The sequence below is a fragment of the Cibotium barometz genome, chromosome 2, assembly GCF_041138505.1.
Source record: "Cibotium barometz isolate CiBa-2024 chromosome 2, ASM4113850v1, whole genome shotgun sequence".
NCBI classification, from domain to species: Eukaryota; Viridiplantae; Streptophyta; class Polypodiopsida; order Cyatheales; family Cibotiaceae; genus Cibotium; species Cibotium barometz.
The window spans coordinates 22336764-22408852 of NC_141047.1; the positions used below are offsets into that span (position 1 = coordinate 22336764).

The 72089-nt window shown below is 39.1% G+C and overlaps 1 protein-coding gene across 3 annotated transcripts; it reads left to right on the forward strand.

Moving 5' to 3' along the window:
* Nucleotides 1–10551: 10551 nt before the first annotated feature.
* LOC147640818 (uncharacterized) lies at nucleotides 10552–20007 on the forward strand. 3 transcript variants are annotated; one of them, XR_015268445.1, is made up of 7 exons: nucleotides 10552–11171; nucleotides 11357–12407; nucleotides 12601–13759; nucleotides 14137–16930; nucleotides 17055–17256; nucleotides 18613–18799; nucleotides 18953–20007. XR_015268445.1 is itself a non-coding variant. In XM_086815756.1 (5 exons), the coding sequence occupies exons 2-5, from the start codon at nucleotides 11480–11482 to the stop codon at nucleotides 17082–17084; spliced, it is 4911 nt and encodes a 1636-aa protein (XP_086671882.1). In that variant the 5' UTR covers nucleotides 10552–11171; nucleotides 11357–11479; the 3' UTR covers nucleotides 17085–17543. The 3 variants fall into 3 exon arrangements, 1 of the variants encoding a protein (XP_086671882.1); XR_015268446.1 differs by having other exon boundaries at nucleotides 18957–20007; XM_086815756.1 differs by lacking the exons at nucleotides 18613–18799; nucleotides 18953–20007 and having other exon boundaries at nucleotides 17055–17543.
* The last annotated feature ends 52082 nt before the right edge of the window (nucleotides 20008–72089 follow it).

Genomic DNA, 72089 nt, shown 5'->3' on the forward strand with positions numbered 1-72089 from the left:
TTCATCATGTATTAAGAATACTATTTAGGAGGATGTGATTATAATAGTGCTCTTGAAAAGCCTACCCTAGGATGAGTTTAGTAACATTGTTACTACACTCATTAACTTGCCAACTCCAAAGCTAATGGATCTGGAAGCATTCTTACTTGATAAAGACAACAAGATCAAGTAGAGGTAAGGGATTCCAAAAGGAGCCTTCTTCAACAAGGGAGGTTTCAAGAAGTTAAAGGTTCACATCATCATCAGAGGGAGTTTCTAAGGAAGTCTTGCAACTTCTGTGGAAAACCAAATCATGAAGAGAAGGATTGTTTCTATTGAAATAAATCACATAAGGATTTTCTTACAGGTGGAGCAGATTCAAGTGAAGAAGAATAAGTGAAGAATGAAGTAGTAGCCCAATTTTGTTGAAGATGACTGGGCGTTTTAGACTAACTAATAAAACCAAGCCCTACTTATTGGTCACTCATCTATCCTAAGTTTGTTATAATCATAACTAAAGCTTAGCATCTGGCATCATAACCAACATTGTAAACTAACTCGAATAAGACTGGGCACCAAGATGGTCATTATAACTAGCATTGTAGCTAGTAAACTAGGACTAGCATTACCATCTTCTAAGCCATGGGTATTTTGTTGAGGGAGGGTGTTGAAATTACACACAAAAATATATTGTATGTGACATTTGGGGACATTTGGCAAATGGTTCTAAGGTCTATGGCCATATTAAGCACATGGTTTTTGGGCATATTTAGAGCTCTAGATTGGTGAGAAACTCGTGGGATGCACATTGCAAGTGGAGGAGGAGAATCTTGGTTGCATTGAGTTCTAGGCACTTAATGCTCTTTTTGATGCTACTTTTATATTAGGAAGTTAGTGGGGTGTGATTATTAATCACCTCCTTAATCACCTTATACTTAAGCGTATTTAAAGGCTACCATCTAATATGACAATACATTACTTTTCCCACTCTTCATCTTATTATTATGATGGGCTTATGCTTAATTCTAATTATTATGATTGGCTTATGCTTAATCCTAATCTTTTTGATTCATTAGTCATAGTGGTTAACCCTCATAATAAGTCTCTTGTTTAAGCCATAAGGAATTTCTAACCTCAAGTTTAGTGGTGCATGGAGTTCTCAACTAAAGTTCAATTTTGTTCATGCATTATTTGATGGGGAGAAACGGTCTCATGAAACGTAGGCTAATAATGGGCCAGGGCACTTTATCCCTCTTTAGGAGGTTTTTCCCCTTGAGCGTATATACACATTCTTATGAGAGTATAAGTGACCTTATCATGTCACTTCACTTATTCTTGTCAATATGCTCCGAGTGTTATGCTTCTCTCTATCTCTCCTTGCTTGTTGCATCTACTATTGCTACCTTGATCTCAACTCCAACAATTGGTATTAGAGCAGATTCTCTTAGCCCTCACCCCCTTGTCCTCTTCTCGTCGAGCTGCTCTTTAAATTTTCTCAAATTGATCTATCCTCTTAGGTGGAGAAGGTATTCCATGTAGTATGTTGTTAATTATGTTAATGGATTTTTTTGCACGTTTCAAGATTAGTTTGCATGTTATAAGGTTTTCGTAGATATCCTGAGAGAGTGTCAGACCGTCTTTGTTCGGTTTTGGGTTTTCTACACTGCAGCATTTGGGGTGTAGACAGGGCCATCATCGTCATCTTTGACGATGCATCTTCAAGCTCATCATCAATAGTGTTGACTACATTATCATCATTGTCATCAATTTCTACATTCTTGCTAGCAACATTTCTACACTCTACACGTCACCATTTTTTTACACTTTATAGATTTCCTTCATCTCATTAGTGATCTACTCGGTTGTATTCATCAGTGGGCATTGATGGTACCTGTAAGTAGTTGGGATATTTGCATTTTGTGTCAGAGATTTGTTATGTACAAGCTTAAATAGCAGGCAGTGATGTATTTGAGATGCTTTCTATTGAGGATAAACTTGAGGGGACCAACTACCTGTTGTGGTCCTAAATGACGTGTCACATATTGGTTTACTAAAGGGCTTTGGAATGTCGTTATTGGCATTGAGGCATGCCCTATCTTGCTAGCACATGATAATGTATGTACTTTGGATGGTGACATAATTTCAGAATGTAATTGTGGCATCTGCCTTTGCATCTCCAATCAGCCAAGTGGGATGTCAAGGATGCACATTAATATACATTGGTGGCACTTTTCATGAAAGGAGAATTATTTTCATGTAAAACTTCTAAACAGGCTTGGGATGCGCTTGTTGCGCTTTACTAGGTGCGTAATGAGGCACGAGTAGCCTACTTGTGTAAGTAGTTAGATTTTGAGCATATGAATGAGGAAGGTATAATGGATGAGTTCCTTACAAGGATTAAAGATCTCATGAAGTAGTTTGCATGCATTGATGAGGCCTATCCAGAAAATTAATTGGTGTCTACTGTTCTCACAGCTTTATCGGATTCATTATAGGGTTTTACATCCACACTTTGGCTCATGAGATGAAGGTAGCCCCTTACATTTTAATGAGTTGGTTGTAGTGCTCTTGCACAAGAAGAGCAAACTCACAAAACCAAACTAGTATGCATGTGGGAGATACGCAACATGCACTACGAGTCAAAAAGATAAAGGCAAAGAATTTTTCCAAGGCGGCTATAAACCAAAGGCCGAGTAAACCTAGACTTCGGCTAGCAAGGATGCCAAGAAGGGGGGTGATAAGCCTAAGAAGAAAGCTAAATGAAACTATTGTCAGAAGCCAGGCCATTATATCAACAGATGTAGAAGAATACTAGAGAAGGAGAAGAAGAAAGAGTCAGGCATGGCTGTGGGCTGATGCATGCACGCCACCAAGTGATGAAAAGGAGTCAATGAACTATACACAAGATGATTGTGTACTGCAGTTATGACCCTTGTGTCTATGATGTATGCATATTAGTGTCAAATTAGCATGTTTGGTATTTTGACAGTGGTGCTAGCAAGCATGTTAATTCTCAACATGATTTGTTTTCCTCCCTTGAGTGTGCTCCTTAAGGAGGTACAATCACATATGCAAACAAATCCTCATATTATCGAGTGATCTCACTGCCTGCAAATGATAGGACAATCACTCTCTCAGAAGTCTTATTTATGCCAGACATTAAAAAGAACTTGTTGTCAATCTCCACCATTGCTCTAGTGGTAAGATTTGTTGATGATAGGTGTGTACAATTCATGAGATCGAAGTGATGGAGACATCACTGTGGTATCCATTACTCTAAGCCATGGGCTTTACAAGTTCGACATACATGTATGAGGGATTGGCACATAATGCTTATTTAGTTACTGCCACACGTGCTATGAGTGACATAGAGCTATGTCATGCCCGCTTTGGCTACTTAAATTTTGGCAGTTTGTTGTTCCTTAAAAGGCAAGAGATGATATTAGAGTTTCCTGAGGCCCCCATCAAACATGTATGTGAGGGGTGCATTTTGGGCAAGATATAATGGGCATCATTCCTTGAAAGATGGACCAGTAAGGGCTACCCAAAAATCATAGCTTATATATAGTGATCTATGTGGTCCTATCTATACTTTGTGACTTTTATTGATGACTACTTTAGGCACACCTAATTTAATTATGACTTTTATTGATGACTACTTTAAGCACACCTAATTTAATTATGACTTTTATTGACGACTACTCCAGGCACACACTGATTTACTTGTGATTTTTATTGATGACTACTCCACACACATTTAATTTACTTGTGACTTTTATTGATGAGTACTCCAAGCACATCTAATTTACTTGTGACTTTTATTGATGACTATTCTAGGCACACCTAATTTACTTGTGTAATACTCGCCTGGATATTTAGTTTGGGGTTTCCTAGTTCAACACATTTATGTAAACCCTAGCATAAACCATTGGCAGGCTGTGAAATGTATCTTTCACAATTTCAAAGGCACTTACACATTGGGTCTCTTCTGTGGCAAAGGCTCATCATCTTCCTTGTATGATTTTACAAATAGCGATCGGGCTGGTTGTTACAACACAAGAGTGTCCACTACTAGCAATTATTTTCTCCTTGGTGGATCATGCATATCATGGCTCAGTAAGAAATAGGCCACATCTAGCTATGAGGCTGAGTACAAGGAAGCATTTGTGGTATAGTTGAATGTGTATGGCTCAAATGCCTATTAGTAGATCTACGTGTGGGACAACAATCCTCCATTCTTATATACATTGACAGTTAGAGCGCATTGGCAGTTAGAGGAATCTATTTTTCATGCTTGCACAAAGCACATTGAGGTGCATTACCATTTATGTCAGGGAAAGGCTCCATGTTAGAGAGATCGACATGGTGTATGTGTCTACACAGGACAATGTGGCAGAACTTTTACAAAACCTCTCTCGACTACGACGAGACAATGTATATCCCAACAAGGGACATCGAGAAGGGTAGACATTTAGCCATGGCCATTGAGATAAAAAGGCCTAGAAGATTGTAAAAAGCTACCAGAGCTCAAGTAGAGCTAGTAAGGACTTAGCTCCCTGATCTAATTGACAAATTCTTCTTAAGGAGGCTTCGAGGTGATAATGAGGGAGTGATGCTATATGAGGATGCCTCACACATCATCTACATAATCATATTCCTAGGGACATGTAGGGATCTTTTCGATTCCCTGAAGCACACCTAGTGAGTAGCAAGTGTTACCAGCAAGCCACAAATCAAAGGACATCATATGTTGATGAAGAAGGTAATACATATACCCCAAGACTTGCCGAGGAGGTAAGAAATACACAAAGGTCTAGGTAGGGGGCATCACACCACTTGTAGCCTACCAGAGTGAAAGGATAGCAAGATGAAGAGAAAGAAGAACCTCTCATAAGAAAATCACTTCAAGAAGAGGCAGTCTAATAGAGAAGCAAGAATTCTCATTCTATAAGTGTAGGTAGGATGTCAACTTTTGGATTCCTTCAAGAGAAAAGTTTAAAGTCTTCCATAAGGCTTTAGGCTTACTAATGTTTGGGGATTAATTTGCTATTCCCTATATACGTTCACATCATTCACTCCATAGGGGTTTGTTACATGTGTTGTGTATACTCTCGTGGTCGTTCTAGTGTGAACGGACTCTTATACATGGACACTTTTTACTTTGATTTCTTGTGGAAGGGTGCCTTTTTCCACATGTGATCACCCTCTTAGGTAGTGGTAGTTGAGTACCACTGCGTAGAGCATTATACTGTCACTTCTCACATTTAAGTACCTAGAGCATTGTACTATTACTTCTCACATTTTCTTATCCATAAGCAATGTTCCAGCTCTCTTGCTCTTTTGTGTGTCTCAAACTGCGTGTGTGAGATCTTGGTCCCCCTCAACCCAACACAAATGGAGTTTTGTTTTTTGGTATTGATTAAGGAGATTAAAGAGAGGACTTTAGAGTTTTGATTCTCAGGAAAACTACACGGATCCCCTAAAAGAATTTAGAGAATTAGAAGGGGAAAAATATAAAAAATTAAGTGAACATTAAGGGGCAAATTTCATATGGGCAACATCTTTTGCATTCTAAATCCTTTTGGGAGCTTCTTTTCGAATAAGGAAGAATATATTAATTAGGTTCTTATGGTAATATGAAACTGCACATGAACACCCCTCTTCAAGTCTTTATTTGGTCAGAATACACTAATTTTTAAACCTTTCGGGGGATTGAATCCAGTATAATAGGGCGAATGTGAACATTGGGGGCAATTTTCTTATGGTAATATCTTTTGCATTATGAATCCTTTTTGGGAGTTTCTTTTTGGACAAGGAAGAATATATTAATTAGGTCCCCATAACATTGAAAATTGTAAAAACAATTGTTAAAAATCAAAGAATTTAAGTGAAGTTTTGGACAAGGTTTCAAGTCTAGGACAAGATTTGGTATTTTGTAAATATCTTGAGTTATAAGATAGATATTGGAACACTATCTTTTGAGGTTTGTCAAAACGGTTAAAGGGCTGAATTTATAGATTTTATATCATTAAAAAAGGACCATCAAAATGAGTAATTTATAAGTAGATAAAGGGGGATCAACTAGACCTAAACGGGACAAAATAAGAGCTAGTTTCTATTAAAAGACTAAGGTCATGTAAAAGGGTAGGAGAAGGGTGTGTGTGTGAATGGACTTATGGTCCACTAGCTCACCTATTTAAAGGTGAAGCTAGAAGGCATTTGTGGGTGAGCAAAGGCCAAGTTGTATTCATAAGCAACTTAATAAACAAGATGTGTTCTTGTATTTTGTGAGTCTCTCTCCTCCACATATCTTGATGTAGCATGAGCACCACGTTTTATCAACATGGTATCTAGAGCTTGGTTGTGTGGTGGAAGTCTTTGAGTGCTTGCATCTCCTTTTTTGAAGTCTTATCTTCTCAACCTCCATAGCCATTCTGTACCTGCCGTTTATGGACCTGGGGAGGACAGCAGAAGGCACCACGTTTTATCAACATGGTATCTAGAGCTTGGTTGTGTGGTGGAAGTCTTTGAGTGCTTGCATCTCCTTTTTTGAAGTCTTATCTTCTCAACCTCCATAGCCATTCTGTACCTGCCGTTTGTGGACCTGGGGAGGACAGTAGAAGGCATTTCAGCCCCTGATTTCTTTTGGAGATCTCATCCCCAGCATAAGGCGCAGCAGCCCAGCAACTCACAACCCCGACATTCGCGCTGTACAGCCTGGCATTGAGCATTTCCCAGAAAGACACTGTTTCTTAAAAGCGTGCTGATTACGTGGTCAGATCTCTCAACAGAAGGCGCCTTAACCTCAGCCACCATAGGGCTTTATTAGCCCCCCAAGTGAGCAACCTTGGGCTAAGAGGGCTCTTGGAAATTCTACCTGTGGAGAGAGATCTCCTGCAAACCCTAACAGTAGCAGCCATAGCCAAGAAGTGTAAAGCTTGTTTTTTTGGTTTTTAATCTCACTAATCTTCATTAAGAGTGAGTCTAATCACTTATTGATCTTCCCTAGAGCCTGTTGTTGCAGATCTAGAAGCCTGTATCTCAGAGTTTCTATATTGAGAGGAACATCATTAAGTCCTCATAAGCAAGTGATATTTAACATCTCCATTAGCAAGCATTGCATAAGCTTGGAGATGAGTGCTTCTTAGCAAAGGGGAAACCTCAAATCCAGCAAAGGGGAGCCATTATAGAGTGTTTCTAAACACTAAGTGTGTTCTTAAACACTAATGGCGAATCTAATCACCAATACAAGTGTCATTAGGATGCTAAAAATGTGCTCTTGAGCACTAATAGTGTTGCTAAACACTAATGGTGATCTTAATCACCAAAGAAAGTGTTCCTTCACACTAACGAAGCTCATCTCCATCAAAATTAGTGGTTGGGCACAAACCCTAAGTGCTAAACCATAAGATTCATCATCTTAATCTCTTTTTTATGCAACATCCTTGGCTTGATTAAGGGTTGTTGCACTCTCATAAGCCATTCTCTTTCTACTTAAGCCAAAACATCACAAATTTTCTGGTTTTCTTCTTCATAAATCAGCCCATTACACTCTTGTAATCTCCCTTCAATACCCAATGTCAAAGGAAAACACCCAAATTAAGAAGTTCTCAGGAGAGGGCTTCCACACTTGGCAAGTTCTTGTCAAGTACAAGATGATGTCCAAAGGTTTTTGGCCATTCATATCCGGCACTAACGTTATTGATCGAACTAAGGCTGAAGATATTGAAGATGATGAGAGGACACAAGCCATCATCATGCTCCATCTTGATGAGGCTCTTATTCACCATGTGGACCAGCTTCCGACTCTGCAAAGGAGAAATGGGATGAGCTTGACAAGCTCTATGGAGCTCGTGTGGTAAGAATTCCAAGATCTCACTTAAAATTGAAATTTTCAGCTTGGAGCTCAAAGAGGGAGACGGCATTGGAGCCTTTATCTCTCACTTGAAGGGCCTTATGGCTCAACTTGCATCAGTGAATGCGAGAATGGACGAAGATGATGCAGTGGCTGTTTTGTTAAAAGTAGTCAAGAAGGTGTACCCCACCTTAGTCACCACCCTGAAGAACATACCTAATCCCACCCTTGAAGGAGTCATTCAATCTTGTCTTGATGAAGAAAAGAGGCCAAAGGGAGGAGCTGAATCTTCAAATGCATCGACTCCATTGAATATCGAACAAGCTTTGTCACGTCAAGTAAGCAAAGTAAGGTGTACCCATTGCAAAAAGGTAGGTCATTTTGCAAATAATTGTTGGATCAAATATCCCAACAAGATGAAATGTAACAAGTGTAAACAAACGGGACATATCACTTCTAAATGTCCTAACAAAGAGTTAGAGGCTAACTTTGTATCAACCTTCGTATCAACCTTCTCTGAGAAGTTATTTTAAATCTCAATGTAGCAACATCTATATTCCTAACCTTGTATGCCTAATGTTATAAAGGCAACCTATGTCCAATACCACCTATTCCAAGTCTTTCATAGTTGGTATTGAGGGAGGGTATTAAAAGACTAAGGTCATGTAAAAGGGTAGGAGAAGGGTGTGTGTGTGAATGGACTTATGGTCTACTAGCTCACCTATTTAAAGGTGAAGCTAGAAGGCATTTGTGGGTGAGCAAAGGCCAAGTTGTATTCATAAGCAACTTAATAAACAAGATGTGTTCTTGTATTTTGTGAGTCTCTATCCTCCACATATCTTGATGTAGCATGAGCACCACGTTTTATCAACAGTTTCTGCATTTGAAGAGACTTTAACATATTTTGGGAATGATGATTAGGAAAATGGGGATCACTATGTAGAACTAGTTTTCGCATTTGAAGAGATTTTAAGGTATTTTGAAAATGATTAAGGGGCGATTACCTCTACGAATCTCTAGTTGTGACCAACATTAAAGAATTCATTATGACTAGAAATGACCCCAAGTTTTGGAGTTCAAAATATATAATGTGGGATTAGAATCTAGATAGTCGGATGTGCATAAAGTTCCAAATCTTAATTAGGGTGGGTGGTGGCTTGCTACTTTGGAAGTTTTAGCTTTGCTTTGTTACTGAGTTTATTGCAGGGGTGGGGTGCTTTACCTTAGGAATACAAAGGCTTGAGAAGTCCACATTTTGAATAATTGGACAAGATGTGCATGATTGATTGTGAAGATCTCCATGTATGTGTAAATAAATGTGCTACAAGAAGATTGATAGACTAATGCTAACCTAATTGCATCAAAGGGAAATCTATGGTTTATTGAAATGTAGATTTGAAGTGAATGTTTGGAATGATGCACTCGAGACTTCACTTGTGTCTTGAGCATCATGGAAGACTTATTTATATGGGAGAGTCTCTCCAAGATTTGGAAGTTAAGAGAGAAAGCAAACCAACATAGAACATTGAAGGGAACCATCCAATATGCTGCAGCTATGTTGGACTTTGGACTATATGATCTTGAGAGGGTGCTACAAACCTCTATAGGATCCCGTGTAATAATGATGTGAGTTTGTATTTTAATGCTTGATGTGAATATGGTATGAAGCATTGTAAAGATTACTTATGTTTATGTTGATGAAGGTGGTTGGGACCATGTTCACCCATGTTGGGGCTTCCTTTTATGTCCATGTTGGGAACTCAATGCGGTGGGTGCAAGTCGATCAACTGAACTCCGCGCTGTGATTGAAACCTCACTTTTGTGGAAGTTGCCACTCTGCAAAGTGAGACTAAGGTTTTCAATCTTTGAAAAAGTAATGTAACAATAGCACACAAATTTCTCCTTTAGTAAGAAGTGTTCTATGTTAATGATGCAAAAAATCAAATCAGTCTCATTAGTCATCTTGTATAGTCTTCCTAGTAGCCAGTCCCACCAGAACCCTCTCACTCCTAAATTGTCTTCTACCCATCTACCTATTTTCTTGGGATAATCAAGCAATAGGGGCCAGTGAAGTTATGTTTAAATGTGTACATTTCTGCTAGTCTATGTTCTAGATTAATAGGATGAATAATAATCAATATGTTGAGGCTGTACAAGCATTACAATATGGGATTAGCTGATATAGATCAGGGAAGATGAAATGCTAATGCATATTGTGTTATCCTAAAGTGTTTTGAGTATTGGCAGGTGTATACATGGGTTGATGTTAGAGCTAAGTATCCTAAATTTGGACCAAGATCCAGAAGATGGTACCTCAAAGAAAGGCAACCAGAAGAGATCTTCATGGTCTCAGTGAAAAATCCCTTGGGAAGGAGGCCAACAGTGAAAATATGGATTAAAGGAGAAGATTTTGAACAACAGTCACCCAAGGGCTACACTTATGATGTGCTTCTAATTACGTGTATGCAGTTGGGCTTCCACTTCTCATGAGGAAACTCTTCATTTATATGGGAGGATGAAATGTGGGACCTAGTATGTAATTTGCTGAATAGGAAATGGGACTAAGTCCTTGATGTAAATCTGATCTGCTGAATAGCTGTTAAGTCTGTGATGGAGAAGGACTTTTTGTAAAGGGCTCTTAATATGGGTGCCAAATTATTTTTGCTATTAATTAATTAGTGAGAAGGGTCGAACCTTTGATTTTTTTTTGAAACCTTATGATGCTATTGAAAGAGTGAAGGCAATGTAGATTTTTCTAGATGTTTCCGGCTCTCTCTCTTCGATCATCTCTCTCTCTCTCTCTCTCTCTCTCTCTCTCTTTCTCACGCCCGACTGCTAGGGTGAGAGGGTCTCTCTCTTCGCTGCACCTACTGCCCTGTCTCTCTTGCCGCCGCAGTTGTGTTGGGCTCTCTCTCGCACACGGCTCTTGGTCTCTCTGTCTGCCACGCATGTTGTGCTTGCTGCCTTGTCTCTCGTGGCTGCTGTTCTCTCTGTCCGGTGCAGCTACTAGACTCCCTCTCACCCATGGCTGCTAGTCCTTCTGTTTGGCACGGGCAAAGCTTGGGCTTTGAACCTTAGTAATTAGTGCGGGCACCAATTAATGAATATTAGTGACTGAATATATATTTAGCACTAATTAATGAATATGTATAGTGACTGAATATATATTTATATATAAATATTAATATTAATATAATATATATATTAATATATATAAGTATTGTTCCCAAAAGAAGAAGTGGTGTTCTATGTTTAACGAACCCCTATCGGGCTTTCTTCGTTGTCAGTAAAAAGATCGCTCCGCCGCGATGGCAAACTCAAGCTGTCTTCTTGCAAGGTAAGCCGTAGCAGCTCTGTTGTAGAATACAGGAGCCAGAGTCATTTTAGGTTTTCGATCTAAAGAAAACAGAACGGAGTGGTCAAAGTTAGGGTTTTGGAGTACATATTTGTGGCAAACTCTTGCTGTGTGCAGGAAAGAAAATTAGGGTTTTGAAGTGTGGAAACTTTTTTCTTTTCTTTCAGAGAACGGGTTCTTAGGTCTACTGTTTGAGATGGGGTGCGGATGAAGCATGCAGTTAGTGGGCAGCAAAATTGATGTTTTTTGAGGGTTTCAGTTTTGAGTTTTTGCAAGGAAGGTTTTAAACAATGTATAGACCAGGCTCAGATGTGCCTCAGTTTAGGCCTGTACCTGTAGCACCCCGTCCATCTGGAATGATTGGGGGGCCTTATGTATCCCCTTCTCCTCCCATACCTACTCCCATGCAAGGAAGGCCTCATGTTATGCATCAGTATACCTTTCCCCCTCCTGCTCCTCAACCTCCACCCCCTCTGCTCATACCGCCTCCAGCATCAATTAGGTCATCTCTACCACTGATGCAGCTGTCCCTACCATCAGTGCGGCCATCCCTACCGCTATTGCAGCCATCTCTACCACCATTGCAGTCATCCTTTCCATCAATGCAGCCTTCTTTACCATCAGTGCGGCCACCTTTACCACAATTCCAGCCATCTTTGCCACCAGTCCAGCCTTCTTTACCCTTAGTGCCTCCCTCTGTACCATCTATTCAACCTGCACTTTTTCTTCCTCCCTTACCACCCAGTCCACCATCAGAGAACCCTCCACCCCCTCCTCCTCCTAGCCCCCCTCCTCAGCCCCCACCCCTCCCTAATCTAGAGGAATCGTCGTCTGCCGCTGATTTGCTACCTCCTGAACCTCCTAAGCCTAATGATCCTGAAATGCTCAAGAATATTGATGTCTTGGCTGCTTTTGTGGTTAAGAATGGCCCTCGATTTGAGAGCATGGCACGCGCGAGACAGGCAGGTGATCCGAAGTTTGCCTTTCTGTTTGAGAGTGATGCGGCACCTGAAGCTGCCATTGGGCATGCATTTTACAAGTGGAAGAAGCACATCCTGGCACTGGAACTAGGATTGGAAACTGAAAACAAAGCTAGTAACCAGGTAGATTCGGGGACATCTTCTGGACGAATCCGACACACAATGGTAGTGCCTGGTCAACCTCCACTGCCCGATGAAATTCCAGAGTCACCGGTGATGTCTGACATGGACATGGAAGGTATGTGGCTAATTTTAGTCTTGAACATGGAAGATATGTGGTACATGGTATTTGATCACAACCTCTCTCTCTCTCTCTCTCTCTCTCTCCCCCCCCCCCCCGGCTTGCATTCTGTAACGGTGTCTCATTGTTGTGTAATGCTATTGTGATTTGTGTGTGTGGCTTACAGTCAACCACTGATACTGTCCTACAGATGACTTTGCACTCTCACCATTAAAGAGGGAGCCTCTTGGACAAATGGAAGGTGTCAGTCTGGAAGCAGAGGAGGGTTTACATTCCAAGACACCTTCCATAGAATGTAAAAATGCTCAAGAGAAGGCAGTGGCTTCAGCAATAGAGAGTTTCGATGATGTGCCACAAATGCAGGATCATGAATCTTCTTTTGATGGCAATTTAAAGAGAGCTTCTCAAGGAGGAACCTCACAGACAAGCACTTTTATTTGTGATGCTAATGCGAACTTAGAAAATATGTTTCCAGGTCTCCTGGAAGGCAGCAGTGAAACTCTGCTTTCTCGTCCTGCTGATACGAATCTCAGCGAAAGTAACAAGAAAGCTCCCATTTCAATTTTGATAAATACAAATGAACATAGGCAAAGAGGTGGCCATACTGGCTCAATTTTGGATGGTGATTGGGAGCCATCACAGAGTTTGCAGAGGCTGTCAGACCATAGCAGCGAAAGGACAGAGCAAGATTGTCAAAGAGAGGCGGAGATTGCAGATTTGTCTCAAGAAAAGCATGTGGCATCAGAGTTTCTGTCTGGGTCTTTTGAGCCTTCAGTAAGACAGGTGATACCTGCACATCCGGAGCGTCGAGTGGGGAGATTATCTCGTTGGGGGAGTATGCCCCCATCACATCCACTTCAAGCTGTGAAAGAAAGCGGAGACCATGATAAACCAAGTTCTTTAGTTTTTCTACAAGATGGCAGTAGACAAAAAAGTGAGGAATCTGCAAGCCCAAGACAAGATGCAAGCTTTGCTGCTCTTGGTGACACTTCCAAGGATGTGCAGAGATCAACCAGTACAGACAAAGCTGGAGGAGGGAGCTCTGAGAATGGCAGATCTACTGCTGATGCACACTGGCAACAGAGCCAGGAAACTGTGGGCGTGGATGAGTTTGGGAGATTGGTTCGAAAAGGGGCTATGGAAAGTGATTCTGAGGAAGAATGGCGCCCTCAGAAGCGAAGGAGAAGCTACAATAGAAGTGGAAGTCGAAGCAGTGGCAGGAGCAGGAGCAGGAGTAGCAGTAGAAGCAGGAGTAGAAGTCGAAGCCATTCATCTGGAGAATCAAGGTGGAGAAGGCGAAGTTATAGCCCTCCTCCTTTCAGAAGGGGAAGGTGGAGCAGATCTCACAGGTCTGCAGCTCAATTTCATTGATTTTGCTTTGGAGTGCTAACCCTCTTTACTGCAGGAGCTTGTCTCCAGAAACCTAATATTATAACATCTGCAAATCTGTTGCATGCATGTTTGTAATATGTACATTGTGTGAAGTGCATGTGCTGCATACGGGCTGGGTATCGTCCAAGCTGGCAGGGGTTTTACTATTGCTTATGCCTGCTGCTCTAAACTTTCTGTGTGCTGGTTAGAAAGCTGATCACTGCACTTCTGTTTTTTTGATAAGGGATTGAGGCAGTCATACAGCTCTATGTACGTGTTTTTGTTTTTCTCAAAGTTTTGTATTGTTTTTGATGTTCAAAACTCACGTAAGCTGTTTCATGATGTGCCTGTACAGTCGATCTCCACATTGGCGAAGGAGCTACAGCAGGTCACCACCAAGAGAGATCAGGTGGGGAGGAATGGGTAGAGGTGAGCGAGATTGGAGGGGTGAGCGTGAGTCTTATGGAAGAGGAAGGAGAGGAGGAAGAGGAAGCGGACCTATTCTTTGCTTTCATTATGCAAGAGGCAGGTGCTTTAGGGGTAATGCATGCAGGTTTTTTCATCCAGATAGGGAAACAGGGCAAGAGCGAGGTATGCATTTAAAAGAGTTTCAGGCTGAGAGGCCTGAGGCTGGTGGCTTCAAAGATGTGGAAGTTGGCCGGGGGCAATTCATCACACGCAAACCAGAGATTGAGGCAGATCCTTTCTTGGACTTGACACAGTGGAATAGGGAAGGGGATGTGGCTCAGGGACCAGCACGTGACAGAGAGATACTTGCTACTTTGAAAGCAGTGGATATGACACAGCACAATGAATTAAGGGATCACGCTGGAGAATTAGCACCTGACAGAGAGGCACCTGCTGCATTGCATGCGTTTGATCAGGTATCAAACATCAGAAAAAGAAAAGTGGTTGAGAATTTGAACGTGTATGGAGCAACAGAGCTCTCTGGGGAACCCTATGTCAGTGGAGAAAAGGAGGTTGCTGAGAAATCAGCTGCTGGTGGAGAAATGAAGGCAGTTGGAGATGTGGATGTGGTGGAGAAACCTGACATCAACAAAAAAACTGAGCTGGTTGGCATACCAAACACTACTGGAGAGATGAAGGTGGCTGATAAATCTGTTAGTAGGGCAATAACACTGGTGGCTGGAAAATCAGAGAATTCTAAAGGACTCGAGGTGGGTGAGAGCACAGAGAAAGATTTGGCTGGAAACTTGGACTATCATGGAGCTTCTAGGCCGGTTGAGAAGCTCCCCATAAGTGGAGAAGCACAGTTGGTTGGGGAATCTGAACTCAATTCAGAAGCTGATGTAAAGGATATCAGCATGGAGCAAAAGGATTCAAGTGCAGAAGTGAGTGTTGCCAATAAACCAGAAATGCCTTCTGAAATGGAAGTGCATGAGAAAGAAAATGTAAGGACCGATATGGGAAGACCTGAACTTTTGCCTAGAGTGAAGCTGCCAGAGAAACTTGTCATCATTGCTGAAAAGCCGGAGCTTTCTTCAGAAGCTGAGGTGACGGAGAAGCTAGAGGATTCGGAAAGTGCAAGAAGGGGCTCTGCTGAGAATGCCATGAACAAGTCGGGTGTGGGAGGTGAACCTCAAGGCCAAGCTAATGGAAATGGGGCCTTACGGCCACCCATGGTTCCAGGAGCACCTTTGCTTGGGGTCCCTTTTTCTCCTGAATTGCCCTTCTCACAGACCAATTCAACGGGACAATCCATATCCATGGCAAGTTCATCCACTCATCAGTACATCTCCAGTGAGCAAAGGCATGCACCAGTGTTTAGTCATCAGCATCCAAACACAGTGCAACATCCTTTACCTGCAGGAAACATGCCATACATTCAATCAAATCCTCTTAGACCACCTGTGATCACTGCTTTTACTAACACAGGCCATAAGTTCCCTATTGGAACCTTCAATCCACCACACCCTCTATCAGGTCAACAACCCAGTTTAATGAATGGAAATGCAGGGCCTCGTCAATCCTTCCCGATTAACAATCCTAACCAAAGCCAGCAAGTATTCATTCCCAGGGCTTCTATGCATGGACTACCATATCTTCCTCATAATCATGCGCCACCCATACAGCCCAGCTATGGGGCCTCGTTTCCGTCTCAGCCTGAATTTACACAAAACACAATCCAGCAGTCTGTGTTACCCCCTCAAGATCAATTGCCAAGCTTTACTTCAAATCATCCAGTGCAGTTTTCTTCCAATCCTTCGATTTCACAACCGCATGGTACATCTTATCCAGCAAAAGTTTTTCAGTTGGGGCAACATGGATTGAGTGCTAACCTCTCCTTATCAAGAGAGGATACCACTTATACCCAATCATTTGCTGGGGATACTGTCAAGCAATATATTCATCCAAGTGATCTGCAACATGCCTATCCAAGACCAACAATCACACCATCAGCAGCATCAACTCACAGTGCCTTGCCATGGATGGATTCTGCTTCTCTTAGCTCTTTGGCTGCATCTATGTCAGTGTTGCCGTCAACTGCAGAGCGACCTTCATCTTACTTGTATTCTCTCACAACGATACCACCCCTTTCAAACTTGGTAAAGCTGCCAGGGGGTTCAAATCTGCCTACGTCAGGTGATCAGTATGATCCTTTGTCTGATGTCCTCGATCCTGGCCCATCTGGTACTTTGAAGTCAATGTCTAGCAAGCCACTTGGAGATGGCAGGTCTGTTGGGGTAGGGTTGTTGGAAAATGTAAGTCCAGGTTTGGATACAGAGAAGCCAAACATATTAAGTCGTAAGCCAGAACTTGACAATGCAAATATGAACGAGGTAGCTGCAGATGTTGGAGTAGTTGAGAATGTCAGTCCTCCTGGAGATTGGAGTCCAGGGCAGCCAGGAGATGGAGCAGATACTGGACATGATCAGGCACAGTCTAAGAGTAAAAAGAGCAGCCGTGGGCTGAAGCTACTCCGGGCTGCAGTAGCTGATCATGTGAAAGAGTTGCTCAAACCAACTTGGAGAGAAGGACAAATGAGTAAAGAAGCATTCAAGACTATTGCCAAAAAGGCAGTGGAAAAGGTCACAGGAAATTTGCCAAGTCATCATATTCCAAAGTCTCAGGAAAAGGTTGATCAGTTTATGGCAGTTTCCAGCACTAAGATTTCAAAGCTAGTACAGGTCTGTGCCTCCATCTGCCCTGCAAGTTGAGCCATGTGGTGATTATTTGTACTGGACTTGTGTGATGTGGATTACTGATGTGTTTTTTTATGCATGTGAATTTGCTATTTCTTGCTGTTTACAGGGTTATGTTGACAAGTATCTGAAGTTGTGAGAGTAACAAGGGCATTCTATGCATTGCTACCTTGAAATGGATTATGCTCATGTACAAGCATAAGAACAATTGGGGTTTTAGAGTGATGTAATATGGAGTATCTCTCTGCTTTGCTGTGAGAGTTAGTGCTTTTCCTTCATGTGGATGCTGTGCAACTCTAGAACTGCATGAGGTAAGGCCTTGTTGGAGTTCTCTTTGTACAGTTTGGATTGATTATACAGAGGGCCCAGAGATTGAAGCAACACATGTCTGAGGGTTTGAATAATCTGATCCGGTAGTAAAGGGGAGGGATGCTCCTACCCCACCTGATGCAGTTGGTCCTAGAGTACGGTATCATGGTCTTCTCCTGAGCGTGTTGGAATCTGGTATTTTTTTTAAGGCCAGGATAAGTATCAGATGCTTTGAACTATTTGCCTGAGGTTTTTTGGGCAGGCACATCAATCTTACATCTTCAAACAATTTTGGCGTTCTTTTTTTTAAAAGTATATTGCTACAAGAAGCATTAGGTTTTTGCTCCTAAACATGATACAGGGATAGGGATGATGTTTGCATCTATAAAATTGATGATTTGAAAAGTTTGCAAGCCAATTTGTTTGCCTGTGCATGTTGAGCAGCACCCTCTCTTAACAAGATAACAGAAAAAAGTAACAAGCCTGTGCACATGCACACTTTGTTTGGAGTTGGAATTACTTTACCTACTGAATTTTAGTCTTGTAAAACCCTGAGATGCCTGTGTGTTTGTGAAAAGGCTGTTTTTTGTACATCCAGACCTAGGATTTTGGCATAACTGTCTCTGTATTCCGTTCTTTGTGATTTTAAGGTTTAAAAATTGCTATTGGCCTGTGTTTGTATGCATGCATTTTCCAATAGAGAAGGTGCAGATCAATCTTGGACCAACTTGGTCCAAGACTTTAGTGAAATCTTACAACCACCAAATTGATTCAAATGCACCATATTCCCAGCCGTGGGGTGTGAGTTGGCGGCTTGAGGAGAGGAGTGGGGAGTCCAAATCAGACCACCCCCCCTTTTTTTGGGACAAGGTTGTTTTTGTACCTTCAGACCTAGGATTTTGGCCTGGTTGTCTTGATATATTACACTCCTCTTGATTATCTAGCTCAAAAATCTCTGTTGTGAAAAGGTTGTTTCTGTGCCTTAGGACCAAGGATTTTGGCATTGTCGACTCAGTACACTACTCTTCTTTATTCTAAGGCTCAAAAATCACTGTTGTCTGGTGTTTGTATGTGTACATTTTTTGAAGAGGTGGTGCAGATTGTTGGCAGACTTTTGGAGACGTCTTTATCTGCACCATGTTCTCACACATGGGGTGTGAGTTTGAACTGATGTGTCATACTGGAGGGGGAGCTGTGGGATGGTCCACACCCCCCCTCCCCTCCTTTTTTTGTGAAGAGGCCCGGGGGGGGGGGGGGGGGGGGGTTGTGTGCATGGGCAGCCAGAGTCCCAGGTGTCCCTTAAGGTACTATGACTTTTTTTGCCTTAGGCTAATGGATGTTGGTGATTTGTGTTCAAGGTGTGTCCCAAGGACTTCACTGCTGCAATGCATATGAAGCTCAGTGGATATAGGTGATATAAATTGGAGGCCGAACATGGACATGAGCAATAATGCTTCCCATTTCTGTACGAGCTTTTTGTGATTGGCTCAATCTTGCTCTGTGCAAGTGCTTTAAAATGTCCATTACATGCAGATCTCTATGACGGTATACTTTTGGATATCCCGATTATTTTTCCTCTGTTTGATGTTTTTCTAAACTGCCATCTGCGAGGCACTCTAGCTTCTTGAAATGGTATTCAAACGCTTACTCTTCTTCACCGTGATCTGTTTTTCTCATTGTGACAAACCTTGCTTTCAGATAGGCTCACACACACAAAGTAGGCTGTGGGCAGGCGAGCACAGATGCAGGAGACAAATATACAGGTAGCGGGCAGCATCAATCATGAGCAAGCTGCCAACAGCAGCAAAAAGAGCACAGCAGCATGTTCATACCAAGGGGACCAGCAGAGAGAACATTTGTGTAGCAACGAGAGCTGGTGGTTTGCCAAGTTTTCTCTAGTGTGTTGTGTCTTCTTGTCCATCTTTGGTGTCATTGTGTCAGCTTGTACAACATGTTTGTTGTATTGTTGTATTGCTATCCATGCGTATTTATATCAGTAGGTGATCAAGGTTGTGGATGTTATTTTTGCTTCACTGAAAAAGTGCAAAGCAATTGCAGCAAAAAAGCAAATCGGTCCAAGGGCGGAGGTAGTGGCAAACTAAATTTCTCCTCTTTCAAAGTGCAAGTACCTCCACAAAGATGAAAAGCCCTAATGATTTGCTGCAGCTCTGCTTGGAGCTGACATTGAAGGCCTTTCGCTCTTAAACTATGCTCAAAAGAGGGGGGCTCCCTTTATAGGGGGATTCCACGTTCCTTAATTGGCCTGTTGTCGTGAACCCCAAAAGTTGAAGCTCCCCTATTTGGGCCTTTTTCACTTGCTGGCACCTGCCTGGGCCTTGGGTGTGCCGTGCTTGGCTGTATGGCTGCCTAAGGCCCAAAACCTGCTTCAAGCCCACATTTTTGTTAACAGCTTAAAGGAGGGATGAAGGCTGTGGATAAGGGATGAAATCTAAAGAAAGGGGCGGGGGCTTCTTTTCTAATCTCGTCCCCCTTACAGCTGGTCAGCCAATCGGCCGGCTGAAAATATGGTGATGGACTTGTGTGTGGTCCTTGGTTTGTTGCATGTGTTCAAAAGGTCTAAAAAGATCCAAGTTTAATTAGCTTTGACAAACGGAAGCTGGTAGATGGGAAAAGTTACCGATGATGTAAACAGGTCACATGTACTAGGCACATGGGTTGTGAGAGCATTGAATGCTCCTGTTGAGCAATATAAATATATACTTGGGCTCTCACTTCAAGAGAGTTGATTTGATGGTATTGATGTCGTTTGGGATCTGATTATGTTGGAAATGCATGCTTTTCAATTAAGTTTTGTTTTCATTACCCAATTTGGAGTTGATAATTTGCTTTGATTCTCCCTAGCTTTTTAGATTTCCAAGGTGGTACGAGAACCTTACCCAATCTTTTACTGAAATTTTTGTTGTAGAGCACTAGAGTGAGAAAAATGTGTGTGAGAGAGAGATTAACACCTATGAACGATCAGAGAGTCTTTGAGACCAAAAAGTTTTACAATATGCCGATGAATGTTTGAATCATGGAAAAGAGAGAGAGAGAACTTATGGTACAATGATACAATGCAATAGTGTGAAGGGATCAAAGTGGGTACTCGGCATCTATGGTATAGAGGCTCTCCATGTCCACTGCTTATGGAGGGAAACTCTTCTATCTCCGGAGGGTCTCTCAGATCTGAAGCTATTGAGTGAAACATCTCTTTGGACGAGTGGGTCTTAGGTGTCTAGCTTGTTGCACCGGATTGCTATGTCTAGAGAGATGTCCAGGAGGTGGGATGACACATGGGTTGCCGATGTGCGCTTTTGGTCCATCAAGTAGGGGCATCTGGGTCATAGGCCTCTCGTGGTTGTTGATGGGGGCTCCATCTTCGATTGGATAAAAGAAGCTCGTGATGGGTGGTTGTGAAGCATCTGGGTTCTGTGTCTGTGCGCATAGATGATCTCTGTGGTCGTGCAGCTCCATTAGGTAGAGTCTTAGGCATTCACTAGTCTTGGAAATCAATGACCCAAGACAAAGGGCCAGATTTCTTCCTTAAGAGGCATTGAAACTTGCCTTGTACAATGGGCACATGAAAGACAATGCTCCTTCGTTTAATGTCTAGGGAACATAATAGATAAATCTTGATCTCTATGGCAATGGTCTGTGCTCATCTAGTCTCCACCCTCAAGTAATGTGATCAGGCTCTGATATGGCCAATGGCAATCGCCATGGTATGTGACATGTATTTGTGAAGATAGCCAGACTATAGCACCTTTGTAGGAAAAGCTATAGTGGATCTAGCCATGTGATGTGAGTCTAGTTTAAAGAGGTTGGATCGGATAAGTCAGTTGATGTCTTGACGGGTGAGAGCTAATAGTAGTGCCTCCAAATGATAGTGGGGTAGGCGATCCATATGAAGCCCGTGTGAGAGGAATTACTATATCAAGTGTCTTTGTAACCCTTGTGCTTAATTTGAGATCAGTATTTTGTCATTTGCACAAATTGAAGCGTACCAACATAATATGGAGCTTGGCCTACCAAGTCTATCAATGAAGTCGGAGACCTTATCTATGTCAAGGCCAAAGAGTGTCGGAGAGAATGGGCATCGTTGCTTCACCCCTATGGTGCTAGCAATCACATATGACATGCCTCTTAGCGCCTAGGCTGGTTTCTAGTATAGAGAGAACTCAAACTCAAGCACACACAAGTAGCTATAATGTATAGTATGAAGTAGAATGAAGATGTTTACAAGATAATTTCAAGTATAGAATGTTTCTAAAGACATTGATCCCAAATTTCAGCCCACACATGATTTTGGTGAGCTTCAATCCAAAGAAATGGTGTGCGGAATCTTGATCACTTGATGAAAAAATGAGATGTAAATGCTAAATACCTATGCATACTTACAAAGGGGACATCATGTCTAGTTGGCCGCTTCAAGTGCTATCGACTTGCATAGGACATGTCCACGATTGCATAAATGTTGGACAACTATTGTTGGTGTTGGTTGATTGTGTACTTTGTGGTGGAGCTACAAATGCACCTTTCCTTGTGTTTATGCTAGCGTGTCATTTGCATACTCTTTGAGGAGACTCCATGGCCATGGAAGTGAAGGTAGAGCTCTCTTTGCCTAGATGGAGGCTAAAAGAGAATAGCCAAGAGAGTAAAGAAGAAGCTCAAGCAAGGGAGAGACCTACACTCAATCCTATCTAAGCACACTAACTATCAAGCTATGCAAAGCTTCAACCAAACACAAGCAAGCAAGAGAGTGTAGAGAAGAGGGAGCGCTCACTTGTATTCTATTGCAAGTGAATGAATGTGTATCGCTTAATGTCAAAAATGACACAAATGCAAATGGTTATAATTTTCACTCTTGGTTGGACAGAAAGGCCAAGGGCCACTATTTCTAGCCTTAAGCAACTATATACACGAAGTTTGTGACTTTTCAATTTAGCATTAAGCTTAGGGTAAGGCCACTTCATAAAGTCGAGTGTCGTCTTATAAAAGATGGTTACAAAAGATGGGCTTCCAGTACATGCGGGTGAGATGGCAAAGTGCCTTACGGTAGGACGGGTGGATGAAACCATGTTAACCGACGAGTGGTTAACATACCCCTTTCATAATGGTGATCACGTTCTTACATCACTAAGCTCACGTTGTTAAAATGCTCTCAATTCAAGAGAGGTATGGATGGTCAAAGATGTAGTTAGTGAAGAGAGATATTCATGTGTTTCAGGGCCTTTTGGATATAGAGATTGATTGGCCCTTGAGTTAGGAAGCATGTCAAGGTTGTATGTAGTGTGCTGTGGGCATAGAAATTCTTGATGTGAGGCCTCATATCTAGGGTTGTGAGGTGGTTGGCCCTATACAAAGAAAGAGGGCTTGTGGCTTTGCTTTGCAAATTCATGCTCCAAGACTACTTTCCTTTGGTTGGCAATGATTGATGGTGGTCCAAAATGGTTTGGCAGTAAGGTATGGTTCCCACATCTCATGAGATGGAACTAGAGATTGGGTTGCATTGTTGTGTGTTGCTCCTTCAATGGTAAGGATTTTGTTGTGATGGTGAAGATAGCCAAAGAAGAGGCAAAGGAGCTGTTTTCTTTGAAGATCTTTGGAGCTTCCTGCACAATCAATGAGGAGGATCTATACAATGGGTTGTACCATGCTTTCGCCCACCATGCCCCCTCGCATCTAGAGATGTACCTAGATGGATGTTGATGATGAGGCTTGGTGCATGTGCTAGCTATTGTGAGCGCCTATTCATGTGAGATGTGCTTGTGAAGTGCGAAGCCGTTAATGATTTTTGCAAGTATCGTGCATGGGTTATGTGGGCCGAAGGTGTGCCTAGTTCTCCGCCGTATGAGAGTTCTAGCTCTCTACTTTCTTTGAATCTTCTTATTGTTACTTTCCTTGAAATTTGGTTGAAAGAAGATTGTGGGGTTTAGTTATGAGGGGATTGGTGTTTGAAGTGGTTTGTTATCGGCGAGGTTGGGTTGTTAAAAGAATGGTAGAACAACCATTCTTTTAGGGTTGGTTTGCTGGTGAGGTTGGTGTTTGAAGGGATTGGGTTGTCAAAAGAATGGTAGAATAACCACTTGTGCATGCACCTTCGTTGGTTTAAATGAGTTCTTGGCATTTGAAAGGCGGATACATTGTCTATAAGAAGCTATCTAGATGACAGGCAATCACTATGATGAATGCCAAAGGTTTGCCACACAAGGTGGCTATCAATAACATAGGTTTTTACCCTTGCCATTTGAGCTTGACACAGTCATGCCAATGGAACACTTGGTTCCAAGCTTTCAAAATGCAATAAAGTTTAAAATTATCAGGAATTATGACGAATGCTAAAGGGTTGCTATAAGGTGAACATCATACTTTTGCAGCTTACATTCGGAATTATCACAGTCATGCCAGTCAAACACTTGGTTCCAAGCCTCCGAAATCTAACAAGACAATATCTAGAGTCACTCGCATGACCACACAAGGTAATCTCTCTCTCTCTCACTCCTCTACACAAGCATACAAGCATAGAGAAGGCACATGCACTAGAGTACACTCTCACACTCTCTCTCAAGACAAGGCAAGATCTCTCATAGCACATTATGAAAAAATACGTTATATACAATTGGCCCTTATTCACACTTGGGCGCCCAAAACTTACTAACTAAGGCCTTGGGTGGCCAGTATCTCATAATGTACAACTTTTATGGTGCCTTTGTATGACACTTATTAATGTCCTTAAATGGAGGAGCATATTTGTTAATCCAACATGGGTTTAACATCCCCCCTACCTGATGTAGGTTCTATCCTCAGAACCTGTTACCGAGGTCTAAAGACCTGGTCGCCGAACTCATGTCAATAGAAGTTTCGGAGGGACTGAAGCTTTTTCAGGGTTCTTTGGAATGTAGAGTGGGAAGTCCAGAAGCCGGTGTCTACCATATCTCAAATATGACATGCATGTAAGATGGTAGACACTTGAGGCGATGGTAGTACATCATCATGCCTCGCTCATTGGGTCCTTGGTTTCTGTCGAAGAGGTGTTGACCTGCTTCAAAGCCATCATATCTTTCTTTTGGTTGGTCAATGAGTGCCATCAACTTCAGGAATCTAACACTTGCCATGATAGCTGGATCTGGGAAATGACGCCAAGAACGTATCCATGTCAGCATGTGGTGTCTTTGTTGCGCTATGTCTGAAAAAGCTGTTGGGACAAATAATGGAAAGTTGTAGCAAACATGTGAATCCTGCTGCTTTGCATCATGGAACTCGAGTGGCGTCATCCTTCTTTTGATGGGCATATATAGTGGATCCACTCTTTGTGTGGGCAGTGAACAGTGGTAGTGTCGACTATATTTTGGAATGGTTAAGTACTCCCTTCGCCATGCTGGCTGTACACCAAAATATTTTATCCTGGGATTTGCATCATCCATGACAATTGTGGTACAGCCCCTCGTGTATGTATAGGATGTGCTTTCTGCCACACCGACGAAAATCGTAAGCTAATCATAAAGGTAACAATTCTGATCTCTAGTAGATCCGCCAAATGAGGGTTGGCCAGCTTGGTATGCTTTGCCACATTCTCCCACCGCCATTGGCAATAATTCCTCTAGTTCTAGCATTGGTGCGCGGAGAGGATGCGGTACATATGACTGCCGTGTAGATGTGACTTTAGAGTAAGCTTCTGGCATTATGTGCCTGGTGGGTTCAAATGGTGTGATTTGCATCAACACCTTGAACATCAACTTCAACTTTAGCAATGGATTTCCAGCTCTGATTAATCCTAAATACTTTGCACTAGCAGATAAAGACTCAAGAACACGGTCATCAGTGAACAACTGTATATCATCTTTAGGTGGAATTGGACATACCTCTTGAATTGGCCGTGGTGGAGACGGGTGGGGTGCCGGTAACTCCTCGGGGGCAAGAGTGTCAGTGGGAGATTCTAAAGGGATAGAAGGAAGACGAGAGAATATACAATCCCCCTCAGACTTGTTAGTAGGAGTAACACTAGGGTATGGATGTAGTAGTTTACTTGCTATAGAGGAAAACACAGGATAAGTGGTAAGATTTGAAGAGCTTGGTGTTTCCTCTTGACCCTCTTCGGAGCTAGGGGGTGCGTGGGTGGGCTTGTTAACTTTCATCATAAACTCCTAGAGTTCTATGATTTCTTAGGAGTTACATCAGGAAATTTGATATGTACTTTATCAAAATTATATAGGACATTAGTCATCATGGCTTCCAAATGTTTATGTATATATCGATAAAGCTTAAGAATGCCATAAGGGTGATAGAGGGTAGATTCACTGATATTTAAGTGCTGATGTGTGCTATAGACCTCTAGCCACCCATGACTAACTATCCATTGATAGCTCCGGGCTACAACCTTGTAATTGGCCGGTGTATTTAGAATATCATCAGGTACAAACCGATCAAGTTTGTCAACACTGTTGTCCAAGATGTATGAATTTTGTAACACTTGACACTAACTATGTAGGTTTAGCACAATGTGTAGAAGAATATATCTTTTGGGTTAGTTATAGTATTAAATCTCCCCGAAAAATACCCATAATTATGGTTGGGTCTGCATCCCTTTCTGTATTTTGCTTAATAAGTGTTAAATCTCCGAGGCTTAGGTCTTTACACAAGTTAGTTTCATATTGAAGTAATGAGAGTGTTGGTGTAGACAAAAACAGAGTGAGAGTTTGAGGAGGGGCCCGAGGAGTCACTGGTAAACGAACCTATCTCTAAGGCTCGTTCAAGAAGCAGTCACAATTCGTCTGTCGGTTCTTGTCTTTTGCTTCTTTCTCATACAGCTAGCTGTCGGTTCTTGTCTTTTGCTTCTTTCTCGTACAGCTAGCTAGTGCTCCAATTCCTGTATTCACGAGAAGATATGATATTGCCGTTTCTTGAACCATTCTAGCTGCATCCAACTCCTCAAACCTACGTGTGGAAGCTTCCTGTGCTCTTCTTGCTGATGCTTCCAAACCTTTTGGCCTCTTCAATCCTCTTAAGCCTTTCTGCCTGCCAACCCTTGGGCTGTCCTTAAGTTGCTGGGTGATTTGTTCCATTTCCTGTTTGTGGCTTTTGGACATCTGTTCCATCTCCACGGACTTGGCCTTGAGCATCTCATTTAATGTTTTAACTTTTTTTTGCATGTGCTTTGTTTGCTTGTTCCCTTTCAGCTTGAAGATGAAGTATCTTTTGGTCAGCAGATGCGAGGGGTTCATTGATTATAGCTATGGTCTTTGTGAATTCTTCTTCCTTTTTGTTAGCCTCTTGAAGTTATTGGGCATGTTGCTGTGCTTGTTTCTTTGTGTGTGCGACTTCTCTTTGAAGTCGTTCCTTGGCTTGCTCCACTTGCGCCTTTAGTTCTGTATTCTCCTTAATCCTCTGCACAATTGTTTGGTTGAGGACTTGATTGTTTCTCTCTAAGACCTCGTATCTTGCTTCCTTCTCTCTTCTACAACCTTTAAACCCTTGAGGATGACATCCTTATGTGTTGCACCTTCTGCTACCATTTGTTCCTAGAGCAGTTGTACTTGGTCGTTGGCTTCCTGCACTCGCTTCCAACAAGAGTAGCATTTTGATCCCGAAGCATGTGTGTAGTCAATAGATGGCAGCGCCATACTCTTTGTTCTTGTTCCCAAATTGAAGCACTAGTTGACACGGGTTCATCTAAATCCCGTAATGGTAATTGTATTAAACTGTCCAAGCTCTCCACAGTTTCTTGTAGGAATGGTTTGCATCCAAATTATGCTAGAAAGAATCAACGGGGATCTGGTCTTCATCATCTAGTCGGCGTCTCTTGCTTGGGCTTGTTGATTCTTCGTCTCTTTTTTTTTTTTGCTTCCTTGCTTTCTTCTAGGCCTCCGGATGTGCTGAAGTTGCTGAAGTTGCCTCTTCATTTTTGTGGTGCACATCCTCTTGCAACACCTCTTTTCTCGGGGCATTCTCTGCACCAATATTTGCTGATGCATTCTGATATGATATAATAGAATTACGGAATGGTGATAGGTTTCTGAAAATGATATGAGCTGGGCTAGGAGGAGGTGTTTGATGAGGTACTTTGGAGGCTGTGCGTACGGGTATTTATGAAAGGCAAATCCCTCGTGCTTCTTGGTGCTCCACCACTTGTTGGAAAGAGGCGCGATGTCTTGAGCTAGCTCCGCTTCCAGGCGTTTGGATTCCTTAGCGATTCCTGAAATGATTCCCCTCATCTTCTTATCTATTTTCTTTTTTTTTTTGCTCTTCTTCAATTCCTTCATTATCTCTTTTGTGTCTTTTAACAATGCTTGCCCTTCCTGTAGCTCACCAGAGGTAAGTATTGGTTGCTCTACTTGTGTTGCTTGTTGTACCGTTCCTCTGGCACTAAATTTGGAATGGGAAGCTTTGCAACGTGACTTAGCACCTTTGTAAGCAAGTAGGGATTGCATACTTTGGACTGGTGCGCCTTTAGGTAGTTCTCCGTTTCCCTGCGGATGTACCAGTCCCAATCTTCCTCTTTCTCCTCATGCACCTTGGCAATCGTGTTAAGAGGGACCTTGTTGTATCGGTCCACTAGCTTTACTTTCATAGTGAGAGACATGGCACGGTAGGCTTTCTCTGTCACCTCATCCCGTCGTATATTCTTGTATTCAACCTCATTTGAATTGTATGAGCTTTTCTTAAGCATGGCATCCAAGGGTATCTTTTCGAAATTGTGAGAATGGATCTTCATTGGTGGTGGTAGCTACAAGGCCTCACGGATTATATCTTCGGAGAGGAGGACCTGTTCAATGGTACTATCTGCCTTGGTTACTTGTCCCCACTTAGGTACCCTGTCATAAGTCTTTAAATACTCAGCACACAACTCTGTGTTGATTGCACGGGCAGCCATTCGTCCTCGCCCTACCTTCTCTAGTTTGTTCTTGACTTCTGCATCTTCTAAAATCTGCATGTGCATATGGTCCCAAATAGCTGGACCATGTGATGGTCTCTTTTTTCTATCCCGTTAGTGACCTTGAGGCACTTTCCTGTGTGACGGCCAGAGTTTCTATGACTTTCGATTCAGGGGCTTCGGATGTCGACGTCTGTAACATTGATTAGAGAGTGAGTCATAATGACTGGTGAGAGCATGTGGTCTTCCCTTTTTTTCTTCATTTTTTGTGTGTGTATATTGTGTGTGTGTGTGTGTGTGTGTGTGTGTCATATTAATGAGAAGGGTGTTATTGGGGTGAACAATAACCAGGTGTAAAATTCGTGAAGATGGATATAGGCGGGAAGGCTTAAGCCATGAAGAAGTAGATCTTTAGTTTGTGAGTTAGCAGGTTGCTTAGCCTGTGAGACTTGTTAGCGCGTGAGAGGGTTAAGCCATGAGATGGTTTAGCCTGTGAGATGGCTTAGCCCATGAAACCGTGATGATTTTTTGATTTTTTCAAATTATATTAGGTGTAAGCTAGGACATGATTTAAACATATGGGCAAAGATTCAGGAGTGTGTAGGTCCATCACAAAGATCCAAGTAGATCCCGTGAAATAGCAGACTGCTATTTCATGGGAAAAATCCATCAAGAGTGAAACATTCTATGCACAGACATATGATGGGTTACAAACAACATAGTGCAATGAGAGCACATGCAACAAAGTTTCTTTCATTGCTTTTGAAATTTTCATGACATGCGATTGTGTGCTAACGATTTACAAAGAAAGAAAGAAAACGAAAAGAAAGAAAACAAGGTTAAAGCACAAGCTCCCACCTCAAATCAAAGTTGCAAAGCGGGGCGGAAGATCACTTGAAAACTCAAGAGCGATGAGCAGCAATTCGTGATGAGTAACGTTGAAGAAATCGCACAAGCAAAATGCACAAAAGAGGAAAGAAATCGATTTTATGAAGCAACCGTCGGCCATGGCAGCTATCTTAATGAAGTATGCCACATGGCATTCTACGATTGGCGAAAGGAATGTGACCGTTTCACGCCATGAGAGGCAGTAAGTCGGTTCACGACGTGAACTTTTTTTGACCATTTCACAGCATGAAGGACTAAGGCATTTCACGACGTGAACTATTTTTGATCCTGTGCTTGCAAGGTTGATATTCTATGCTCCTTACATGCTTAAACACTCAATTCCCCACATCATGCATTCAACGAATGGTTGAATACACATGAAACAAATGATCGTGTTTCATGGCATGAAACTCAAACATTTTTACCTTGTACCCATTGTTGAGAAATGGATATGTCTTGTACTTCATCTTTGTTTATTGCCATGGAAACCAATTTGGTACCTTGGCCCTTATGGGAATTTGTTGTTGTTGTGCAACCGCTTCAGTTCAGTGTGGGAGTGCTTGATTTTTCCCTCCATCCAATTGAAGAGTGCCTCCACTAAATCCTGTTGATTGGGTTCTATTTTGTTTACATATGGTTGCACGCTTCCTCTTCTTTTCTCCTTAACTTTGTCCAGTTCTTTTATCTTGGTGGGTGCAGTTGGTGGTATTGCTATCTTTTGTTCATTGTGTTGGATGGCCTTCTTTCTCCAAACCAATTTTTGTACCTTCTTAGCATTTTCTTTAGCTGGAAATTGGTCTTGTTTGCTTTTATCATCCTTCCATGTATTTTTGAAAGTATTTTCAGTATTGAACCTCGGGTAGGACTTCGGCACCCATATTGTTGTACGGCCCTCTCGTTAACCCTGTGCAACTAGCAAATCCTTTCGAACCCATTACTTTTGAGTGCTTTGTGGATGGTGGCTTAGTTTGGAATATTGCTTTGTTGGTGGCTGACTTTGGATGGCCTTGTCTTTCCCTTGTCTAAAGCTTGAATTTTTTGCTTTGATCCCCAAGTTACTCCTCTTGCATCATCATAGTATCCTTGGGCTTGAAGTTGGTTCTTAGGAACCCACTGTGCTGAATTACTGGAGAATTTTTTTTTGTGTGGGGGCTGCAACGTTGACGCCTTCTCTGGTACGATAGCTATTTTCTTTGGCATTGGTGTTTTCATGTCATCTATCATAGCCTGCTTTCCCTTGTTTAATGGGCTCCATAATGGCACGATAATGATATCCTTGTCCTCATTGAGTTGTACAACCCTATTTTCCCATTGGATATTACAATTACTGGCGCAAATCTAGGATCGTCCAAGGATAATTTCTTCCTCCATTGATCCTGCTGGCATAACAAACACCTTCCCAACCAAGGAATTATTTCTGATGGAAATATTAACACTTAAGAATCCCACAGCTCTGGTAGTTGACAAATGCACACTTCTTACTTGTGCATTGGTGGCCTCAAGGTGAGGTTTGTCTAGAGATTAACATGTTTCATAAGAGATCAAGTTATGATTTGATCCCGTATTGATTAATGCAATGCTTGTTGCATTACTTTTAGTCGTAGAGAGACTTTCACACTGAGACGTGCTGGCTCAATGTCCAGGTCATCTTCATCAAGTGAAGCCATGTTCACATGCAATATTCTCTCCTGGAGTCTCTGTTTGGCCTTGGCTTCCCTTGCCTTGGCTTCTTCCTGAGTTTGCATGATTTTTTCCTTGGCTAGCTCTTTCTTTTGTTTTAGTAGATGCTCTTGCATGAGCATCTCTTGGGTTAGTGGTCTGTAATTTTTAAGCTTGCTTCCATTGATATGTAACCCTCCATTTGTACACCCTCAATAGTTTCAATTCGGACTGACCCTTGAGGTGTGATTTCGGACACTCGAAATGGTCCTAATCCTCTGTACTTCAGTTTCTTTTTTCTGGTGCTTCCGACACCAACAAACATGAGGACGAGGTTCCCCGTTTCTAGTTCTTTTTGTTTCAGGTTATGGTCAAACCAACACTTTCTCCATAATTTCTCGATCATAAGCCCATGTGATGCCATTAGCTCGGTTTCATTAAGTTTCTCTATATCAACCAACCTTTTAACTAAGGCATTTTCAGTTAATCTCTCTTGCACCGCAATTCGCAGGCTTGGAACTACGTACTCCAAAGGCATGACCGCCTCAATGCCATAAGCTAGACGAAAGGGAGTATATCCCATCGTTACCTTATACGATGTTTGACATGCCCATAAAGCTGAAGTCAGCTTATGTTCATCCATACGACCTGCTTCTAATGTTTTTGTCAAGATAGTATATAAAATCTTATTTGTACTTTCTGCTTGACCATTTGCGTGGATAATAAGGTGATGACTTTCAGAGGGGACTATATAAGGAATCCAACAAGTAAGTGATCAATCACCTCATTAATAAAATGTGAACCCCGATCATTGACTAATCCCAATGGGCAGCCGAATCTTGGAATGATTTGCTCATATAAGAACTTAGTCATTGTTCGTGCATCAGCTCGCTTAGAGGCTCTTGCCTTTGCCCATTTTGTGAAATAGTTTGTGCCCATGATCACATATCGGGCGTGTGACGATGCATAGCTGGACTAATGGGTCCAATAAAATCAATACCCCACTTCTCAAAAGGTTGTCTTACAATCACAAGGGTAAGCAACATCCTATCTCTTTGTTGTGGAATAGTGAATCTTTGACACTCTTCACACCTTTTTACAAACTCCATGGCATCCTCGAATAATGTGGGCCACCATAGTTCTACTTGAAGTACCTTGCATGCTGTGATCTCCCTAGCGAAGTGTCCTTCGGCTAATCTTGAGTGTGCTTCATCTAATATAGGGACAAATTTGTCCTCTTGCACACATCTTCTTAAGACATTGTCTGTAAGATCCCTGTCCCCACCGCGCAACGAATTCAAGGGTGCTAGCAGCGGAAGTAGCATTTCTTGCGCGGGGCAGGGTCCCACACTCAAGGCCTCCCCCACCACGGATATCCGGACAAGAGACTAATCCATTGGTTCTTCCAAAACCGAACCCGGAAAAACTTCCCTTGCTCAAAAAGCATGGGTGATTCCTTCAGGATAAATTTTTCTCTAACGTAATCAAAAGCCTTAACTAACTGAACTGATCTGACCAAACCAATAAGTCCAATAGTCAGATCAGAAAAAAGATTGCACTTGGATCATAGAGACCAACGCTTTTTTCCTCATTGAGAGGCACAGCTGTTGATTCTTTTTCATAGAATAATTTTTGTCCGGGATTTACTTCATCTATCGTACCATAACAGAATTGAGTCTCAATTTAGGGATCCATTAGTCCATCCAGTCCGGTGGGTTAGCCAACCGCCCAACCACCGTAGTGATGGGATCCAATTAAGAATTTGGTTAGGTTTTGTCTCGGATACCAGGGAAAAGAGTTCCCAGGCCCCCTAGCTGGATATTCATGCAAACTTAAAACTAGTCACACCACTTACACACCCAATATGAAATTGCCTTTTTCACAGAATCAGCTATCATTAAAAAATAATCTTTTAATGAAACCATTGTGTCACTGCTCATAATCCTCAAAATCTCCGATTGAATCCTTATTTCCAATCATTTCTTTATCGGTGTACCTATGGTATCATTGGCAACCAGAACGCTCACCACCTATCCACTAAGGGGCCTTTTTGATAGTTCCTAGCTCATAGTAACCGGCAATATATTCACATAACAAAAATGGAATCTCCGTTGAAGATCAGCAAGATCAACCAACGGATCCATATAAAAGAGCCATGGACTCATCCGTTGAGGACCAGAGCAAGGTCAATCAACCAGATCCATGCCCGAATTCAGAAAACAACTCTTACTCCTTGTTCCAATATCTTCCACGACGCACGTGTGGATATCATCGGTGACCCAGAGACCGAGCACCGCGTATGGTCACAGCACCCTCTAGGATCCTTCGCAGCAGGAGGTGACCTAGCGCTTCACTCATAGGCCGCTTCCTTGGTCCCTCATCCACCGTACCGGAAGCTCACCATTTTAATCGAATCGAGACTGGTCTCAAGACCTCGGCCAACCTTGCTACGTGAGATGTCCTCCCATGACTCTCCGTCAGCTACTATTGCAACTTTATCAGATTAGGTCTCCACGACCTTATTCACAAGAAGGTCAAAATGCTTCTCCAGCATTCTTGACATAAAACAGTCATTTAAAAACAGTTCAAAAATACAGTTTCGATAACGTCGTCTTTCCACATTGCTCCACATCAAACCACATTAATTAATTCCACAACCATTTCATAAGTATTCCTATTCTCATCCAATCACATCATTTTCATCTCATCACATCTTTCCTCAATTTATCCTCATCAGATCTCATCCACTCGGATCTACCCATATCCACATCTCATCACATCACATTCATTCACATCTCATCCATTTAGACCACATCACATTCACTCATATCTCATCCATTTAGACCACATCACATTAACTCACATCACATCTCATTCATTTTACCTCACATCTCATTCACATCTATCCCGATTCATTCACATCTATCTTGATTCACATCCCATCACATCACATTCATTCATATCCATCACATTCACTTTCATTCATATCCATCACATTCATTCTCATCACCATTATATCACATCACTTCTATCCAAACGGAGGGAATCACTCTTTTAGAATAACCTAATGATAAACTTTAGTTCTACAAAATATAAGAAAATTTTGCCATAACCTTCTTTGTATGGCTGACCATTTCTCAATTTTATCATTCTAATCCAATTTGAATTATAATATCTCTAATCTACTCCATTTTCTAAAAATCAAGAGAGTAAACAATAAAAAGAGTTTAATCAATCTTTTAATTAAACTTTCTAGGATTGAGAAAGGCTGAATTGTAAAGAAGAGAAGGGGGTATAGCATCAGATTTTAATTCAACATTTACAAAGCATAAAATTTGAGAAAACCATAGATTTAAAAATTCATAATAAGTAAGAATTAAGCTTACATGGAGCATGTAAGTTTCTTTGGCTTGAGGGATTGAGGGTTCTACTCTTGTTTGCAGCAAGAGTGGCCACCGAATTCACTTGGAGAGGATTAGGCCAAAAAACAATTGAATTATCAAGAAATTCAAGGTTAAATGGCTCAGGAGACAAAAGCAGAGTAACAGTGCATAAACACCATTAATCTTTTACAAAGGGGGAGGCTTCTATTTATAGAAAAAAGTGAGCCTCTAACCAAGCAAATTGATTCTAGAATTTTCCAGATCAGTTTGGTCACTTTTTGACCATTTTTAGGTCAGTTTAGCTTACTTTTTGGATCTAGTTGAAACAGGAGAGAGGAGAGATGAAAATATCTCATTATTTGTGAGTTTAAAACTCATCCACACATGTAAAATAGGTGCCTCCTTCATGAGGGAAATTCCCCACACCGAGGTGTCAAAAATGCATCATTTCCTCTAAATATCCCTTCTTTTTTAACTAATAAACCTTATCCTTAGTCAACTCTTCATCTTATGTGAGTATTTACTCATTTTTGGGGGATTTTCTTTTATTCTTCAATTTATCTCCTCCCTACATTTGGATTAATCTTATTGGTCGATAGGAACCTTAATCCAAAATTTTTAGAAAATCTGGACCCTTAGGATAAGGTCCTTTTAACCTATTTTCAATTAATTCCAATTGCACATTAGAAAGTTCTTTTTGAATTTTTGTTTCAGGGGAAATCATTTTAAACACTAGGAGGATTTTTATATCCAAAAATATCTCAAGAATTATCTCTCTCTAGACATTTTCTCTCGCTAGGCCAAAACAAGGTAAAACAGGATCTTTCTTTTACTTCAGAGAGGGGAATAATTATAAGATCAAAAGGGGAGGTTCTTACACACTCAAAAGCTGGAGGGAGGAATCTTACATCATACCTCACTTAAAAAACGTGAGATGTCCTCATCTCGCAAAATTAGAGGATAACTCTTTTCCTTAAGATCCAACTTATTCTGGGGTTCCTTATAGTCTGGTGAACCCAATAGAATCCTGGGATAAAGATCTCTTATATAGAACTCATCATTAGATAACAATTCACTCAGATTATAACATTCAAATCCTCATCAGAATAATGGTCCATTAGACCGAACTTTCTATCTGAACAATCCTCCATGGGAATTTTCAATTATAGGAATTTTTAATTTGACATCCCTTAACTTGATCTACTGGGTCAAGTGTTAACAAACAGCAATCTATCAGCACAATCCACTAATCTCATAGTGATTTGCTGAAGTCATTAACATCATTCCAGTTATGAACATCATCACAAGGACTCGTCCATTCATCCTCATTATGGTTTTGCTCAGCTTATTACATTTCAATCACAATTCAGGAATCATTATTTTTCAATCAGAATCCAAATCAACTCATTAGTTCTCAACCAGAATTTAAAAATCATATCAACCACATTCGAATTGATCATCTGGATAGCATTTATGCTTATAATTTCAAGTCTTAGATTTACTCGTATATACTGCCAGTAAAGAGCTACAGTTATACCCTCGATATATATGGGTAGTCACGATCCTTGGAATTATAAGGTAAATAACATCATGTCTAGGCCTCAAGCAAGTCAGGGATTCCATGTAATTGCGGTACTTCCATTTGAAGACCCAATTACTAATTTATGAATTTCAGTATGAATAACAATTTGTATGAATTTTCACGCAATTACAATCTTTTATTGCTTCTTCATAAAATTTTGACATTTTTGGCTTCTCGGTTGATCCTCATTAGCCAATTTGCTCTGATATCAGCTGTAAGATCCCTGTTCCCACCGCGCAATGAATTCAGGGGTGCTAGCAGAGCGAAAGTAGCACTTCTTACGTGGGGCAGGGTCCCACACTCGGGGCTCGCCACCCACGGATATCCGGACAAGAGACTAATGCATCGGTTCTCCCAAAACCGAGACCGAAAAATCTTCCCTTGCCCGGAAGCACGGGCGATTTCTCCAAGATAAAATTTTTCTCAAACATAGTCAAAAGCCTTAACTAACTGAACTGATCTGACCGAACCCGTAAGTCCCATAGTCTGATCAGGAAAAAGATTGCACTTGGATCATAGAGACCAACGCTTTTTTTCTCATTGAGAGGCACAGCTGTTGATTCTTTTCCATAGAACAATTTTTGTTCGAGATTTATTTCATCTATCGTACCATAACTGAATTGAGTCTCAATTTAGGGATCCATCAGTCCAGCCTAACCCCATCCAGTCCCGTGGGTTAGCCAACCGCCTAACCACTGTAGTGATGGGATCCAATTAAGAATTTGGTTAGGTTTTGTCCCGGGTACCAGGGAAAAGAGTTCCTAGGCCCCCTAGCCGGATATTCATGCAAACTTAAAACTAGTCACACCATTTACACACCCAATATGAAATTGCCTTTTTCACAGAATCAGCTATCATTAAAAAATAATCTTTTAATGAAACCATTGTGTCACTGCTCATAATCCTCAAAATCTCCGATTGAATCCTTATTTCCAATCATTCCTTCATCGGTGTACCTATGGTATCATTGGCAACCAGAACGCTCACCACCTATCCACTCAGGGGCCTTTTCGATAGTTCCTAGCTCATAGTAACTGGCAATATATTCACATAACAAAAATGGAATCTCCGTTGAAGATCAGCAAGATCAACCAACGGATCCATATAAAAGAGCCATGGACTCATCCGTTGAGGACCAGAGCAAGGTCAATCAACCAGATCCATGCCCAAATTCAGAAAACAACACTTACTCCTTGTTCCAATATCTTTCACGACACACGTGTGGTGGGTATCGTCGGCGACCCAGAGCCCGAGCACCGTATGGTCAGCCCTTTGCTACAGGTGACCTAGCGCTTCACTCATAGGCCGCTTCCTTGGTCCCTCATCCACCGTACACCAGAAGCTCACCATTTTAATCGAACCGAGGCTGGTCAAGACCTCGGCCGACGACCTTGCTACGCAAGGCATCCTCCAATGACTCTCCGTCAGCTGTTGCAACTTTATCAGATTAGGTCTCCACGACCTCATTCACAAGACGGTCAAAATGCTTCTCTAGCATTCTTGACATAAAACAGTCATTCATAAAACAGTCATTTAAAAACAGTTCGAAAATGCAGTTTCTGTAACAAACTCTCGTATTTCTACATTGCTCCACATCAAACCACATTAATTAATTCCACAACCATTTCATAAGTATTCCTATTCTCATCCAATCACATCATTTTCATAAGTATTCCTATTCTCATCCAATCACATCATTTTCATCTCATCACATCTTTCCTCAATTTATCCTCATCAGATCTCATCCACTCGTATCTACCCATATCCACATCTCATCACATCACATTCATTAACATCTCATCCATTCAGACCACATCACATTTACCTCACATCTCATTCATTCACATCTATCCCGATTCACATCTATCCCGATTCACATCCCATCACATCACATTCATTCATATCATATCCATCACATTCACTTTCATTCATATCCATCACATTCATTCTCATCACCATTATATCACATCACTTCTATCCACATCATTTCTCATTCATACACATCACCATTATATCACATCACTTCTATCCACATCATTTCTCATTCATACACATCTCATCTCATTCATCCACATCCATCCAATCGTTCACATGTACGACTACTCGCATCTATCCATACATTCATATCTATCACTTCACATCCACATATATTCATGTCACATCTCATCTCTTTACATCACATCACATTCTTTCACATACACATCTATATCCATTCTTTCACATACATCCACATCCATTCTTTCACATACTCATTCACATCCATTCTTCTCATACACATTCACATCCATTCTTACATACACATCCTTATCCATTCTTTCAATACTCATTCACATCCATTCTTCACATACACATTCACTCACAACTCATATCATTCATTTACATTCTGATTCACATGACATCACATCTCATCCATTCATTCACATTTATCTGATTCACATCACATCTCATCACATCTATTTACCTCACATCTCATCACCTCTATTCACATCACATCCATCCATCCATTCATTCCCATCTATCTCCAGTTTAGCTTACTTTTTGGATCTAGTTGAAATAGGAGAGAGGAGAGATGAAAATATCTCATTATTTGTGAGTTTGAAACTCATCCACACATGTGAAATAGGTGCCTCCTTCATGAGGGGAATTCCCCACACTAAGGTGTCAAAAATGCATCATTTCCTCTAAATATCTCTTCTTTTTTTAACTAATAAACCTTGTCCTTAGTCAACTCTTCATCTTATGTGAGTATTTACTCATTTTTGGGGGATTTTCTTTTATTCTTAAATTTGGATTAATCTTATTGGTCCATAGGAATCTTAATCCAAAATTTTTAGAAAATCTGGACCCTTAAGATAAAGTCCTTTTAACCTATTTTCATTTAATTCCAATTGCACATTAGAAAGTTCTTTTTGAATTTCTGTTCAGGGAAAATCATTTTAAACACTAGGAGGATTTTTATATCCAAAAATATCTCAATTTTGAATTACCTCTCTCTAGATATTTTCTCTCTCTAGGCCAAAACAGGGTAAAACAGGATCTTTCTTTTACTTCAGAGAGGGGAATAATTATAAGATCAAAAGGGGAGGTTCTTACACCTGTACACCTCAAAAGCTGGAGGGAAGAATCTTACATCCTACCCCACTTAAAAAACGCGAGATGTCCTCATCTCGCAAAATTAGAGGATAACTCTTTTCCTTAAGATCCAACTGATTCTGGGGTTCCTTATAGTCTGGTGAACCCAATAGAATCCTGGGATAAAGATCCCTTATATAGAACTCATCATTAGATAACAATTCACTCAGATTATAACATTCAAATCCTTATCACAATGATGGTCAATTAGACCGAACTTTCTATCTGAACAGTCCTCCATGGGAATTTTCAATTATAGGGATTTTTAATTTGACATCCCTTAACTTGATCTATTGGGTCAAGTGTTAACAACAGCAATCTGTCAGCATAATCCACTAATCTCATAGTGATTTGCTGAAGTCATTAACGTCATTGCAGTTATGAATATCATCACAGGGACTCGTCCCATTCATCCTCATTATGGTTTTGCTTAGCTTATTACATTTCAATCAAAATTCAAGAATCATTATTTTTCAATCAGAATCCAAATCAACTCATTAGTTCTCAACCATGATTTAAAAATCATATCAACCACATTCGAATTCATCATCTAGATAGCATTTATGCTTATAATTTCAAGTCTTAGATTTACTCGTATATACTGCCCTCGGTATATACGGGTAGTCACGATCCTTGGAATTATAAGGTAAATACCATCATGTCTAGGCCTCAAGCAAGTTAGGGATTCCATGCAATTGCGGTACTTCCATTTGAAGACCCAATTACAAATTTATGAATTTCAGTAGGAATAACAATTTGTATGAATTTCAGTAGGAATAACAATTTGTATGAATTTTATCACGCAATTACAATCTTTTACTGCTTCTTCATAAATTTTTGACATTTTTGGCTTCTCGGTTGATCCTCATTAGCCAATTCGCTCTGATACCAGCTGTAAGATCCCTGTCCCCATCGCGCAATGAATTCAGGGGTGCTAGCAGCGGAAGTAGCACTTCTTGCGTGGGACAGGGTCCCACACTTGGGGTCTCGCCCACGGATATCTGAACAAGAGACTAATCCATCGGTTCTTCCAAAACCGAACTCGGAAAAGCTTCCCTTGCCCGGAAAGCACGGGCGATTCCTCCAAGATAAAATTTTTCTCTAGCGTAGTCAAAAGCCTTAACTAACTAAATTGATTTGACCAAACCCGTAAGTCCCATAGTCAGATCAGGGAAAAGATTGCACTTGGATCATAGAGACCAACGCTTTTTCCTCATTGAGAGGCACAACCGTTGATTCTTTTCCATAGAACAATTTTTGTCTGGGATTTACTTCATCTATCGTACCATAACTGAATTGAGTCTCAATTTAGGGATCCATCAGTCTAGCCTAACCCCATCCAGACCCGTGGGTTAGCCAACCACCCAACCACTGTAGTGATGGGATCCATTTAAGAATTTGGTTAGGTTTTGTCCCGGGTACCAGGGAAAAGAGTTCCCAGGCCCCCTAGCTGGATATTCATGCAAACTTAAAACTAGTCACACCACTTATACACCCAATATGAAATTGCCTTTTTCACAGAATCAACAATCATTAAAAAATAATATTTTAATGAAACCATTGTGTCACTGATCATAATCCACAAAATCTCCGGTTGAATCCTTATTTCCAATCATTCCTTCATCGGTGTACGTATAGCATCATTGGCAACCAGAACGCTCACCACCTATCCACTCGGCCTTTTCGATAGTTCCTAGCTCATAGTAACTGGAAATATATTCACATAACAAAAATGGAATCTCCGTTGAAGATCAGCAAGATCAACCAACGGATCCATATAAAAGAGCCATGGACCCATCCGTTGAGGACCAGCAAGGTCAAAATCAACCAGATCCATGCCCAAATTCAGAAAACAACTCTTACTCCTTGTTCTAATATCTTCCACGACGCAGGTGTGGGTATTGTCGGTGACCCAGAGCCCAAGCACGGTATGGTCAGCACCCTCTAGGATCCTTCGCAGGTGACCTAGCGCTTCACTCATAGGCTGCTTCCTTGGTCCCTCATCCAGCTCACCATTTTAATCGAACCGAGGCTGGTCAAGACCCCCGCCGATCTTGCTCATTCACATCTCATCCATTCAGACCACGTCACATTCATTCACATCTCATCCATTTAGACCACATCACATTCACTCACATCATATCTCATTCATTTTACCTCACATCTCATTCATTCACATCTATCCCGATTCACATCCCATCACATCACATTCATTCATATCCATCACATTCACTTTCATTCATATCCATCACATTCATTCTCATCACCATTATATCACATCACTTCTATCCACATCATATCTCATTCATTACTACTCGCATCTATCCATACATTCATATCTATCACTTCACATCCACATATATTCATGTCAGATCTCATCTCTTTACATCACATCACATTCTTTCACATACACATCTATATCCATTCTTTCACATGCATCCACCTCCATTCTTTCACATACTCATTCACATCCATTTTTCTCATACACATTCACATCCATTCTTCACATACACATCCTTATCCATTCTTCACATACACATCCTTATCCATTCTTCACATACACATTCTTATCCATTCTTTCACATATTCACATCCTATCTTCACATACACACTCACTCACATCTCATATCATTCATTTACATTCTGATTCACATGACATGACATCTCATCCATTCATTCACATTTACGTGATTCACATCACATCTCATCATATCTATTCACCTCACATCTCATTACCTCTATTCACATCACATCACATCCATCCATCCATTCATTCCCATCTATCTGATTATCACATCTCATCACATCTATTCACCTCACATTCTCATCATCTCTATTCACATCACATCCATCCATTCATTCATTCCCATCTATCTGATTCACATCACATCTCACATCTATTCACCTCACATCTCATCACCTCTATTCACATCACATCCATCCATCCATTCACATCTATCTAATTCACATCACATCTCATCACACATCTATTTACCTCTCATCTCATCACCTCTATTCACATCACACACCCATCCATCCATTCATTCACATCTATCTGATTCACATCACATTTATCCATCTAATCATCATCTATCTGATTCACATCTTATCTCATCACATCTATTCACCTCATATTCTCATCACCTCTATTCACACCACATCCATCCATCCATTCTTCTCATCTATCTAATTCCCATCACATCTCATCACATCTATTCACCTCATATTCTCATCACTTCTATTCACATCACATCCATCCATCCATTCGTATCTATCTAATTCACATCCATCCATCCATCCAATCATCATCTATCTAATTCACATCTTATCTCATCACATCTATTCACCTCATATTCTCATCACTTCTATTCACATCACATCTATCCAATCATCTATCTGATTCACATCTTATCTCATCACATCTATTCACCTCATATTCTCATCACTTCTATTCACATCACATCTATCCAATCATCTATTGATTCACATCTATTCACCTCTATTCACATCACACCCATCCATCCAATCATCTATCTGATTCACATCTTATCTCATCACATCTATTCGCCTCATATTCTCATCACTTCTATCCACATCACATCTATCCAATCATCTATCTGATTCACATCTTATCTCATCACATCTATTCACCTCACATTCTCATCACTTCTATTCACAAAATTTAAACATAGATTGCAAGTACTATTTGTTGATGTTATCATGGTGATTGCAAGTATAATTTCTTGATGTCATCATGATGACATCTTCATGATATTGAGGGAGGGGAAGGGAAGTTGATATTTTTAGGGCTAGAGTTATAGTTAGGGGTAGGTTTAGGGTTAGACACCTGATGGTAACCTGAAAACCTGTCTAAGAAGCTGTAAGCTTCTTCACCAGCTACCCGTGCCAATACGTGTTCAATATAAGGCAGTGGGTAATGGTCCTTCCTCGTAGCTGCATTGAACTTTTTGAGATTGACAGAGACCCTAAGTTTTCCATTCTTCTTTGGCACTATCTCACGATTGGTGATAGCCAATCCATGTGCTCAATTTCGTAGATGAAATCTATAGCAATGAGTTTGTTTATTTCCTCCTTTACAATTGCTGCATATTTTGGATTCATTTTGGTAAGGTTTCTACTGGGGTAGGTCTTGATCCTTCCATGGTTGGGATCATGTGTTGTACCACTTCAGGTGGTACACCCTTTATCTCTTTGTAGTTCCAGGCAAAACAGTCTTTAAATTCTTTGAGGATAGCAATAAGTTCCTTTTCCTCAGCTAGAGTCAAGTCCTCAGCGATATAGACAGGTTTAGTTTCCTCTCTTGGCTCTGTAATATCAATTTTCTTGACCTTAGCTAGACCATCGTATACAATGTGGACAAACCATCTTCCTTATCTCTTTTGGTTGTCAATTGGACCACTTTTCATTCATCAATTGTGTATGTATTGAAATGGTCTGGCACTGAGAGTGGGTCTGGTTTATCTTCATCCTCTCTTTTTGTTTGAGCCTGAGCCATCACCTTCTTGGCCTCGCGCTTGGCTTTCGCTAGAGCCTTGTTTTGTTTTCGGCGCCCCGCCTTTGTAAGCTTAGGCATTTCTGGATCTTGAGGGATGACCTCTTCCTTATGTTTCCCTTCTAAGGATATTTTGCTCAACTCCTCACCCCAATTCTTAGAAAACTCATCATGCACCTTAGTAGCTTCGAGATATCTTAGCCACCACTGGGCATCCATGGATTTACTTCATAGAAGGACATTTCGTCAAGAGATATACCTTTTCTGCTTCTGCCATCTTCTAAGGCATTGGGCACTGGTGGCCTTGTGATCTAGACCCTTATGTGCTGGAGGCTTCCTCCCTCTGACTCCTCTTTACTTTGTTGTACATTGACCATATAGATAGAGGTGGTAGGAAAATTCCCAGATTCAACTTATTGGATTCCTCGGGGCTGCATAACATCTATGGTGGCCAGAACATGCATCTAGTTTTCACTGAAATCTGGAGGGGGAAGCGATGCATACATTTGAGCTTCTTCTTCCTCCTTTGAAAATTCTACCGTTGGCTGGCATATTTGTATGATGTGGTTTGCTCAGTGGTGGTGACTGAGCCATTACCATTTAAACAGTTGCCCTTCCATTTGGTGTGCTTTTCACGTTCGCACATCTATCTTTAGAATTTGTGAGTCCATTTGAACATACACATGGTCTAATGCCCAATCATGCACCAATTTGGATTCCCTCATGAAGGGTCTTCCCAAGATTATGTCGTATGAGTTCGGTTGGCGCAAAAAATCCATTACCCATAAATGTATGACGATAGCGGAACATAAAGAGTTTAAGTTGTACATTCTTCAAAAGCCCCATGGGTCTTGAAGTTGTTCCCTTTGCCATTTTAATGATAAGATCCGCTCTTTCCACATATGGTTTTCCCTAATTCTCCCAACATCGTTTTGTAATGATGTTGACTCCCGTTCCTCCATCCAGGATAGCCAATGCTTGGTACCCGTTATGATGAATTGGGATTGTAACATTAGTGTTGTCACTTTCATAATACCATCCCAATCGATTGACAGGTATCTTGATGAATCTAGGCGTTCTTTCCATTGCATGTTTTAAGTTTCTTTTTGCTAGAGGTGATTGGGTATCCTTGAAAAGATGCAGGGGAGAAGAGAGCTTGAGCTCTTGCAAAGCACACACTCACTCACAAAACCCTAAAAGAGAACACACAAGGTGAGAGGCTGAAAATCTTCTTCTCTTTTTCACACAACACTCAACACACCATATACAAAGATAAGAGTACACACAATATGAAAAGGTACTCAACCAAATACATACTAGGGTTCTCTATAGTGTGAAACCAACTAAATGAGCTGGCACTATAACTATGCCAGTCTCTAGAATGGCTGTCACATAGCCTGTCATCCCACTGGCTGCATATCACCCATGATCTCACTAACCATGCCAGTGGTGTAAGTGTGGGGCCTATCCCCTAGGCGGGTCATCAGTGTCTACCGCTTCACTAGATGAGCTCGATATCTCAACACTCCTCCTCGAGCTCAACTCCATCTCATGTACACCAACAAGCGAAGCCCTGAATCTACGGAGCTTCTCTGTACCCAATGCTTTGGTGAAGATGTCACAGCGACCTGATCCTGTGTGCTGACATAAACAAGGTCAACATCTCCTGCCAAAACCTTCTCTCTGACAAAATGGTAGTGGACCTCTATATGCTTTGTGCGAGTATGAAAAATTGGGTTCCTGGCCAACTGTATACTGCTAATATTGTCATAGAAAATAACAACTTGTGTATCCACTGATAGACCCAAATCTGCAACAAGTAGCTTTCTCAACCAAGCTACCTCACATGCTGCCATAGTAGCACCTCTATACTCAGCCTCTGCGTACTATGGATAGAGCAACCGTAGGTTGCTTCTTGCTGCTCCAAGTCACAGCAGCAGCACTCTCCAAAGAAAACATGAAGCCACTGGTAGATCTCCTACTACCAGCCCAATCAGCATCTGTGTACCCATGTACACAGATCTCTATCCCAGTTTCATAAAATAGTCCACAATGCAAAGTAGACCTCACATACCTCAGTATGCGTCTCAATGCATCCAAATGCGGGAACCTGCATAAACTGACTCACCAACCCAACAGCATAGCTCAAATCTGGCTTGGTGATCGTCATGTAGATCAAGCTTCCTACTATGCGCCTATACATAGTAGGATCCCAAAATCTCTCCTGAATCTGCACTCAACTTGCCATTCTGATCCAATGGCACTGAGATAGGCTTACAGCCTGTCATACCATACTTGGACAACATGTCCAAGCCATACTATCTCTGCAGTAATCCAATACCATGTGGTGACCTAATCACCTCAATGCCCAAGAAATATTTGAGCTCCCCCACATCCTTCATCTCAAACTTCTATCTAAGCAAGATCTTTACATCAAAGATCTCTGCATCATGGTCCCCCGTAATGATCAGGTCATCTACATAGATGACAACAAGCACAACCCCTCTATCACTGTGTGTCTCACATATAGCAAGAAATATGCATTGGCTACATGAAAGCCAATGGTGACAAGAAATATGCATTGGCTACATGAAAGCCAATAGTGACAAGATATTCAAAAATCTTGTCAGACCATGCTCTTGGTGCTTGTTTTAAGCCATACAAGGCTTTCTTCAACTTGCAAACATGCTCGAGGTGACTCACATCCTCATAACCAGGTGGCTGCAGCATATACACCTCTTCCTGTGCAAATTCCCATGCAAGAATGCATTCTTTACATCCATCTGATGTAAAGACCATTGCTTTAACGCAGCCACTGCTATCACAACTCTCATTGTTGCCATCTTGGCAACTGGGCTAAAAGTTTCCTCATAATCAATGCCATATGTTTGCGCATATCCTTTGGCTACCAATCTAGCCTTGTACCTGCTATGCTTCCATCACTGTTATGTTTTACTTTGTACACCCACTTGCATCCAATGGCTTTCTTGCCTTCAGGCAATTGCACTAAATCCCAAATCTCATTTCCATACAGTGCATCCATCTCCTCATCCATAGCTTTCTCCCAACACACATTTCCAACAGCCTCATCAATGCATGTGGGCTCTACAACCTGTACAACTTTTGCCATGTATGCATAGTGATGTGCCACATAACCATCATAGGTAAACCTCTGCATAGGATTCTTCACTCTTCGCAGCTTTGCATTCATGGCTTCCATAGACTTCTTTACACCAGGTGTTCTCATAGCTGTGGTATCCCAAGATCCTCATCAAGGCCCATCTTTGAAGCCACTAGACTCTCCATCAACATGAGAATGCCCCGCAGAAATGCCAGGCATACTAAGGGGCACAACCACTTTCTCTTTGCCTTTATGTGATGTACTAATCACATTTGCAAGACTGGTATTATGACGCAGCGTGCCACTCCATGGTCTATCAACTGAACCACTAGATGAGGACTCTCCTGGTCCACTCAAAGACTGTGATTGTTGACTTGTATTCTATGCAACCACATTTCCACTCACATCATCCCCAACAGCTTCTTTTTCAGCAGCATACCAGCTGCTTTTTCAGCAGCATACCAGCTGCTCATCTCATAAAAAACAACATCCTTGCTTACCCTCAACTCATGTGTAGTAGGGTTATAACACCTGTATCCCTTTTGCTCAAGGGAATACCCAATAAACACACATTTTTCAGCTTTTGGATCCAGCTTAGTTCTCAGCTCATCTGGCACATGCACATATGCAATGCATCCAAAGACTTTCAGATGAGACAAATCAGGTTTTTTGCCAGTAAACCTCTCCTCTAGAGTTACATCATGTATGGCTGCAGTTGGAGTCCTGTTCATGATGTAAACTGTTGTAGAAATAGCCTCTGCCAAATAGCTATGCGGCATATTCTTCTCTCCCATCAATGCTCGCGCGATCTCAGCAATGTGCCTGTTTTTTTGCCCAATAACTGCATTTTGCTGCGGAGTGTATTTGCATGTAAACTGTCTCCGAATACCATTCTTCTTCAAAAATTCAGAGAACTCATTGGAGAAGTACTCTCCCCCTCCATCTGACCTTAGGCACTTTACATATTTTTCTGTTTGCTTTTCAACCATAACTCTGAAATTCTGAAAATGAGTGAACACCTCACCCTTCTCCTTCATGAAGTATACCCAGACTTTCTTTGTGTGGTTATCAATAAATGTCACGTCATACCTGCAGCCTCCCATAGACGCTTCTTATAAAACAATATGCTTGCACATGTCCAAGCCTACCACAATAAAAGCATCCACATGTATCATTATACTGCCTTTGCCAATTTCCACGACCTCTTTGACTCCCCCTGCTCCCTCTGAATTGGCCTCTTCCACCTGCGTGTTGTTGTTGTGAATTTTGGGACTTTTGTTGTTGCTGCTGCTGCTGGCCATAATTCTGATTACCAGTTCGGCCACCTCCTTGGCTGCGTCCACGGCCTCCTCTACCTCGTCCTCTTCCTGAACTTGTGTAGAAGGCCTGTTGCTCTGAAACTGTTTTTGTTTTGTGAAGACTGTTGGTCTTCACCCAAGCTCTTCTCTTCTATAATCAACATAGACACCAAATCTGTGAAATTGGGAATGTTTTCACGGGTCTGAATAGATGTCTTGAACGCCTTGTATTGTGGCCCGAGACCACGTAGACAGACTTCCACCTTATCATCATCATCTACTGAAACACCAATAGATGCAAGGGATTCCACAATACCCTTGATCTTCAATGCATAGTCATTCACAGACATACTCTTTTTCTCCACAGTATGATGTTCATTCTTCAACTTTATCTTTCGTGCCTTGGTATTTGTTTCATAGAGTTTTACCAAGGTGTCCCACGCCTCCTTGGGGGACTTGGCATCCTGTATGTGCCCAATCATGGTAACATTATACTGATAGAGAGCCAATACATAACTTTTCTGGCTCCTTGGTTCCAATCCTTGAACTCTTTCACATCTGCAGCAGTCGGATTGATCTCCGGTATCTCCGATGCCTCTTCATGCTCACCTTCTATGTAGTCCCAGTAACCCTTTTCCATTAGGAGATTTGTCAACCTGAACCTCCCCGATTAGCCCTTAATTTGGCTTTAGAAGTTGTTGGCACTCTTCCACTAGGGCCTTAGCTTCTTCAAGCTTTCTTATCTCTTCTTCAGCATTTGGGATTTCACCAATCCCCTTAGGGGTTACTGGTTTCTCTCTTTGTTCCTCTTGGGCAAGCTCATCTAATTTTGGTGTTTGATCGCTCCCTTCCTTTGATTAGGTGGATTTGGTGTCAATAGCATCTTCTTCAGATCCATCCTGGATTGTGACCCTCGTGTCACCTTTACCTACTTTTTTCACTCTCCTTCTCTTGCCAGTTCTAGAAGTGGTGGCACTTGCTAGGTTCTTCACTTTATACCCCTTGTTGGGCTTGGGCTCGTGTGTCAGGACATTTAATGGCATGATGTTTCCAGGCTGCATACTTATGGTCCTGATAGTGGTGTGGTTAGAAGTGGAAGCAGCACCACTCGCGTGATATGGGTAGTCTTTGATCAAATGATCAATCCCACACTTAGTATAAGTAAGTACTGGCATTAGGCGGTGCTGCCATTGGTTGACTTTGAACCGCATGAACCACATTCTTGTTAGGATAGTCTGCTATTCGATGAGGTCCACCACAACCAAAACATTGTAGTGGCCCTCTTCTCATATTTGAGTTTGTCTTTACCTTTCCCACTGTACCGTGGTTTGGAACACTGGTACTAGCATGCTATTTTGTAAGACATAAAATTCTGGTGCAATCTCCACGGCTTCCTCGTAGTACTCACTATTGATTTCTACCTCATGCACCATTTCACCCTCATCTGATGTCTCCTCAATCAACACTTGGTTGATTTTAGCCTGTGGTGGTTGTGGCGGTAGAAAAAGTGGTGACACGTCCTGTACAAGGAACATCCCTCTTGGTAAATAGGATGGGTTTGTTTGACCTGCATCCATAGTGATTTGCACTGGTGGTGCTGGCAAGGCCAGTGGTGGCGCTCTAGGTGTGCCAGCAATTGTGCTATGGTTTGGAATCTTGGATACTTGCACACGGAAGTGTCATGGTTTCCTAATTTCACACAAATGAGCAAAGTAGTGGTGTGATTCATTTTGCACATAGAACACCATACTAGGTCTCTTCGAGGGTAGAGATGAGCATGCCCATGACCTGATGCTTCGCTTCCATCCTTAACCTTCAACTTGTCCAGTAGTATGGCATTACTGAGTTTGTCCACAGTCATGTTCCCAACTTGCTTGCTCTGAGTTCCTGTGTCTTGGTGACTCGAGACTCGCGAAGTTGTTGCTGAAGCTGCCTTGACATCTTCAGGTTGTGGCAATTCAAGCATATTGTCTTCATATTCGATTACCAACTTACAGCATGCATCCAGAGTAGTTGGTCGGGCTAATACTAGATAATTATGCATTTTGTGATCTCGGACTCCTCTCCGGAAGCAAGGCAATAATTGATCATCCGTTAGCCTCTCCTGTAGTTTATATCTTGAATTCAAGTCCTTGAGCCGAGATACATAGTCTCGCATCATAGACTCTTTTTCTTTTTGTTATATTATGCAACTGTACCACCACCCACCACAGGGCTCCATCTGTCACCACTTTGGGCAAAGCTTGGCACAAACACATTCTTGAGCTTAGTGAAATTGATCTTATCTTCTGGCTTTAGGGTTTGAAACCAATGATGAGCCTCTCCTTCTAGGGTCAGTGTGAGGAGGCATGAATCATGGTTACATCACTCACTAGGCCACAGGTTTCGCATGTGGACTCATCTCAACATGTTATAGCGAGTCCCCATCCCCTGAGAACTTTTGTATGAGCTTTGAAATGATGTGTGGCTTCATTTGGGAAAGTATGGATTCTAGAGCAATGCCTAGTTCCCTAACCATTCCTTGGCCCATTCATCAAATCTGCCCTTGTGGTCGCATTAAGATCTACATTTGGAGCCACCATTGGTCTTCGATGAGGAGCTAATCCCCCTGTAAGATTCCTCCCTCGGGCTTTTGAGGTGTGCAGGTGTAAGAACCTTCCCTTCTGATCTTATAATTATTCCCCTCTCTTAAATAAAAGAAAGATCATGTTTTACCCTGTTTTAGCATAGAGAGAGAAAATGTCTAGAGGGAGGTAATTCAAAATTGAGATATTTTTGGATATAAATATCCTCCTAGTGTCTAAAATGGTTTCCCCTGAAATAGATATTCAAAAAGAAATTTCCAATGTGCAATTGGAATAAATTGAAATCAGTTGTAAAAAGGACCTTAGCCTAAGGATCTAGATTTTTTGATTTTTTTAAAATTAAGGTTCCTATGGACTGATTAGATTAATCCAAATGTAGGGAGGAGATAAATGGAAGAATTAAAATAAATCCCCTAAAAATGAGTAAATGCTCACATAAGATTGAAGAGTTGACTAAGGACAAGGTTATTACTTAAAAAGGAAGAGATATTTAGAAGAAATGGTGCATTTTTGACACCTCAGGTGTGGGGAATTACCCTCATGAAGGAGGCACCTATTTCACATGTGTGGTTGAGTTTTAAACTCACAAATAATGAGATATTTTCATCTCTCCTCTCTCCTGCTTCAACTAGATCCAAAAAGTAAGCTAACTGTTAAAAATTCTACTTTTTCTTATTCTATTATATGGTTTTCTGATTTTTGCTTTCTTTAAAATGAAAATGGATGCTATGCCTTGCTGGAAAGGCTTTCCCCCTTCTCTTCATTATTGAATTCAGCCTTTCTTTATCCTAGATGTGTAATCAAATTGATGGAGTTAAACTTTTCATATTGTTTACTCTTAATAAAGTGAAAATTGATTAGATTAGAATGATTTAAATAATCTTGGATAATTTCTAGTAAATTTTAGAGTGAAAAAATTAAAAAATGGTCAGCCATACAAAGGAGGTTATGGAAAAATTTTCTTAAATTTGGTGAAGTAAGTTTTATCTTTTTATTATTCAAAAAGAGTAATCCCCACCGCTTGTGTATTCTAAAAGTGTTATTTTTATTCTATGAATAGAAAAATGCATATTAGAAATATTTTTATTATAAAAGTGTTATTTTCATTAGAATTAATTTCTATGCATAGAAAGATGCATATTGGGAATATTTTGATTATAAAAGTGTTACTTTCATCAAAATTGATTTTTATGCATGAATAGATGCATAATTTTTTTAAATTATAAAGTGTTACTTTCATTAAAATTGAGTTTATGCATAAATAGATGCATAAAAGAATTTTTTTATTATAAAAGCGTTACTTTCATCAAATTTTGATTTTATGCAAAGAAAGATGCATAAATAATTTATTTTTATTCCAAAAGTGTTATTCTCATCAAATTTTGATTTTATGCATAGAAAGATGCATAAAGAATTTATTTTTATTCTTTATGCATCTATGCATAGAAAGATGCATAAAGAATAACACTTTTTATTCCAAAAGTGTTATTCTCATCAAATTTTGATTTTATGCATAGAAAGATGCATAAAGAATTTATTTTTATTTCAAAAGAGTTATTCTCATTAATTTTGATTTTATGCATAGAAATATGCATAAAGAAATTTATTTTTATTTCAAAAGAGTAATTCTCATTAATTTTGATTTTATGCATAGAAAGATGCATAAAGAATTTATTTTTATTCCAAAAGTATTATTCTCATCAAATTTTGATTTTATGCATAGAAAGATGCGTAAAGAATTTATTTTTATTTCAAAAGAGTTATTCTCATTGATTTTGATTTTATGCATAGAAAGATGCATAAAGAAATTTATTTTTATTTCAAAAAAAGTTATTCTCATTCATTTTTATTTCAAAAGAGTTATTCTCATTGATTTTGATTTTATGCATAGAAAGATGCATAAAGAAATTTATTTTTATTTCAAAAAAGTTATTCTCATTCATTTTGATTTTATGCATAGAAAGATGCATAAAGAAATTTATTTTTATTTCAAAAGAGTTACTCTCATTGATTTCTTTATGCATAGAAAGATGCATAAAGAAATTTATTTTTATTTCAAAAGAGTTACTCTCATTAAAATTGAATTTATGCATAGAAAGATGCATAAAAGATTTTTTTTATTTCGAAAGTGTTATTCTCCTTAAAATTGAATTTATGCATGAATAGATGCATAAACGGATTTTTATAAAAGTGTTATTTCCCACTGAAGTTGTTCTTATGCATAAATAGATGCGTAAAGAATATTTATATAAAAAATAAGAATTCTCTTACATTCTATAAATAGATGTGATAATATGTGATGTGAATCAGATAGATGAGAATAAATAGAGAATGGATGTGATGAGAATAGAAGTGATGAGAATGAGAGGTAAATAGATGTGATGAGATGTGATGTGAATCAGATAAATGTGAATGAATAGATGAGATGTGATGTCATGTGAATCCGGATGTAAATTAATGATATAGATGTGAATGAATGTGTTAGAAGTGAATCGGGATGCGAATGAATGAAATAGGATGTGAATCGGGATGTGAATGAATGATAAGGGATGTGAATGGATGTGATGTGATGTGAATGGATGTGATGTGATGTGATGTGAATCAGATAAATATGAATGAATAGATGAGATGTGATATCATGTGAATCAGGATGTAAATGAATGATATAGGATGTGAATCAGGATGTGAATGAATGATAAGGGATGTGAATGGACGTGATGTGATGTGAATCAGATAAATATGAATGAATAGATGAGATGTGATGTCATGTGAATCAGGATGTAAATGAATGATATAGATGTGAATGAATGTGTTAGCATGTGAATCGGGATGTGAATGAATGATATAGGATGTGAATGAATGTGTTAGCATGTGAATCGAGATGTGAATGAATGATATAGGATGTGAATGAATGTGATAGCATGTGAATCGGGATGTGAATGGATGTGATGTGATGTGAATCGGGATGAAATGAACAATAATAAGGGATGTGAATAAATGTGTTAGCATGTGAATTGGGATGTGAATGAATGAGATGTGATGTGAAATGGATGTGATAAGATGCGATGTAAACTGGATAGATGTTAATGCATGTGAAGTGATGAGATGTATGGGTAGATGCAAGTGGATGAGATCTGATGAGGATAAATGAGGAAATAAGTGATGAGATAGAAAAAGATGTGATTAGATGAGATAGAAAAAGATGTGATTAGATGAGAATGGGAATACTTATGAAATGAATGTGTAGATTGATGTGTGGATAATATGGATTGATGTGGATGGATGTATGGATGATGTGGATTGATGTGGATGGATGTATGGATGATGTGGATTGATGTGGATTGATGTGTGGGTAATGTGGATTGACGTGAATGGATGTATGGATGATGTGGGTTGATGTGTGGATAATGTGGATTGACGTGAATGGATGTATGGATGATGTGGATTGACATGTGGATTGATGTGGATGGATGTATGGAAGATGTGGATGGATGTGAATGGATAATGTGGATTGATGTGAATGGATGTATGGAAGATGTGGATTGACGTGAATGGATGTATGGATGATGTGGATTGACGTGTGGATTGATGTGAATGGATGTATGGATGATGTGGATGGATGTGTGGATAATGTGGATTGATGTGAATGGATGTATAGATGATGTGGATTGACGTGTGGATTGATGTGGATGGATGTATGGAAGATGTGGATGGATGTGTGGATAATGTGGATTGATGTGGATGTATGTATGGATGATGTGGATTGATGTGGATGGATGTATGGATGATGTGGGTTGATGTGTGGATAATGTGGATTGACATGAATGGATGTATGGATGATGTGGATAATGTGGATTGATGTGGATGGATGTATGGATGATGTGGATTGACGTGTGGATTGATGTGGATGGATGTATGGAAGATGTGGATGGATGTGTGGATAATGTGGATTGATGTGGATGGATGTATGGATGATGTGGATGGATGTATGGATGATGTGGATTGACGTGTGGATTGATGTGGATGGATGTATGGAAGATGTGGATGGATGTGTGGATAACGTGGATTGATGTGGATGGATGTATGGATGATGTGGATGTATGTGGATGGATGTATGGATGATGTGGATTGATGTGTGGATGATGCAATTGGATGTGATTTGATGTGGGAATGATGTGATGTGATAGGGATCGATGAAGAAAAAAAATTGTGGGAAGATGAGAAAAGATGGGGACTAATGTGAAAGGATGTGAAGTGATGAGAAAAGATGTAAATATTGTTGGAATTGTATTTGTATGTGAAATCTATTTTTAAATGACTGTTTTATGTCAAGAATGCTGGGGAAGCATTTTGACCGTCTTGTGAATGAGGTCGTGGAGACCTATCTGTTAAAGTTGCAACTGCTAATCGGAGAGTCAATGGAGGACGTCTCATGTAGCAAGGTCGGCCGAGGTCTTGACCAGCCTCGGTTTGATTTAAACGGTAAGCTTCTGGTACAGTTGATGAGGGACCAAGGAAGCGGCCTATGAGTGAAGCGCTAGGTGTCCTCCGAAGGATCCTAGAGGGTGCTGACCATACGGTGCTCGGGCTTTGGGTCAGCAAAGATACCCACACGTACGTCATGGAAGATATTGGAACAAGGCGTAAGAGTTGTTTTCTGAATTCGGGCATGGATCTGGTTGATTGACCTTGCTGGTCCTCAACAGATGAGTCCATGGCTCTTTTATATGGATCTGTTGGTTGATCTTGCTGATCTTCAACAGAGACTCCATTTTTGTTAAAGTGAATACTTGCTGGTTACTATGAGCTAGGAACTATCGAAAAGGCCCCTGAGTGGACAGGGGGGTGAGCATTCTGGTTGCCAATGATGCCATAGGTACACCGATGAAGGAATGTTTGGGAATAAGGATTCAACTGGATAATTAGAGGATTATGGTCAGTGACACTATGGTTTCATTAAATGATTGTTTTAAAGACTGTTGAATCTGTGAAAAAGGCAATTTCATATTGGGTGTATAAGTGGTGTGACTAGTTTTAAGTTTGCATGAATATCCGGCTAGGGGGCTTGGGAACTCTTTTCCCTAGTACCCGGGACAACCTAACCAAATTCTTAATTGGATCCCATCACTACAGTGGTTGGGCGGTTGGCTAACCCATGGGACTGGATGGGGTAGGCTGGACTGATGGATCCCTAAATAATTGAGACTCAATTCTGTTCTGGTTCGATAGATGAAGCAAATCTCGGACAAAAATTGTTCTATAGAAAAGAGTCAACGGCTGTGCCTCTCAATGAGGAAAAAAGCGTTGCTCTCTATGATCCAAGTACAATCTTTTCCCTGATCTGACTATGGGACTTACGGGTTTGGTCAGATCAGTTCATTTAGTTAAGGCTTTTGACTACGTTAGAGAAAAGTTATCCTGGAGGAATCGCCCGTGCTTTCCGGGCAAGGGAAGTTTTTCCGGGTTCGGTTTTGGAAGAACCGATGGGTTAGTCTCTTGTCCGGATATCCGTGGGGGCGAGGCCCCGAGTTTGGGATCCTGCCCCACGCAAGAAGTGCTACTTCCGCTGCTAGCACCCTTGAATTCGTTGCGCGGTGGGGATAGGGACCTCACAGCTGGTATCAGAGCAAAATGGCTAATGAGGATCAACCGAGAAGCCAAAAATTTATGAAGAAGCAATAAAAGGTTGTAATTGTGTGATAAATTGGTAATTGGGTCTTCAGATGGAAGTACTGCAATTGTATGGAATCCCTGACTTGCTTGAGGCCTAGACATGATGGTATTTACCTTATAGTTCCAAGGACCGTGAGACTACCCATATATACCGAGGGTATAACTGTAGCTCTTTAGTGGCAGTATATACAAGTAAACCTAAGACTTGAAATTATAAGCATTAATACTATCCAGATGATGAATTCGAATGTGGTTGATATGATTTTAAATTCTGGTTGAGAACTGATGAGGTGATTTGGATTCTGATTGAAAAATGAAGATTCTTGAATTTTGGTTGAAATGTAATAAACTAAACAAAACCATAATGAGGATGAATGGGACACGAGTCCCTGTGATGATGTTCGTCGTTGCTAGAATGACGTTAATGACTTCAGCAAATCACTATGAGATTAGTGGATTGTGCTGGCAAATTGCTACTGTTAACGCTTGACCCAGTGGATCAAGTTAAGGGATGTCAAATTAGAAATCTGTATAATTGAAAATTTCCCATGAAGGACAGATAGAAATTTCGGTCTAATGGACCATTATTGTGATAAGGATTGAATGTTACGATCTGAGTGAATTATTATCTGATGATGAGTTTTATATAAGGGATATTTATCCCAGGATTCTGTTGGGTTCACCAGACTATAAGGAACCCCAGAATCAGTTGGATCTTAAGGAAAAGGGTCCTCCTCTAATTCTACGAGATGAGGACATCTCGCAATTTTTAAGTGGGGTAGGATGTAAGATTCCTCCCTTTGGCTTTTGAGGTGTGCAGGTGTAAGAACCTCCCCTTCTGATCTTATAATTATTCCCCTCTCTGAAATAAAAGAAAGATCCTATTTTACCCTATTTTGGCCTAGAGAGAGAAAATGTCTAGAGGGAGGTAATTCAAAATCGAGATATTTTTGGATATGAAAATCCTCCTAGTGTCTAAAATGGTTTCCCCTGAAACAGACATTCAAAAGGAAATTTCCAATGTGCAATTGGAATAAATTGAAAAATCAAGTAAAAAGGACCTTAGCCTAAGGGTCCAGATTTTCTAAAATTTTTGAATTAAGGTTCCTATAGACCAATTAGATTAATCCAAATGTAGGGAGGAGATAAATGGAAGAATAAAAGAAAATCTCCCAAAAATGAGTAAATGCTTACATAAGATGAAGAGTTGACTAAGGACAAGGTTATTACTTAAAAAAGAAGAGATATTTAGAAGAAATGATGCATTTTTGACACCTCAGTGTGGGGAATTCCCCTCATGAAGGAGGCACCTATTTCACATGTGTGGATGAGTTTTAAACTCACAAATAATGAGATATTTTCATCTGTCCTCTCTCCTGCTTCAACTAGATCCAAAAAGTAAGCTAAACTGCCTTAAAAATGGTCAAAATTTGAGCAAACTGATCTGGAAAATTCTAGAATCAGTTTACTTGGTTAGAGGCTCACTTTTTCCTATAAATGAAGCCTCCCCCTTTGTAAATGGTTAATAGTGTTTTATGCACTGTTACTCTACTCCTGCCCAGAGCCAAAAACAGTGAATTCATTTGTTTTTGACCATTTCCTCTTCAAAAGAATTGGTGGTCACTCTTGTTGCAAACAAGAGTAGATCCCTCAAACCATCAAGCCAAAGGAAAGCTCACAAAACTCCTAGTAAGTTAGAAATTCGACTTTTTGTTATTCTATTTTATGGTTTTTTGATTTTTGCTTTCTTCAAAATGAAAATGGATGTTATGCCTTGCTGGAAAGACTTTCCCCCTTCTCTTCATTATTGAATTCAGCCTTTCTTTATCCTAGATGTGTAATCAAATTGATGGAGTTAAACTTTTCATATTGTTTACTCTTAATAAAGTGGAAATTGATTAGATTAGGATGATTTAAATCATCTTGGATAATTTCTAGTAAATTTTAGAGTGAAAAAATTGAAAAATGGTCAGCCATACAAAGGAGGTTATGGCAAAATTTTCTTAAATTTGGTGAAGTAAGTTTTATTTTTTTACTATTCAAAAAGAGTAATCCCCACCGCTTGTGTATTCTAAAAGTGTTATTTTTATTCTATGCATAGAAAAATACATATTAGAAATATTTTTATTATAAAAATGTTATTTTCATTAGAATTAATTTCTATGCATAGAAAGATGCATATTGGAAATATTTTGATTATAAAAGTGTTACTTTCATCAAAATTAATTTTTATGCATAAATAGATGCATAAAAGAATTTTTTTATTATAAAAGTGTTACTTTCATTAAAATTGAATAGATGCATAAAAGAATTTTTTTAATTATAAAAGCGTTTTTTTCATCAAATTTTGATTTTATGCATATAGAAAGATGCAAAAGTGTTATTCTCATTAATTTTGATTTTATGCATAGAAAGATGCATAAAGAAATTATTTTTATTTCAAAAGAGTTATTCTCATTAATTTTGATTTTATGCATAGAAAGATGCATAAAGAAATTTATTGTTATTTCAAAAGAGTTATTCTCATTGATTTTGATTTTATGCATAGAAAGATGCATAAAGAAATTTATTTTTATTTCAAAAGAGTTATTCTCATTATGTATAGAAAGATGCATAAAGAAATTTATTTTTATTTTAAAAGAGTTACTCTCATTAATTTTTATTTTATGCATAGAAAGATGCATAAAGAAATTTATTTTTATTTCAAGAGTTATTCTCATTAATTTTGATTTTATGTATAGAAAGATGCATAAAGAAATTTATTTTTATTTCAAAAGAGTTACTCTCATTAATTTTGATTTTATGCATAGAAAGATGCATAAAGAAATTTATATTTATTTCAAAAGAGTTTTTCTCATTAAAATTGAATTTATGCATAGAAAGATGCATAAAAGATTTATTTTTATTTCGAAAGTGTTATTCTTCTTAAAATTGAATTTATGCATAAATAGATGCATAAACGGATTTTTATAAAAGTGTTATTTCCCACTGAAGTTGTTCTTATGCATAAATAGATGCGTAAAGAATCTTTATAACAAAAATAAAAATTCTCTTACATTCTATAAATAGATGTGATATGAATCAGATAGATGAGAATGAATAGGGAATGGATGTGATGAGAATAGAAGTGATGAGAATGAGAGGTAAATAGATGTGATGAGATGTGATGTGAATCAGATAAATGTGAATGAATAGGTGAGATGTGACGTCATGTGAATCAGGATGTAAATGAATGATATAGATGTGAATGAATGTGGTAGCATGTGAATCGGGATGTGAATGAATGATATAGGATGTGAATGAATATGTTAGCATGTGAATCGGGATGTGAATGAATGATATAGGATGTGAATGAATGTGATAGCATGTGAATCGGGATGTGAATGAATGATAAGGGATGTGAATAGATGTGATGTGATGTGAATTGGGATGTGAATGAACGATAAGGGACGTGAATGAATGTGTTAGCATGTGAATGAATGAGATGTGATGTGAAATGGATGTGATAAGATGAGATGTAAACTGGATAGATGTTAATGTATGTGAAGTGGTGAGACGTATGGGTAGATGCAAGTGGATGAGATCTGATGAGGATAAATGAGGAAATAAGTGATGAGGATAAATGAGGAAATAAGTGATGAGATAGAAAAAGATGTGATTAGATGAGATGTAAACTGGATAGATGTTAATGTATGTGAAGTGGTGAGACGTATGGGTAGATGCAAGTGGATGAGATCTGATGAGGATAAATGAGGAAATAAGTGATGAGATAGAAAAAGATGTGATTAGATGAGAATGGGAATACTTATGAAATGAATGTGGATTGATGTGGGTTGATGTGTGGATAATGTGGATTGATGTGGATGGATGTATGGATGATGTGGATTGATGTGGATTGATGTGTGGGTAATGTGGATTGACGTGAATGGATGTATGGATGATGTGGGTTGATGTGTGGATAATGTGGATTGATGTGAATGGATGTATGGATTGTTAAAATTCGTGGTGCTCATGCTAGATCAAGTATGTGGAGGAGAGGGACTCACAAAAATACAAGAAAGATATCTTGTTTATTAAGTTGTTCATGAATACAACTAGGCCTTGCTCCATACAAAAAAGCCTTCTAGCTCCACCTTTAAATAGATGAGCTAGTGGACCTTAAGTCCCTTCACACACACACCCTTCTCTTCCCTTTTTACATAACCTTAGTCTCTTAATACCCCCCCTCAATACCAACTATGAAAGAATGGAATAGGTGGTATTGGACATAGGATGCCTTTATAACATTAGGCGTATAAGGTTTGGAATATAGGTGTGGTTACATTGAGATTCAAAACAATTTCTCAGCGGAGTTAGAGGCTGATACAAAGTTAGCCTCTGACTCTTTGTTAGGACATTTAGAGGTGATATGTCCCATTTGTTTGCACTTGTTACATTTCATTTTGTTGGGATATTTAATCCAACAGTTATTTGCCAAATGACCCACCTTTTTGCAATGGGCACATCTTACTTTGACCACTTGATGTGACAAAGCTTGTTCGATATTCGATGAAGTGGTTGCATTTGAAGATTCAGCTCCTCCCTTTGGCCTCTTTTCTTCATCAAGACAAAATTGAATGACTCCTTGGAGGGTGGGATCAGGTATGTTCTTCAGGGTGGTGGGGTACACCTTCTTGACTGCTTTTAGCAAAACAGCCACCACTGCATCATCTTCATCCATTCTCGCATTCACTGATGCAAGTTGAGCCATAAGGCCCTTCAAGTGAGAGATGAAGGCTCCAATGCCGTCTCCCTCTTTGAGTTCCAAGCTGAAAAATTCAATTTTGAGTGAGATCTTGGAATTCTTACCACGAGCTCCATAGAGCTTATCAAGCTCATCCCATTTCTCCTTTGCAGTTGGAAGCTGGTCCACATGGTGAATGAGTGCCTCATCAAGATGAAGCATGATGATGGATTGTGCCCTCTCATCATCTTCAATATCTTCAGCCTTTGTTCGATCAATAACCTTAGTGCCGGAGATGAATGGCCAAAAACCTTTGGACATCATCTTGTACTTGACAAGGACTTGCCAAGTATGGAAGCCCTCTCCTGAGAACTTCTTGATTTGGGTGTTGTCCTTTGACATTGGTTATTGAAGGAGAATATTTAGAGAGTAATGGGCTGATTTATGAAGAAGAAAAAACCAAAAATTTATGATATTTAGGCTTAATTAGAAAGAGAAAGGCTTATGAGAGTGCAACAACCCTTAATCAAATCAAGGATGTTGCATAAATAGGAGATTAAAATAGTAAATTTTATGGTTTAGCACTTAGGGTTTGTGCCCAACCATTAATTTTGATGGGGATTATCTTCATTAGTGTTAAAGAATACTTTGTTTGGTGATTAAGATCACCATTAGTGTTTAAAAATATGATTAGTGCTTAAGAGCACATTTTTAGCATCTAATGACACTTATATTGGTGATTAGATTCACATTAGTGTTTAATAACACTCTTAGTGTTTAAAAACACTTTGGAATAGCTCCCCTTTTGGAATAGCTCCCCTTTTGCAACCGGACCTTTAATTTTCTTGAAGAGAATAATCAAAATTCTCATAAAAATTATATCAAACATCAAAACAACTACTTGAATTAAATTAAAAATTAAAACATATAACAAAACATAGAGTAAGAGATAGAAATACATCACCATCAACACAAGGCAACACAAGACTGGGTGCAATCTTCCCCCCCAACGTGAGTGGCTTCTCGCGTGGGTATTTTTATATATTCCAAAAAGTAGGCTTTTAGCCAAAAATAAAGTATACATCCATATTTGGACTTTGCCATTTAATTAGCCTTTGTCCTCAATTAACCTTTGTTCTCAAACCTTCTAAGGTTTGCACTATTTTTCTAATACAATAATCTAACTTGTGCACATATGCACATTAGCACTATTTTTCTAATACAATAATCTAACTTGTGCACATATGCACATTACAAAATAAATCAACTAATGCTCGTACGCACACTGTACAATAAATTGACGCGTGCACACACACACATCACACTGATGTCAAAATAATATCAAATGCCATAGTACAGCCACAAAATATTGTGAGATCGGTCCACATGCCATGACTCAATCCACCATCCGTGCGACACCTAAATCGGTACCCTCGCACTGTGCAACACCTAAATCGGTACCCTTGCACACCTCATCACCTAAACTCATAAACATAAACCACGTCAGTAGTAACAATCAATTGACATCACATCAATCAATCCTAACGTGTTCATGATGAGAAATAGGCATCATAAAAAATATATACAAATTTAAATGACCATGATTATTATTCAAATAACATGGGTCATAACAGTCCTCCCTGTTGGGAATCAACTGTCCTCAGTTGCGTAATCAATGAGTGGATGGCTTCATGGTACAAGTGGAAGACAAGATCATCACATCAAACAATTTCTGAAAATAAAACCAAACAAATGAACGCATGTGAAAAGGATCTAAGTGTCCCATACCACATAGGTACCTTCCACATACAAACACTCGCTGGTGAAAGATAGGAGACATAGATACGTCTGGGGTAGGTATGTAAAACCAATCTAATGTCCCATACCATAGATTAATTCCACACGACACTACCTTAAGAACAGAAGTTTGAGACGGGGTAGCTAATTCCCTCTGAAACTTTCATTTCGACATAACTTTTCTCTATCCTCAAAATTAGAATACAAGTCTTATTCCAAAAATGAATTAGGTCGAAATGGAAATTCTTATCAACTTAAGATTGAAAAATAATCACTTACATTACTGTCAATAACTTGATGAATTCTGGGGATTTGTTCTTGATCTTAATCTTGTAATTGTCTAACTAAATTCTCGGAATTTGTTTTTGATCTTAATCTTAATCTTGATTTTGTAATTGTCTAACTAAATTTCAAAAATTATAATCTTTGAATAGGTATATAATTCTTGAATTTGTGAGTCTTTACTTGTAAACAATGAAATCTAAAGGGGATCTTGATCTTAAGCTTAATCTTAAACTTGAAATCAGAACTTGAATAAAGATGGACATCTTCCACCCTAATTGATAGCAAGAACTTGATATACTTGAAATGAATCTTGGCTTAGATTAAAAATACTTGAATGGACGAAAATTGAGAAATTAGTCTTTAATTAATCATAATTGTAATTCTTGAATAAATCTTGTTCTTAAGGGGTTTAAATCTTGTGGTTGAATATATCTTTGACTTAAAGCAATTCTTGGTCTAGAAAGAATCTTTTACTTGGATAGATCTTCAACTAGAACACTAGAAAATTTAGACAAAACTTTACTTGAAAGAATCTTGTACTCAGATAGATCTTAAACTAGAACACTTGAAATTTTAGATAAAGCTTTACTTGAATTGGTATAAACTTTGTAATTGTGATTGGTATACAACTTAAACTTGGTTTCTAGTCACTTGAGAACTATTTCTTTACTTTTCTCATCATCACTAAATTCGATGGTGAAGCAATTGATAACTTGAATCAAAGACTGGAGAAACTTGCTTGGTTCTTGAATCTTCAAATTGGTCTTAATCTTCTATGAAATGTCTAGCAATCATTTTTTTACTTGAATTTAGGCAACTAGATCTTGAAGATAACTTCTACTAATCTTGTCTTGATCTTTCTAGTTAGGTCACTGTATCTAAAATTCTTTTCAGGAGCTAAAGTTTTCTAACTAGGTCTAGAAGAAAAGAATATTCAGAAGACAGTTACAAAAGCAAACAAGAAATTGTATACAATAAATAATTTTTAACACATACCTCCACCTTTGGTTAATGTGTCGAGTGCGTTAACCTCTTCGGTGTCAAGCTGTTCCCCTTGTGCCATCCTTGCGTTCATAAATGCCCATATGCTTTGTGCACCCTTGCACTTTCCATGTGCTTGCTTTTAGACCATTGACTCCCTTTTACATTCATCCATTCACATGTCCAAATAACCTTAGCCTTTATCCATTCTAATTTCATGACATCCTAAGATCCATCTCACTTACTCCCACATACATGTGCCCTATACACGACATGATGGGCATCATATTTCAAAATACCTCAACACATAGGGATTCACGAGAGAATTCTCATAACAACGTGTTCTTAGTCATAACAAGAAAGAGAGAGAGCCTGTAGCCTCAAAGCCAAGCCGATAGAGGACACGTGCCATTAGAAAACCTTACTTCACCAAATTTAAGAAAATTTTGCCATGACCTCCTTTGTATGGGCTGCCATTTTTTAATTAGATGATTTAAATCATTCTAATCTTATCAATTTCCACTTTATTAAGAGTAAACAATATGAAAAGTTTAATTCCATCAATTTGATTACACACCTAGGATAAAGAAAGGCTGAATTCAATAATGAAGAGAAGGGCTATATCATTCATTCACATCCTGATTCACATGCTAACACATTCATTCACATCCTATATCATTCATTCACATCCCGATTCACATGCTAACACATTCATTCACATCTATATCATTCATTTACATCCTGATTCACATGACATCACATCTCATCTATTCATTCACATTTATCTGATTCACATCACATCTCATCACATCTATTTACCTCTCATTCTCATCACATCCATTCTCTATTCATTCTCATCTATCTGATTCATATCACATCTTATCACATTTATTTATAGAATGTAAGATTCTTTACGCATCTATTTATGCATAAGAACAACTTCCGTGGGAAATAACACTTTAAAAAAATCCGTTTATGCCTCTATTTATGCATAAATTCAATTTTAAGGACAATAATACTTTCCAAATAAAAATAAATCTTTTAGGCATCTTTCTTTGCATAAATTCAATTTTAATAAGAAAAACTCTTTTGAAATAAAAATAAATTTCTTTATGCATCTTTCTATGCATAAAATCAAAATTAATGAGAGTAACTCTTTTGAAATAAAAATAAATTTCTTTATGCATCTTTCTATACATAAAATCAAAATTAATGAGAATAACTCTTTTGAAATGAAAAAAATTCTTTATGCATCTTTCTATGCATAAAATCAAAATTAATGAGAGTAACTCTTTTAAAATAGAAAAAAAATCTTTATGCATCTTTCTATACATAATGAGAATAACTCTTTTGAAATAAAAATAAATTTCTTTGTGCATCTTTCTAAGTATAAAATCAAAATCAATGAGAATAACTCTTTTGAAATAAAAATAAATTCTTTATGCACCTTTCTATGCATAAAATCAAAATTTGATGAGAATAACACTTTTGGAAATAAAATAAATTCTTTATGCATCTTTCTATGCATAAAATTAAAATTAATGAGATTAACTCTTTTGAAATAAAAATAAATTTCTTTATGCATCTTTCTATGCATAAAATCAAAATTAATGAGAATAACTCTTTTGAAATAAAAATAAATTCTTTATGCATCTTTCTATGCATAAAATCAAAATTTGATGAGAATAACACTTTTGGAATAAAAATAAATTCTTTATGCATCTTTTTAAGCATAAAATCAAAATTTGATGAAAGTAACGCTTTTATAATAAAAAAATTCTTTTATGCATCTATTTTTGCATAATTTCACTTTTAATGAAAGTAACACTTTTATAATTAAAAAAAATCTTTTATGGATCTATTTATACATAAAAATTAATTTTGATGAAAGTAACACATAAAAATCAATTTTGATGAAAGTAACACATAAAAATCAATTTCGATGAAAGTAACACTTTTATAATCAAAATATTCCCAATATGCATCTTTCTATGCATAGAACTTAATTCTAATGAAAATAACACTTTTATAATTAAAATATTTCTAATATGCATTTTTCTATGCATACAATAAAAATAACACTTTTAGAATACACAAGCGATGGAGATTACTCTTTTTGAATAGTAAAAAAATAAAACTTACTTCACCAAATTTAAGAAAATTTTGCCATAACCTCCTTTGTATGGCTGACCATTTTTTAATTTTTTCACTCTAAAATTTACTAGAAATTATCCAAGATGATTTAAATCATCCTAATCTAATCAATTTTCACTTTATTAAGAGTAAACAATATGAAAAGTTTAATTCCATCAATTTGATTACACATCTAAGATAAAGAAAGGTTGAATTCAATAATGAAGAAAGTCTTTCCAGCAAGGCATAACATCCATTTTCATTTTAAAGAAAGCAAAAATCAAAAAACCATAAAATAGAATAACAAAAAGTCGAATTTCTAACTTACTAGGAGTTTTGTGAGCTTTCCTTTGGCTTGATGGTTTGAGGGATCTACTCTTGTTTGCAACAAGAGTGGCCACCAATTCTTTTGAAGAGGAAATGGTCAAAAACAAATGAATTCACTGTTTTTGGCTCTCGACAGGAGTAGAGTAACAGTGCATGAAACACTATTAACCATTTACAAAGAGGGAGGCTTCATTTATAGGAAAAAGTGAGCCTCTAACCAAGCAAACTGATTCTAGAATTTTCTAGATTAGTTTGGTCAATTTTTGACCATTTTTAGGTCAGTTTAGCTTACTTTTTGGATCTAGTTGAAGCATGAGAGAGGAGAGATGAAAATATCTCATTATTTGTGAGTTTAAAACTCAACCACACATGTGAAATAGGCACCTCCTTCATGAGGGAAATTCCCCACACTGAGGTGTCAAAAATGCATCATTTCTTCTAAATATCTCTTCTTTTTTAACTAATAACCTTGTCCTTAGTCAACTCTTCATCTTATGTGAGCATTTACTCATTTTTGGGAGATTTTCTTTTATTCTTCCATTTATCTCCTCCCTACATTTGGATTAATCTAATTGGTCCATAGGAACCTTAATTCAAAAATTTCAAAAAATCTCGACCCTTAGGCTAAGGTCCTTTTTACCTAATTTTTCAATTTATTCCAATTGCACATTGGAAATTTCTTTTTGAATATCTGTTTCAGGGGAAACCATTTTAGACACTAGGAGGATTTTTATATCCAAAAATATCTCAATTTTTAATTATCTCTCTCTAGATAATTTCTCTCTCTAAGCTAAAAGAGGGTAAAACAGGATCTTTCTTTTATTTCAGAGAGGGGAATAAATATAAGATCAGAAGGGGAGGTTCTTACACCTGCACACCTCAAAAGCCGGAGGGAGGAATCTTACATCCTACCCCACTTTAAAAATGTGAGATGTCCTCATCTCGCAAAATTAGAGGAAAACTCTTTTCCTTAAGATCCAACTTATTCTGGGGTTCCTTATAGTCTGGTGAACCCAACAGAATCCTGGGATAAAGATCCCTTATATAAAACTCATCATCCGATAATAATTCACGCAGATCGTAAGATTCAATCCTTATCACAATAATTTGTCAATTAGACCGAAATTTCTACCTTCATGGAAATTTCTATCTGAACAGTCCATGGAAATTTTCAATTATACAGATTTTTAATTTGACATCCCTTAACTTGATCCACTGGGTCAAGCGTTAACAGTAGCAATCTGCCAACACAATCCACTAATCTCATAGTGATTTGCTGAAGTCATTAACGTCATTCTAGCTACGAACATCATCACACACAGGGTCTTGTCCCATTCATCCTCATTGTGGTTTTGCTTAGTTTATTACATTTCAACCAAAATTCAGGAATCTTTATTTTTCAATCAGAATCCAAATCAACTCATCAGTTCTCAACCAGAAATCATATCAACCACATTCGAATTCATCATCTGGATAGTATTAATGCTTATAATTTCAAGTCTTAGATTTACTCGTATATACTGCCAGTAAAAGAGCTGCAGTTATATCCTCGGTATATAGGGGTAGTCATGGTCCTTGGAACTATAAGGTAAATACCATCATGTCTAGGCCTCAAGCAAGTCAGGGATTCCATACAATTACGGTACCTCCATCTGAAGACCCAATTACCAATTTACAAATTTCAGTTTGAATATCAAATTGTATGAATTTTATCACACAATTACAACCTTTTACTGCTTCTTCATAAATTTTTGACATTTTTGGCTTCTCGGTTAATCCTCATTAGCCAATTTGCTCTGATACCAGCTGTGAGGTCCCAATCCCCACCGCGCAACGAATTGAGGGGCTAGCAGCAGCGGAAGTAGTACTTCTTGTGCGGGGCAGGGTCCCACACTCGGGGCCTCACCCACGGATATCCGGACAAGAGACTAATCCATCGGTTCTTCCAAAACCGAACCCGGAAAAACTTCGCTTGCCCGCCCGGAAAGCACAGGCGATTCCTCCAGGATAACTTTTCTCTAACGTAGTCAAAAGCCTTAACTAACTGAACTGATCTGACCAAACCCGTAACTTCCATAGACAGATCAGGGAAAAGATTGTACTTGGATCATAGAGACCAACGCTTTTTTCCTCATTTTGAGAGGCACAGCCGTTGATTCTTTTCCATAGAACAATTTTTGTCCAGGATTTACTTCATCTATCAAACCAGAACAGAATTGAGTCTCAATTTAGGGATCCATCAGTCCAGCCTACCCCATCCAGTCCCATGGGCTAGCCAACTGCCCAACCACTATAGTGATGGGATCCAATTAATAATTTGGTTAGGTTGTCTCGGGTACCAGGAAAAAGAGTTCCCAGGCCCCCTAGCCTGATATTCATGTAAACTTAAAACTAGTCACACCACTTACACACCCAATATGAAATTGCCTTTTTCACAGATTCAACGGTCTTTAAAACAATCATTTAATGAAACCATAGTGTCACTGATCCTAATCCTCTAATTATCTAGTTGAATCCTTATTTCCAAACATTCCTTCATCGGTGTACCTATGGCATCATTGGCAACCAAAATGCTCACCCCCTTGTCCACTCAGGGGCCTTTTCGATAGTTCCTAGCTCATAGTAACCGACAAGTATTCACTTTAACAAAAATGGAGTCTCCCTTGAAGATCAGCAAGATCAACCAACAAATCCATATAAAAGAGCCATGGACTCATCCGTTGAGGAACAGCAAGGTCAATCAACCAGATCCATGCCCGAATTCAGAAAACAACTCTTACTCCTTGTTCCAATATCTTCCTCGACGTACGTGTGGTATCTTCGATGACCCAGAGCCCGAGCACCCTATGGTCAGCACCCTCTAGGATCCTTCCCAGGTCACCTAGCGCTTCACTCATAGGCCGCTTCCTTGGTCCCTCATCCACTGTACCGGAAGCTCACCATTTAAATCAAATCGAGGCTCTAGTCAAGACCTGGCCGACCTTGCTACGCGAGACGTCCTCCGTTGACTCTCCGTCAGCAGTTGCAACTTTAACAGATAGGTCTCCACGACCTCATTCACAAGATGGTTAAAATGCTTCCCCATTATTCTTGACATAAAACAGTCATTTAAAAATAGATTTCATATACAAATACAGTTCCAACAATATTTCCATCTTTTCTCATCTTCCCATAATTTTTTTTTCTTCATCAACCTTATCACATCACATCATTCCCACATCAAATCACATCTAATCGCATCATCCACACATCAATCCACATCATCCATACATCCATCCACATCATCCACATCAATCCACATCATCCATACGTCCATCCACATCAATCCACATTATCCACACATCCATCCACATCTTCCATACATCCATCCACGTCAATCCACATCTTCCATACATCCATCCACATCTTCCATACATCCATCCACGTCAATCCACATTATACACACATCAATCCATCATCCATACATCCATCCACATCCATCCACATCAATCCACATCAATCCACATCATCCATACATCCATCCACATCAATCCACATTATCCACACATCCATCCACATCTTCCATACATCCATCCACATCAATCCACACGCCAATCCACATCATCCATACATCCATCCACATTATCCACACATCAATCCACATCATCCATACATCCATTCACGTCAATCCACATTATCCACACATAAACCCACATCATCCATACATCCATCCACATCATCCACATTAATCCACATCATTCATACATCCATCCACATCAATCCAAATTATCCACACATCCATCCACATCTTCCATACATCCATCCACATCAATCCACACGTCAATCCACATCATCCATACATCCATTCACATCAATCCACATTATCCACACATCCATCCACATCTTCCATACATCCATCCACATCAATACACACGTCAATCCACATCATCCATACATCCATTCACGTCAATCCACATTATCCACACATCAACCCACATCATCCATACATCCATCCACGTCAATCCACATTACCCACACATCAATCCACATCATCCATACATCCATCCATCAATCCACATTATCCACACATCAACCCACATCAATCCACATTCATTTTATAAGTATTCCCATTCTCATCTAATCACATGTTTTTCTATCTCATCACTTATTTCCTCATTTATTCTCATCTAATCACATGTTTTTCTATCTCATCACTTATTTCCTCATTTATCCTCATCAGATCTCATCCACTTCCATCTACCCATACATCTCATCACTTCACATACTTAACATCTATCCAGTTTACATCGCATCTTATCACATCCATTTCACATCACATCTCATTCATTCACATCCCGATTCACATGCTAACACATTTATTCACGTCCCTTATTATCGTTCATTCACATTCCATTTCATATCACATCACATCCATTCACAGCCCTTATCATTCATTCACATCTCGATTCACATGCTATCACATTCATTCACATCCTATATCATTCATTCACTTCCCGATTCACACGCTAACACATTCATTCACATCCTATATCATTCATTCACATCTATACCATTCATTCACATCCTAACACATTCATTCACATCTATATCATTCATTTACATCTATATCATTCATTCACATCTATATCATTCATTTACATCCTGATTCACATGACATCACATCTCATCTATTCATTCACATTTATCTGATTCACATCACATCACGTCCATTCACATCCCTTATCATTCATTCACATCCCGATTCACATCCTATATCATTCATTCACATCCCGATTCACATCCTATATCATTCATTTACATCCTGATTCACATGACATCACATCTCATCTATTCATTCACATTTATCTGATTCACATCACATCTCATCACATCTATTTACCTCTCATTCTCATCACATCTATTCTCTATTCATTCTCATCTATCTGATTCATATCACATCTATTTATAGAATGTAAGAGAATTCTTATTTTTGATATAAAGATTCTTTACGCATCTATTTATGCATAAGAACAACTTCAATGGGAAATAACACTTTTATAAAAATCTGTTTATGCATCTATTTATGCATAAATTCAATTTTAAGGAGAATAACACTTTCTAAATAAAAATAAATCTTTTATGCATCTTTCTATGCATAAATTAAATTTTAATGAGAATAACTCTTTTGAAATAAAAATAAATTTCTTTATGCATCTTTCTATACATAAAATCAAAATTAATGAGAATAACTCTTGAAATAAAAATAAATTTCTTTATGCATCTTTCTATGCATAAAATCAAAATTAATGAGAGTAACTCTTTTGAAATAAAAATAAATTTCTTTATGCATCTTTCTATACATAAAATCAAAATGAATGAGAATAACTCTTTTGAAATAAAAATAAATTTCTTTATGCATCTTTCTATGCATAAAATCAAAATCAATGAGAATAACTCTTTTGAAATAAAAATAAATTCTTTATCCATCTTTCTATGCATAAAATCAAAATTTGATGAGAATAACACTTTTGGAAATAAAATAAATTCTTTATGCATCTTTCTATGCATAAAATCAAAATTAATAAGAATAACTCTTTTGAAATAAAAATAAATTTCTTTATGCATCTTTCTATGCATAAAATCAAAATTAATGAGAATAACTCTTTTGAAATAAAAATAAATTCTTTATGCATCTTTCTATGCATAAAATCAAAATTTGATGAAAGTAACACTTTTATAATTAAAAAAATTCTTTTATGCATCTATTTATGCATAAATTCAATTTTAATGAAGTAACACTTTTATAATAAAAAAAGTTCTTTGATGCATCTATTTTTGCATAAAAATCAATTTTGATGAAAGTAACACTTTTATAATCAAAATATTCTCAATTTCTATGCATAGAA

Coding starts and splice junctions, on each gene's coding strand:
- LOC147640818 (XM_086815756.1), top strand. CDS start 11,480: ATGTATAGACCAGGCTCAGATGTGCCTCAGTTTAGGCCTGTACCTGTA. Junction 12,408..12,600: donor GTCTGACATGGACATGGAAG/GTATGTGGCTAA, acceptor ACTGTCCTACAG/ATGACTTTGCACTCTCACCA. Junction 13,760..14,136: donor AGGTGGAGCAGATCTCACAG/GTCTGCAGCTCA, acceptor GTGCCTGTACAG/TCGATCTCCACATTGGCGAA.